Source organism: Ambystoma mexicanum, chromosome 1p (assembly GCF_040938575.1).
Source record: "Ambystoma mexicanum isolate Mex_15411 chromosome 1p, UKY_AmexF1_1, whole genome shotgun sequence".
Lineage (NCBI taxonomy): Eukaryota > Metazoa > Chordata > Amphibia > Caudata > Ambystomatidae > Ambystoma > Ambystoma mexicanum.
The window spans coordinates 758,706,338-758,778,426 of record NC_090921.1 but is presented as its reverse complement, the minus strand read 5'-3'; positions in this window follow the sequence as shown (position 1 = coordinate 758,778,426).

Here is a 72,089-nt window from a genome sequence, read left to right as displayed (position 1 = left end):
AGAATTTTAATGGACAATAGACTACCACTTGAACCGCTAGTCAATGCAGTAGCAAAGAAATGCTTTTTTACCTACACTTAATCGACAGGATACTTCACTTCTTCACCTTCCCATACACTACAGTTGCTCTCATTTCTCTCGTCATGTCAAGAATAGACTACGCCCACAGAATCGGAATGCCAGAATAGCTTATGAAAAAACTACAATACACACTAAAGCAGCAAGACTATTCCTCAGACTCACTAAGAGAGAAGACATCACACCAGCACTGAGAACACTGCATTGGCAACCAATGAAAAATACATTTTCTTCAAATCAATTTGCAGAACACACAGCAATGCACAGACAAGGAACAGAATTCATGCATGGAAAAATCTACATCTACAAACCAAAACAAACAATAAGGTCCAGCAACAACATTCGCCTCGAACCGAAGCAATACCCAAAGTGCGAGCCACAATGTGGTTGTATACTGTCCTGAGTGGAAAAACCTCCATAGCACAGGGTATTTGACCCCTCTTCTTTCTCAGTAGAGTGGCTCCCACACTCATTTTCTATTTTGTAAAACCTGGGGTTTCACCCTAAGTAACCAAGGGTAATCCAGATGTGGACCCCATGCTCACTGTGCCTTTGAGAGGCTCAGCTTCACCTCAATGAGGAGGACCAACAAGGCTGAGACACGTGTCTGAGGTGGCTGATGGTACTCTTGTTCAGAGGAGAATTGCCTAGCATTTCGGTGCTGGACTGTTCTTGTGGGTGTGACAAAGACTAATATGCAAATGGATATGTCTCCTCTATTCAGGGTGCAGTGAGCTAAAACATGGTTGTAGAACCTCCTGAGTGGAAGAAATCCCATAGCACAGAGTATTTAACCCATGTTTGTTTTCAGTAGAAGGGCTCCCACACTCCTTTTCTATTAAATAGGAAACTTCATTGAAGGAAACCCGCCAACACAGCACAATAGAAATAACGAAAACCTGATTGCCCGAATCAGGGCCATACAAAGAAATAAAACATCTTACCGGAAATCAACATAGAATAATATTAACTCAAAGGATCAACCTAACCTGCAGAAAAGGACTCAGATGACTATCCACTAACCCTATTAAAAAAACTCTCAAATACTCTGCATACTCATCCTCAAACACTGAACAAATCCGACACATAGCTCTGCCGCAGAAAAAACAAAAAAAACACTACAAACTACAGACACTCCACAACACCCAACAGGACACCAAAACAATTGCACACAAATCACCCATATATAGTCATGCACCAAACACAACATAACACCGACTAACTAAAATCAAACCAGCACATAGTGACCGTTTTTTGCGAACTGAAGCTACCAACAGCACATCAAATCTCTCATGCTTTTTCCGCTCAATTCCACTAACTAACCACTCTCAACCCCCCTTCCTTTTCAGATCAACCAACGCGTCTGGAGAACATCAAAAGGGCAGCAGGGTGCGGTACAAATCACATTAACATAACATAACAAATGAAAATATTGACTTTCCCTGAATCATTAAAATAGGCCATAAACAAGCAGTTTAGGGTGCACTACATCTGGCAGTTCTAGTTCAGAAGCCACTGCAGCCAGTTTGAAACAGCCACAATTTGGACACAGCATCCCACGAACGTGGGAGCTGAAATGACTGTATGTGTAGAATAAAAGGTACAAACCATCAATTCAGTACACACCAGGAACATACACTTCACACAGGGCCACGGGATAGGCTTCACACTATGGGCTTGAATGAAAACTTGGACTAGTTGTTTCGTACAACCAGTACCAGGGGTGTTGTTTGGTCTGGAAAAGATCTGGGGCTATGCTAATGTGGGGACTGTCTGGATCCGGGGCAAGCTAGCCTTTGGCTTTAGCCCCTCCAGCCCCCTTGCCCCACTGGCAGCCCCTCTGACCAGTACTGTTTCCAGGAAATACATTGCCCCGTCCACTCAAATTACTATTGTAGTTCCCTTGTATACACGTCAATCCACTACTAGAACTACCAATGACTGCCTGTCAAGCTTTTCTTTCTGCTGGTTGGAAAGACATATCGCTGAATCATTGAAAGGTATAATTGTATCTCCCTTAAACTCATTATTCGTATTTATGTTCCCCGCAGATGCCTCGATCTCTCCTCTACCAATGCATATTAATGGTACATAGAAAAGGACATTTGTGTCCACTATAATACATCTTTCCACAGAAAATGTTGTTTGCCCCGTGTAAAAAGATATATATTTCACAGTAGAAAATACTCTTTCTGTACCTTGTAAGCGAGTGTTTATGCCCTGAGAAGCATAGTTAGTGAACCTTTGATTCCTATTTCAGTGTTTCTATGTGAGATGGCTCAACACTTGGTATAGAAATCTCTGGAATTGAACAGATGGTCCCAACAGGGGAGGAATTGGGCCTGAACAAGGCAGAGCTGTGCTCCTGCAAAAATCATCTTGCCGGAGCGCCGTTCTGTGTAGACCGGAGGCCCAAACCGTCCCACCCTCAAGTTGAGGAAGCTCTCTGCACAGGAGTTCCTCAAATCTCTTTAACACTATGCGTTTGAAGCCTGCTGTGCGTTTGGAACCTTCTGCAAATCTTGATCCTCAATGCCAGAGCAATATGCAACATTCACAAACTGCCTCTGAAAGTCGTCCATTGCTCACTAGGACAGCCCAAACTCAAACAATGAAATGGTCCAAAGCTGTATACAGGTCTGAGGCTTTGCACACATTTTGCTGTCGGGGTGACTATTCTGACAGATGAAATGAGCACCATACCAAGTGTGCATTGCATACTCAGAATGAATGCACGTTTGAATTACTTGTACAGACATGTTTGATGAATTGGTGGCCATTCTTATGTTCTCAAAATACACTTTGTTTTTATATTCAAACACCCACTTTACTCCATACCTAGCTCTGCCCCGCAACGGACAATCTACCCACCCCTACTACCACCTCTCCTGCGTGCGAAGGGTGGAGGGGTGAGTTCTCCCAGTTAATTTTGTCCATTTCCAGCACTGACTCCCTCCCAGCAGGACTAACTAAGCTTTTCATCTTGTCAAGGTCAGAACTTTAAACCTGTTAGTACATTGCTTAGAAGTTCCTTTTTTTTAATGTAGTTTTTGTTCGATTTTTCAATGCACACGCATGGAACAAGAGCGGACTGCTCCCATTGCTTCCCCCCAACTTAACCCCCTCCAACCCTCCACCCCACAGCAGCTATCAATTACATATTTCACAAATAATACAGTACATCATTCTCTACAGTATATCCAAAACTCGGATTAATAGAACAAATAGAATTAATACTACCATTATCTATGTGGAGCAGCAAGTTACCCTAGAAGAACAACAACAACTAGAGGCACTGCTAAATCTGTCTGTCTACTCAATGGAAGATGGGATTTCTGTGTGGCCCTCCCCCTACGCAAACCCCTACGCAAATCCAACAAGGTCTACGACCCGACCCCCATTTGCACCAGCACATTGCGGACACCGCACTGAAGCCGGAGTCTGGCACTAAAGTGAACGAAAAGTGACGCAGCCGGAGGGTAGAGCCCCTGATTTCAGGGCTTGTGCCTCCTCCCAACGCTAGACCGGTCGAAACTAAAAATCTCAACCCATGGGCACAACTTACCATATGTGAATACATCACAGATCTTCTTCCATCTCAACTTGACCTCATACCAGCACATCAAAACCTGCTTTGGGGAATACTCAACTTCTATTGGAATCCCGTAGCAATTGAAATGGAAGAATGAATTGACACCATAATATCAAACATTGACCATAGTACAGAAGTTTATCCTACCATCCAATTGATAATCTGCCGGGACTTAAATATCCACCTTTATGATAACAGTGGGATCCTCATTTCAAAAGATAAACTCTCATTGTGAGCGAAAACATGGATCAAAGAAATGGAGATCAGACAACTGATGACCTTCAAATCACATAAAATTGAAGACCAGGCCTCTAAACCCACACAGTCATGTGGGAAGTCATCTGCCACGCTTGATTACATATTCCTGTCTCAAACATTAATAAACAAAATCACTGCGACTGGAAACATACAATCCCAGAACAGCGATCACCATATCATCAGTGTGGAATGGCGTGCACCTAGACCGAAAGTCTTGCTACTCGGGATAGAAGCTAATAGCTCTGTGACCAGACTTTGCATTAACAAAAATCAAATTAACCAACTAGTGGAATCATATCTAGGCTCATCCCATTCTGGTATGGATAAGATAAATTATGAATGGATGCTAAGACCATTCCTGCAAACTATAAAAAAAGAAACAAGCCCCAAAGAAAACAAATAGCCATGCATTCAACCCTGCCATGGCTGAAAGAAAAACTACGGAAAGATCTAGTACAAATAAAAAAATCTAACGAGACAAAGCGAATATGCCTGATCAAAAAAGCAAAGCAAAAATATAGAAACTGGGTAAAATCGGCCAAATCACAAATCCTCCAACATGATGCAGAGACCATTCTAAAAATCTGGAAGACTCACAATACAAGAGGACTATGGAACCTTCTAAACCCCCAAATTTATACCCAAGACAGATTGATACAGGTCATTCCCAAAGATGTATGGACAACCCATTTTGCATCAATTTACAAAGGGAAAGTCTCCGGCATCGAGACAACGACCCAACCACAATCGACAATAAGCTGGCCATCCACATGGGAACAAGAGACGATTCTGACGATAAAAAAGAAGCTCAATGCATCAAGAGCACCTGAGCCTGACGGGCTATGTAACGCCATTATTAAGAAGAAACCCGCAGAATGGGCTACCATTTGCCAACTTCTATTTACCAACATAGAAGAGTGCAAACAGATCCCCAATTGATGGAGAGTAGCCACATTAATCCCAATCTACAAAAGCGGAGACCGGAAAGGCTCCACGTACTACCGTCCTATTGCTCTAGTGGACCTTATTCAGAATATATTCGCCACACTATTACTAAACAATCTGACCACACTGATAAAAACAAACAACAGATCTTACACTAGACAAACCGGATTTACAAAAAACACGGGAACCAGATGATTTTGAACCTGTTAAATCATGAGTCCTTGGTCAATAACATTTTGATCTATGCCACCTTTATTGATCTTCATTTGGCATTTGACTTGGTTAATAGGCAGAAATTATGACAAGAATTAAGATCTTCGAACTGCCCTCCGGAAATTCTGGAGCCAATTAAGCAACTGTACAGTAATACAATTATCAAGATCAGACTATCTCAAGATGGAACATTATCTGCCCCAATTTCCACCATGAATGGGCTAAAACAGGGTTGCCTTCTGGCAGCCACCCTCTTCAATCTTTATACCTCAGATATTCCCCAAGAACATTGATTCGAAACAGCAAACCCACCAAAACTCAATGCTACACTGATTCCTAACCTGATATAGGCCGACGACATTGTGATCCATGATAAAACCCCATGTAACGCTCACCTGGTATCCACGAGGACGTCACTCAGCCTGTTCTGACCTCTTATGACCTCGAACCCTTCCCTGGCGGCTACTCGACTGGAGACTGGGCCTGAAACACAGGATTGGTAGAGTTTAACTCCCTATTGTCTCTGTGTGCTTGAACTCCTTCTTCCCCGGGGTCCAACCCTTCCCTTTGATCCACAGCTCACCTTGTTTTCTTGGATAGTGTTCTCTCCGTCCTGCCTTCAGAGCAGGGGCGCGTTGATTGATGCGGACTCGTTGCTGCCTAGTTACTTCACTGGCAAGAGTCCGACAGGTAAGTATAATGAGTCTTTTGAACAGTTCTATAACTTTGTACCTTTCCTTCCTTAGATGATGGCCGGCGTCCGGGGATGGCGGCGTGCTGCTGAGATGAGTAGCGCTGAAGGTAAGTGAGAGCGCGATGCGCGATGCACCCCTTTCGTATTTGCATTGAACTGAGTTCTTTTTCTGTGTCTTTTAGGTGCCGCGACGTTTTCAGCGTGGATACCGGTTATGAAGAACAAATGCGGTGGGAAAGCGCGGTATGCGGCACCTTTAGATATTTCCACGCTAACCTGGAGTGTCTTTTCCCTCTTGCAGATGGATGAGAAGTTCCGGAGACAGAGTTCCCCCAGAGTGGCTGGGATTCAGGTAAGCGTTTGAAGCTCGTACAGTATTTAAAAATAAGCGAAGATTTGCAGAATGCTTACTAATGCCTTGTTTCTGTTCTTTTCCCTTTTCCTTAGGAAGCGGCGTGCCGGGATGAGAATGACACCGCCGAAGATGCCCACAGAACAGAAGAAGCGATGACTGATGGCCAGAAATGCCGCAAGGTAAGACTGTTCCTAACAGTGTTCTTGTTCTTGCAGGAGCTGAGCGCAGAAGAAAGATGCAGTCCTACTGGAGACCGATCCGAACACGGTGAGTGTCATGCTGCAGGTGCACAAAACGCAAAGCATGTTTCTCAGCCTGGGTATGGCTTAAATAGTCTCTGGGTATCCCAGGTGCCTCTGGGCTGAACCACACCCAAAAGGCTAGACCGCACATGCAGTTCTGTAACTGAAATATGTGGGGGCATCCATCTTGTGCCCATCAATGCACTACAAGTCCAATCCCCAATGTTGTCCTATGGGAGTGAGTGAGTCTGGTGCCACAAGTGCCAAGTCTGACTCCAAGTGGGTCTTTGGAGGGATGGAGAGGCCCTTTAGGGCCATGTAGGTGATCGTGGCCTGGCTCTAGCCTGACATCTTGGAGGGCTGGGGACATAAGGGGCAGGAATCATGACAGCACTACCCCTCAAGGCCCCTCTCAAGGTGGCTCTTCTGTCTGGTCCTGGTTTGGTTGGATGGTTTTGATGAAATCGTCTAAGCAAGCGAGGTACATGGATGTACTCACAAGGCTCCCATGTCCTGTCTTGTGGACCATACCCCTTCGGGTCTACTAAGTAGTATAATTTGGATCTGACGTACTTTGAATCTAGGATGTCTTTGACTTCGAAATCTGGCTCCCGGGCGACTACTACTGGCTGCGGTGGCGTTGCTACCTGGGTCCCAGGTTGAACAGGTTTAAGGAGGGACAAGTAGAACACAGGATGAATCTGCATGTTTGACGGCAAAGCTAGTCTGACCGCCACAGGATTTATCACGGAGGTGACGGTGAATGGACCCAGGTATCTTGGACGAAAAGTTCAGGCTCCTTTAATGGACACGTGTTTAGACGCCAGCCAGACTTTGTCTCCCACTTGCTAGTTGGGGGCCTTTGCTCGGTGTTGATCAGCAAACTTCTTTTGGCGATTCTTAGCTTGAAGTAGGTGTTCAGCTGCCTTTTTAAAGGTTTGAGAAATGGTTGTGTGCAAGGTTTTGACTGCTTTCATTTCCAGGGTCGTAGGAATGTCCAACACAGAAGTACGTGGGTGCCTGCCATACATGGTATAAAAGGGTGTCTGCCCAGTGCTGGTGTGTAGGGAATTATTATAAGCATATTCAGCTATCCATAATAGGTCGAACCAGCTTCCTTCAGCTTGGTGTAACATACAACGCAGATACTGCTCAAGCGTCTGATTTGTCCTCTCAGTTTGACCATCCGTTTGGGGATGGTGACTGGTGGATAGCCGGATGTCGATCTGGGCCATAGAGCAGCATTTTCTCCAGAAGTTAGATACAAATTGAGTCCTCGGTCTGAGACCAAAACTGAAGGAAACCCATGGAGCCATACGATGCCTTCAAGAAATACCTTTGGGAGTGGAAGCATTTGGGAGTCCCTTAAGAGGAATGAAATGTGCCATTTTTGAAAATAGGTCCTCGACCACAAGAATAGTGTTAAACCCTTGACTGGGTGGTAAGTCAGTAATAAAATCGAGGGACAACGTGTGCCAGGTTGCTGGTGGGATTTCCAATGGTTGTAATGGCCCAGCCGGTTTCTGCTTGGATGACTTGTTTTGAGCACATACTCCACAAGATAGGATGAATTGGATAATGACTTTACGCCACGTGGGCCACCAGTAATTTCATTTTACCTTTGCTAGGGTTTTTGCGATTCCGGGGTGGCCCTCGATCAAGGAATCACGATAAACGGACATGATTTGTTCTCGTAGTTCTTGGTTTGGTAAGAATAAACGATTCCTGAAGTAGGGCAACTGATCTTTTATCATGTAATGTTCTCCTTGTGCACACCACGCTTGTAATTGCTCCGGACTCATCAGGTTTTGGATTTCTTCATGTAATTCTTTCTGCGTTATGGTTGCTGTGATTCCTAGGAGCTTGTCACTTGGGATGATTGCTATTGGGTCAGGGGTCTGATACCCTTGCTCTTCCACCCCCATACGGGAAAGGGCATTGGCCTTCCCGTTTATCACCCCTGGACGAAATGTAATCACGTAGTCAGATTCAGCAAAAACAAGAGGCCAACGTAGTTGTCATGAGGATTGGGCCTTTGCCATTTTTAGGTACTGGAGGTTCCGGTGGTCAGTTATTACGGTGATTGTGTGTCTGGCGCCCAAGAGGTAGTGCTGTCATGCCTTAAAGGCTGACTTAATGGCCAGGAGTTCTTTGTCTGTGATAGCGTAATTGAGTTCAGGGGGTGTGAATTTACGCGACCAGAAGGCAAAAGGGTGTAACTGGCCCGTTTCGGGGTCCTTTTGTGAGAGGACGGCTCCCATAGCCATGTTTGAGGCGTCCGTTTCCACCAGGTATGGGAGATCAGGGCGAGGGTGGCGTAATATTGGGGCATATGTGAATCTTGCTTTGAGTTCCTGGAAAGCCTCCTCGGCTTCTGTTGTCCACTGGAACTTTTTGTTGCTTTTCCTTAGTAATGACGTGATGGGATGCACGATTTGCGAAAATGATGGAATGAACCGGCGGTAGAAGTTTGCAAAACCCAGCATACTTTGAACCCCCTTGAATGAAGTTGGGGATGGCCAGTTCTGGATAGCATCTACCTTGTGTACATCTATTCGGATTCCATACAGGCTGAGAATAAAGCCCAGGAATTCCACCTCAGAGACGTGGAATGAGCACTTTTCGAGCTTGGCGTAGAGCCGGTGTTGACGGAGTTTCTCCAATACGGATCGGACGTGTTTAACGTGGTCCTGCTTTGATGCGGAATATACTAGGATATCGTCGATGTACACTAGAGCACAGACATCAATCAATTCCCGTAGGACATTGTTCATGAAGTATTGAAATGCAGCAGGCGCGTTGCAAAGGCCAAAAGGCATTACTTGATATTCGTACAAGCCGTATTTGGTGCGAAAAGCGGTTTTCCATTCGTCCCCCTGTTTTACACGAACAAGGTGATATGCCCCCCTCAGGTCTAGTTTTGTGTAGATTTGGGCATCTTTGACTTGATCAAGCAATTCAGGGATCAGTGGCAGGGGGTAGCGATTTTTTACGGTAATCTGGTTCAGTGCGCGATAGTCGATGCACGTTCTCAAGTCCCCCTCCTTTTTCAGTACGAAGAATAGAGGACTGGCTGCTGGAGACTTTGAGGGACGGATGAACCCGTTGGCCAGGTATTGGTCAAGATAGGCCTTCAGGTGTTGGTTTTCTTGTTCCGTGAGTGCATAAAATTTCGCCCACAAGGGATTTGTGCGCCGGGTATCAGGTCGATTTGGCAATCGTATGGTCTATGCGGTGGCAGGGTATTAGCCTGTTCTTTCTGAAAGACATCTTGAAAGTCCTGGTATTCACTTGGTAGGGTGCCGATTGCCACAGTCGCAAGCGTGGAGGTTCTGGTGTCTATTGGTTGTTTCTCTTGGTGATAACATGTGTGGACGCAAGTCTTGGGTAAGGCCAATTCTTTTGCATGCCAATCGATTCGAGGATTGTGAGCTACCAACCATGGCATTCCCAAAATCAACCGGAACTGTGGTGCCTTAATGAGGTCGAAAACGAAAGATTCTTGGTGTCTATCCTGGCACAGAAGGGTTAAAGCTGCAGTGCATAGGGATACTGGACCAGACGCTATTTCTATGCCGTCGGCAGTGGTAATAGTGTTGGTGGTTGATTTAGGGCGTAACGGAAGCCCCATATTTGCCGCAAGATCCTGGTCGATGTAATTCCCAACGGCTCCACTGTCTATGTACGCTCTTACTGCGTGCATCCGAGATGGTTGTTGGTGATTGATCAAGACCACAGGTAGTGCAAAATGGGAGGTCTGTAGTTCACTTTCCTTGCTCGACAAGTGGACCCCTACACTTGCCAGGCTGGGGAGTTTTCCGATTCCTTGATGGTATCTTCCTTGTCCGTGGCCCCTACCGTCCTCCTCGGTGGCTTCACAGGGCACTCTTTAAGGAACTGACCTGACCTTCTACAGTACAGACATAACTGCTGCTGTCTCCTTTTATCCATTTCTGCTTTAGTCAAGGGGGATCTGACCCCCCCGATTTGCATTGGTTCTCCTGAACCTTCCGTTGTTCGGGCAGTATTGTCCTTTGAACACACATACATAGGGTGAAGGTCCGGTCTGGTTCGATCTGCTCTTCGATCCTGCAACCTATGATCCAGTTGAACAACAAGGTCAATGAATTCTGAGCAGTCTTTCGGGGGGTTCACTACTTGTGCGAGAACATCAATGAGCTCCCCCCGCAACCCCCGATGAAATAACTTGGTTCTCTTCTCCACTGGCCATTCTGCTTCAACTACGAGTCTATTGAACGTGGCTATGTATGTTAATAGGTCTTGATTCCCTTGGCGTAGGGACAGAGGTTCGTTGTCTAATGCCTGCCCATGAGTACGAAGGGCGAACAGCTTTTCCATCTCCTGCTGAAAGCCCCTGAAGTCATGCAGCAAAGGATCGTCTTGGGCCACAAAGGGTACAGACCAGTCCGCGGCGCTACCACTCAGGTAGGATAGCACAAAAGCGACCCGTGATTGGTCATTCGGAAAGGCCCCTGGCCTACAAAAGAAGTGCAGGCGGCACTGGTTCATGAACGTTGCAAACCTCTTGGGATCCCCCGTAAACCGTTTGGGCGGGGCCAAGGGAACTGCCCCAGGAAGGGTTACCTGAACGAAATTGGCTGATGGCGCTGGCATCGATGGCACGCTTCCCGCCAATGGTGCATGCTCTGCTTGTGACTGGAGAAGTTGCCGGCTTCAATCATCAGTGCGTTCTTTGGCTACTATCAGCTCTTTCCTCAGGGTGTTGGTCTTCTGCCTGGCTGCATGTACTTCGGAATGTAGCTGCCCCAACATGTGGGCTAACTGGTTGGTTTCTGACGTTTCCATGACACCCAGGTGGATTTTGATGTGAGGTTTTGCATTCTGTAACGGTTACCTGGTATCCACGGGGACGTCACTCAGCCTGTTCTGACCTCTTACGACCTCGAACCCTTCCCTGGAGGCTATTTGACTGGAGACTGGGCCTGAAACACAGGATTGGTAGAGTTTAACTCCCTATTGTCTCTGTGTGCTTGAACCCCTTCTTCCCCAGGGTCCAACCCTTCCCTTTGATACACAGCTCACCTTGTTTTCTTGGATAGTGTGCTCTCTGTCCTGCCTTCAGAGCAGGGGCCCGTTGATTGATGCCGGCTCGTTGCTGCCTAGTTATTTCACTGGCAAGAGTCCGACAGGTAAGTATAATGAGTCTTTTGTACAGTTCTCTAACTTCGTACCTTTCCTTCCTTAGATGATGGCCGGCGTCCGGGGATGGCGGCGTGCTGCTGAGATGAGTAGCGCTGAAGGTGATTTAGAGCACGACGCGCGATGCACCCCTTTCATATTTGCATTGAACTGAGTTCTTTTTCTGTGTCTTTTAGGTGCCGCAACGTTTTCAGCGTGGATGCCGGTTATGAAGAACAAACGCGGTGGGAAAGCGCGGTATGCGGCGCCTCTAGATGTTTCCACGCTAACCTGGAGTGTCTTTTCCCTCTTGCAGATGGATGAGAAGTTCCGGAGACAGAGTTCCCCAGAGCGGCTGGGATTCAGGTAAGCGTTTGAAGCTTGTACAGTATTTAAAAATAAGCGAAGATTTGCAGAATGCTTACTAATGCCTTGTTTCTGTTCTTTTCCCTTTTCCTTAGGAAGGGGCATGCCGGGATGAGAATGACACTGCCGAAGATGCTCGCAGAACAGAAGGAGAGATGAGTGATGGGCAGAAATGCTGCAAGGTAAGGCTCCTCTTAACAGTGTTCTTGTTCTTGCAGGAGCTGAGTGCAGAAGAAAGATGCAGGCCTACTGGAGACCGATCCGAACACAGCGAGTGTCACGCTGCAGGTGCAGAAAACACAAAGCATGTTTCTCAGCCTGCGTGTGGCTTAAATAGTCTCTGGGTATCCCAGGTGCCTCTGGGCTGAACCACACCCAAAAGACTAGACCGCACATGAAGTTCTGGGAACCAAAATATGTGGGGGCATCCATCTTGTGCCCATCAATGCACTACAAGTCCAATCCCCAATGTTATCCTATTGGAGTGAGTGAGTCTGGTGCCACAAGCGCCAAGTCTGACTCCAAGTGGGTCTTTGGAGGGATGGAGAGGCCCTTGAGGGCCATGTAGGTGATTGTGGCCTGGCTCCAGCCTGACATCTTGGAGGGCTGGGGACATGAGGGGCAGGAATCATGACACCCCAGTGGGCCTACAAAGAAGTCTTAAATAATTGGAAAACTACATGAAAACAAATGAACTTGAAATCAATACGACCAAAACAAAAATCATGACCCTGACGAATATCTGTAAAACCAAAACAAAACCACCAAGGTTTTATATGGATGGCAAACTCCTGGAACAACAAAAAACAATTACATACTTGGGAATCCTTTTGAATCAATCAGAGGTAGAGAAAGACTGGGCGGCGCAGTTAAAAACCAAAACCTCCTCTCTAGCCCGTCAAGGTGCAGCGATCCATCACAAATTTGGGAAATATTCTATGAAACCTGTTATCACATTTTATCGACAGAAGGTAACTACAATCATCACCTACGGGAGTGAAACCATAATCATCTTAGACCAAACCATCTGGGACTCCCTAGAAGGCATCTTCTGGCAGAAAATTCTAGTGCTGCCCAAATCGTTTCCCGCCGTAAGAATACATCATGAGCTAGCCACCCAGTCACTGAAATCTATAGTGACTTGGAAGCAACTCGAGTTTTACAGAAAAATGGCAAACAAAGACGACATCCCGGCCTTTGACATCCTGCGTGACAGACATACTCGATTGCAGACACAGCGCTTAAAACTTGGAAACACACGATAGAGGAACAAATGCTAAGCAATGAGATAACCTTGGAAATGCTCATCAATCGTCCACGGTTAGAAAAGAAACTAATACAACAGAACGACTGGATCTACACCATAGCTGCAAAATCCAAATATCGTATGAATATACAATGTGATGTGGACATCAGACCGATCAACCAATTACCACCATATCAGATCCTTTTTCCTGACCGCCAGATCAGACGTCAATTTCTCAGATTCCGGATTAACCAACTACCCACGTGTGAACTCCTTGCAATAACCAGACAGATCCCCAATTCATTAGCCTTCTGTCGATTTTGCAAACATCAAGGTATAACTGAGACACTTCACCATGAGATAATGGAATGTCCCAATTTAAGCGAAGAAAGAAACCTATTCAGAGAAATGATTGCAAACCCTGGTCCTCCTCGGGATCCCAAAGAAAGATGGATGCAAATTTTGACAGAAAAAAAGAAAAACCTGACTATCACTATAATTCAATATAATTGAATCTCAGAAAATCAAGATTAATGATAGGAAATACCTCAATACCAGATGAAGAATAAGGCAAACATGAACCAATTAGCGAAGCAAGATCTGTGGACTTGGATCCCTCATGTACCTGTAGTTGTATAACATGTTATTGAATGCCTATTTTTCTTTTTTTGTGTTTTTACCTTGTTCATACCTTGAGAAACAAATTGTGTACCTTGGGAAACAAATTGTGTTTAACTCTAAATGAAACGTTTTGTAAATGAAACTAAATCATTTTAATTAAAAGAAGAAGAAAAAAATAAACTCGGATTCTCTGCGGACGCCAATTCACTCGGTAGTCTTTACGGGGGAAGTTCAAAACCAAGTCCCAATCCGCTGCAAACTTCCCCTGGGCCCCCTGTAGCGTGTATGTCACCAATTCCAGCGAGAAAAAGTGCCAAATCTTAGCAATCCATTCATGCGCCGAGGGAATCTCTTTCTTTTTACATTTTTGGGTCACCAGAGGAAGTGCTGCTACACTGAGCACCATATATGTTTTTCTTTGGGCTTTTGTTGGTAAAGTTTCCAGCACATCCCCCAATCCAAGCATTGTCTCTCCATAATCTCTGCGAATCCGGGGAACAAATATAGACTTAATTGATAAGGTTTTACTGACCCAGAAGGCCCGAAGGACTGGGCAAGGCCACCATATATGTCCCCAACTCACGTCCTCCCCACATCTCTGCCAACATTCCCTTGATAGTTTGGGATAAAACCTATGCAATTTCTCAGGAGTTAAGTGCCATTGCAGCATCACTTTAGTCCACATTTCCCTGATCAGAAGTGCCTTCATGAGCTTTGAAATAGTGTGCCACACCTCGCACCATTGTTCCATCGATCCCATTGGTCTATCTGCCTTAGGGCACCACAAAACTCCCTTGAAGGGCCTACCTACCTGCCCTATCCATTTGGTACCAAACCTTGTCCTGATTCCCCGAGAACCACTACTGAAGCACCCGCAACTGAGTCGCCTGATAGTAAATTTTGAAGTTAGGGGCCACCATCCCTCTCCTGCAAACAAGAGACGTCAACATTTGCCAGGCCACCCGCAGTCTCTTACCATTCCAAATAAAAGACCCCACCATCTTGTGAAGAGCCTTAAAGAATTTCTGAGGAACCCCCAACGGAAAGGCCTGAAAATAATATAACACCTTTGGGAGAATCATCATTTTGACTACATTTATTTTTCCTGTCCATGATATGGAAAGGGTTCCATGTTCTTCCTGCCGTTGTTTTATCACTTCTAGAAGTGGAGGGTAATTAGCCTGATACATGGTTTCCAGGGAGTTTGTTATTCGATACACCCAAATATCTTAGGACATTTTCTGCCCTTGCATATCGGCCTGCATCCATTGTCCCCGCTATTAGCGCAGACCCCCGGTTAAATTTTCAGCCTACAACCGAACCGAATTCCCCGAGTGCAGAGGTTAACACCGACAATGATCTAGTTGGGTTGGTCATTGTGCGGAGCATGTCATCAGCATAAGCCATCACTTTTTGCTCCTCTCCCCCAAACGGAATGCCACTAATATCTCCCCTGGCACAAATCCTAGCAAATAGTGGCTCCAAGTGTTTGGCGTATAGTACCGGGGAGAACAGGCATCCCTGCTTAGTACCCTGTGACACCTTAATACCCTGGGAAATGTGGCTGTTAATGGCCAAATGTAGCATAGGTGAATGATAGTTAGCTTTACCAATTTTAAAAATCTCAGCCCAAACCCCATGTTCTCCATTTTGTGAAATAAAAAGTACCATTCCACCCTATCAAATGCTTTTTCTGCATCAGGGCCAACACCACTGCCGGAATCCCTGATTTGTTCACTTTTTCTATCAAGTGGCATACTCGTCGTGAGATGAAACCTGATTGATCGGGTTGGATTAGTTTCGGAATTAACTTTTCTAGCATTGCCGCTAATATTTTTGTTAATATTTTTGCATCCAAATTAATAAGGGCAACTGGCTGATACGACCCACGTAGCGTTCTGTTCTTATAAAACCTGGGACATATCACTACTTTTGCCTCCTCCATGGTCTGGGAAATGTGTGCTGTGGCTTCAAAGGAATTAAAAAGTGAAACCAACACCGGGATCAACATATCACTAAATGTTTTATGAAATATTGCTGGGTAACCATCCAGACCCAGAGCTTTGTTCATTGGTAGATACTGGATAGCTGCCCACACCTCTTCTGGGGTAATTTCCCCTTCCAAGCTTTCCCTTTCCCCTTGATCAATTGTGATGAGCTGGCAGAGTTTACGTCCACAGAATATAGTGCAGAGTAAAACTTTGTAAAGGTCTACACAATATCCTCCGATATCCTCCGAAGAGGAGCTAACATTACCTGATCCAGTTTGTATCTGGAGGATTACACCCGCTGCTTCTTTCTTTCTTACCTGCCGTGCCAGCATGTGGTCAGCTTTATTCGTCTTTATATAGTACTGCTGCCTCATTTATAAAAACAATTTTTTAGCCTGCTTAGTTTGTAACAGATCTAATTGTCCCTTAATATGTCTATATTCCCTTCTAATGGTCACCCTTCTATTAGTCTGCATTCAAGTTATTAACCCCCCAATTGTGTTTCTAACTCGCCTTGGAATAACGCTAATTGCTTATCTCGTGGAGCTTATTTTGGGATAAACTTCCCTCTCAGAGTCACCTTAAAGGCATCTCATACCATCCTTTCCTGCATTCCCTGGGTTTTATTTATATCGAAGAACTCCTTAGTGTTATCCTGAATTTCATCTCGTATCACCAGATCTTTAAGTAGTTGAGCTGGGAACTTCCAACGCCATAGCCTAGCTCCACCTTTTTTATTTTGTATGCTGATCGCTAAAGGACCATGATCTGAGATATTTATCTCTCCATTCGCTGGACTTGCCCGAACAAGGTACTGGACACCTAAATATAGTAAATCCTGGAGGAAGATCTATGGACATGTGAAAATAAAACGTGAACCCCCTGGAGCCTTTTTGAGTTCCCCTTCGAGTCCACCAAGCCTAATCTGTTCATGCACACTTTCAGTTTCCCTGTCGGACCTCTCTGCACACAATCTATTTTGGCACTTCTATCTGTTTGCAGGTCCCAAGCAATGTCGAAATCCCCTGTTAATAATATTGGGCCCAGCACAAAGTTTTCTAACATAACCAAAGCTGCCCTTAGGAATCCATCCTGTCTACCTTCTCGATCAGCCACCATTGTACCCAGATGTAATCCTACTAATTCCCTCAGGGCTATAAGGACCTCTCCCATCTTTCAATGAGCATTGGCTTGGAAAATATGGGGCTACCCCCTAATTCTTAATTTGCATCCATCCACCTTTCGTATATGGGTCTGCTGGAAGGTCACTATAACCGGTGTCCCCATCCCAAGAAATCCTCTACCTTACATCTTTTAACTGAGGAAGATTAGATCCCCAATATTCAGTGTCAGTAGTTGGAACATGTGTTTACCCCCCCTAACTATTTTGGCATATCCTGTCCCGTGATTGTTGCTGTCCGTCCCGTTCCCGTATCCATCCCCTACCCCTCAACTCCCTCCATACCCCCTTTCCTCCCTCCCGGAAACTCTCGGGTCAGACTCAGCCCCCCCATGGGACCAACCATGGGAGCTGTGTCTCAGTTGCCACCCAGAGATAACCAGTGCGGGTCTACTAGGACCCATTCCCTCCCCTAATTCCAAGGACCAACCAGGGTGTCCCCCGCCTTTCCCCATGTTTGCGCCCCTTATGCCCCCCTGCCTCCGGTTGTAAAATCCACTTTGATAGGATCTCACCTTCCTCACCTTCTCCATCTGTATGAGGCCCACACCAGATCTGGCCATCCTACCTTAGGCATGAGGCGGCCAGTAGTAGTCTGCTCACTCTATCCCGTAGCTAATCCATGGCATGGCAGTGCATCCACTGAATGATGGAGGGCAACAGGGGACAAACCACCAGTCAATCTCTCCTGTTACCTTCTCCCCACACCCCTTTATTCAAGATATCCGGGATAAATGTTACTGAACTATAGGGGGGCTCTTCCGCCCGTGCTTTTGTCTCTGGGACCATGGCAGTGATTCCGCTTTTTTAATGATGTGAACTGTGCCCAGCCAAGCCTCTCCCAACTCCACCTCTTCTGTATTCCACACCGCCTTTAGTCCATCGCATCTCCACTGCCAAGGGCCTAAAAGTCCCAATCCAAGCCCTGCGCCGACCTGAATGCAGAATGACCAATTTAGGGGCTGTCCCAGAATACCAGTTCTCTTCTCTCCCTCCCTCCAAAACAATGGGGGGTCAGTCGATATCACTACCCTCTCCGCTCCAGCCACAGACTCAGTTGATTGTGTACGGACACTCGAACTTGGAAAGTGGGCAATGTCCCGTTCCGCTGCTTCAGTGCTCCGGGCCCGATCCAGTGAAGTTCACCATAGTGCTCCTGCCAACTACGAAATGTCATTTATACCAAAAATGTCCATGTAAACTGTCCAGCATAAGGGAGCATCTGCAACTCTGTTACACAAAAGGCTGGATGGGGGAATCTGCAAACCCTGCTTTGTGCAAGCCTGCAGAGGGTACCCTACAAAAACTGCCAAATAGAATCCCGGACGCAGCCCTACACCTGGCTGCATTGAATAATCTGCAAACACTGCAAAGTGCATCAGAAAGCAAAGCAAATATGTTAAAGGGACAGCAGAAGAGTCCAACTTTAGCAGCAAATACAGATTTTGGTGGTGTTAATATTTCACAAACAACTAAGATTATAGTCGCTTCCTGAACAGAGAAAAACTAAATGTTCACCAAATATCCAATGACAGGTCATTCCAAAGAGTAGGACCGAGGGGGGTAGAACGATTTCCCCTCATTACGGAAATGATGCCCATGCTTAGGTTTAGAATAAAGGACCCCACACTTACGGGGAAAGCTGCATTGTACTAAACACTGAGCCCACACAAGTATTGTAGCAAGGCTAGAGGGATGTCTCAGAGGGGAAATTGGGGTATGCCCTTACAGGAGACTCTTCAGATAGAAGAAAGATATAATAAAGAAACTGGAGACAACCCCTAGGTGCAATTTATTAAAGACTCAGCCTCTGATGATTTGGAAAAAGGTACATGTTTTGTTTAAATGTGTGCGTGCATGCATGAAAAGGTTTGTGTATGTATATGTATATTATATTTGTGTGAGTGCATGATATGATATGATATGATATTTTCTTTATAGCGCGCATATACACAGGTGTTTCAAGACGCAACGAGGTATGGGAAGGGAACAAGGGGAAACAAGACAACGATCTTTCTAGGCCCAGTGACATTGAGATCGTGCAAGTGCAGGGGAGAGGGAAGGGGAGAAGTGCCAGGGGAAGGGGAGGCGGGGCAAGTGCAGGACATATGATCAACAAAACACAAACAAAATAAGAAAAAGGGAAGTGCGGCCAGCAGGTGGCAGTGCAAGGGTTAGGTGCAGGCAGCAGGTGATTGGGAAGTGCAGGTAGGGGAACTGTAGGGTAACAGATACAGCCCAAAGTGCAGGTGTGCTACTGGGAGGCAGGGACCTCGGCCAGAGGTTCAGAGGGTAGCTAGGTAACCAGGGCAGTGACAGACAGGAGATCAGCAGGGAAGAGGAAGAGAGAAGGCAGAAGCAAAGAGGAAAGTCTTGAGCAGCTTCCGGAACCTGAGATGGTTCTGCTCAAATTTCAGAGAGGCAGGAAGGCTGTTCCAGGGGGAGGCACCAGCTGAAGAGAGAGATCTGCCTCCAGCTCTTTGCTTGGAAAAGCGATTGATCCTCAAGGAGTTGGAGGTGGAAGAGCTCGAGTAGGGAGTAGGGAGATACTTCAAAAGAAGAAGCTGCAGATATTTTGGTCACAGGCCCCAGAAGGCCTTGTGGACAATGCAAAGGGTCTTGAATTTGATCCTTGCAGCCACTGGGAGCCAATCGAGAGATTTCAGTGCTGGAGAGATACGATCCCTAGGCTTAAGGCCAAGGGCAAGTCTTGCAGCCCTGTTCTGGATGAGTTGGAGAGGACAGAGAGTAGAGGCAGGTAGATTTAAAAAGAGGCTGTTACAGTAGTCAAGCCTAGAGAGGACCAGACCTCTAGAGACAGAAGAATACCTCTGAGGAGGTGAAGTTGGTAGTTTTACTTCTTAGAGACGTCAGAGATATGAGGAGAGAAGGAGAGAGTGGAGTCAAAGGTGGGAGCAGGAAGATGGCCAAGGGAGGCTGGCCAGTGAGTGCAGGGAAAGAGAGGTGTAGGTGTGCCGATAAGGAGGATGTCAGTCTTGCTGGCATTCAGGCAGAGATCATTGGCGGCGCACCATTCTTGGACAGACAATCAGGGAGGAGAGAAGGAGAGGAAGCTGTAGAGGGTAGCCTGAAAACAAGCTTGGTGTCATCCACATAACACTGGAAGTTGGAGCAGAGTGCAGCAATGTGGTGGGCAAGAGGTGCCAAGTATTGGTTGAACAATCAGGGAGAAAGGTTAGACCCCTGGGGAACACTGCAGGTGGAGAGAGAGATAGAGGAGAGGAAGGACCCAAGTTGGACCTGGGAGGGTCGGTCAGAGAGGAAAGAGGTCAGCCAGGCCAGAACCTGACCTGTGATACCCAGGTTATCACGGAACCGGTTGAGCAGGATGGCATGGTTGACCGTGTCAAAGGCAGAGGAGATATCAAGTAGGATGAAAACAGAGGGGAGATTAGACTCAAGGTTAGAGAGCAGGTCTTCACAGATGTTCAGGAGAGCAGTTTCCATGCTTCTGGCTGCTCTGAAGCCAGACTGATGGTCATGGAGACAACCAACAGATTCAGTGTGAAGATTAAGCTGGAAGATGGCCAGCTTTTCCAGAAGTTTGCCCAGGAAAGGATTGATAGAAATCGGGCAATAATTATCTGGAAGGGAGGGGTCGGCTGAGGGTTTCTTGAAAAGAGGGTGCACAAGAGAGTGCTTCAGGAGGGAAGGGAAGGTTCCAGAGGCAAAAGAGTAGTTGCAGAAGTCGGCCAAGGCTGGAGCGAGTGTGTCAATGTGGTCCTTGATGGTTTTGGAAGAACAGGGAAGAACCTGTTTTGATGAGGTTTTCATAGATCTGACTTGTCTAGAAACCTCGTCAGGGGAGAAGAGAGGAAACACGGAGGAGGGAGGGCAGGTGGCAACAGTGGGGCCGGAGGAAGAGGAGAGACTGGAGGGAGAAGCAGGAGAAGCTGAGAGGGTGGACAGGATGTCCTGGGTTTAAGCGATGAAGTGAGAAGCCAGGGCCGTACAGAGGGCCTGGGACGGAACAGGAAAGGTAGAGACTTTGGCAGGATTGGCCGGCTCCTTGCAGAGTTGAAAGAGTTCGGCCGAGTTGTTAGATGCCGCGGAGATGCAGGCTTGTATTTGAGCTCTCTTCTTAGTGAGCACAGAGAGCTGGTATTGCCTTTGGAGCAGGCGGCGGGCCAGTTTCTCAGGGGATGTACAAGATGCCAACCATTTCCTCTCAGCCACCCTACACTTGCGTTTAAGGGTGACGAGATCTGAGCACTTGGCTTTAGGCTTCATGCGGATCCTCATGACACGGGCAAGTGTATCGAGAGTATCAGAGAAAGCAGAGTGCAGCATGGAAAGGGCTGTGTCAGGGTGTGAGTCAGCCAGAGGTGCAGGAGGGGAAGAGAAAGAAGCGGCGAAAGCCTCAACTGACACACACTTCATGGGTCGAATGACTGAGAAGGTGGGTGGCAGTGTGAGGGCAGGCTTGCCCTGAGGGGTGGAGAGATAGAGAGATGAGAGGAGAGGAGAAAGTGGTCACTCCAGGAGAGAGGAGTGGTGAGAGGGCTAGAGAGGGGGAGGTCTGAGGAGATCAGAACATCGAGAGTGTGCCCTGCGGAGTGAGTCGGGCCAGACGGAAGAATAGAGAGGGGAGAGAGTCGCAAAGGTCGCGAAAGAGGCCAGTGGTGGGACAGGAAGCATCCAGGTGGATGTTGAAGTCTCCAAGGAGGAGGAGTTGAGTGGTTGAGGCCAGGAGGGAAGAAGAAAGGTCCACCTAACTGGAGAGAAAGGCGGAGATCTGACCAGGTGGCCGGTAGATAGTGGCCACTGTGAGAGAATGGCCAGGAGAGAGAGAAAGCCTGCAGACCAAGCATTCAAAGGAGGAGCAGGACTGCATAGGAATGATAGAGGCAGGAATCCACTCCGGGAAGATCAGGGCTACACCCCCACCAGAACGGTTGGATATGGCCGCGGAGAAGATTTTGTAGCCATCAGGAAGGAGAGTGTCAAAGCTTGTGACAGAGCGGCCGTGAGCCATATCTGGATGAGACCAAGGACTTCTAGGTCGAGTTTTTCAATGAGACGGCAGATGTCAGAGGAGTGTTTGACAGATGAGCGAGAGTTAAGAGTGGTGAGGTGGAGAAGGTTGCCATCCTTGAAAGACTTCCAGGGAGGGGTACAAATCAGAGGTACTCCCTGCAGAGGTGTAGAGGGAGGCCGAGTGAGGGCAGAGGAGGAAGGTGGAGAGGGCAAGGTAGCTGAGGGGGAGGAAGAAGATGCCAGAGTAGTGGCAGAGGGTGGAGGCAAAGGAAGCCAAAGAAGGGAGAGAAGGGATAGCGGGAGAGGAAAGGCAATTGATAAGGCATGGGAAGCGCCTATCAAAGAGGAGGAGGTTGGCCTGAGGACCATGGATGAAGACGGTGCCATTGAGGTAAACATTGATGATGACCTTAGAGGAGTGGGAGAAAACCAGGAGGGCCTCCCAGCGGGTGCCACCATTAATGGGAGAGTAGTAATGTTTGTAATGTTTTCTCACATGTGAATAAGGTAACTAACACATCTATGGCCAAACTTTCAAAGAGCTTTGAAATAGCTGTCTCGGCAGCTGTAAAAGATGCATTGCCCCAAGATGAAAGAGGGCTCAAAAAGAATGGTAAATAGTTTGGCGAAATGGGGCAGCCCTCCAAGTTTAGAAATAAGTCACAAAAAAGGCACTATACGGAGCAAGGTCAGATCACTGGGCCTCTAATGAATGCACAGTTCTGTTGCCCAGGACTGAGGCACGGCTGAGCATACCAGAGGCAGGTGACTTCAGTTCGCTATGTCAGCCCCCAGGCAGAAGGGAAAACAATATCCATTCAAAAAGGTGATATTGGCGCAAAAGTAGTAGAGAGGGCCATCTTTGAAAGAATCAGGAGACCCTCTCCCCCTAATAAACATCGCAGACACCAGTCCACTAGATCCGGATATGGATCAGGAACCAGGTCCCAGCACCTCAGGATTGACAGATCACACACATTGGAGAGCCAATGTTTAATCCCCTTGACCAGACCCACACCAACTCATAAGAATGTTTCGCTTTACCTGATGCCAAGAATTTGCCCAACACTTTACATAGAAAACTAGATAACTCATGTAAAATGATAAACCAGCCATGGATCAGAAGTGACATGTTACCCCGATTGTGGGTCACAAACTAGCCCTATTTGGATAAGGAATGATTGGGGCCAAGCCAAGTGACAAGAACTTCTATTTAAAATGGCAGGGGGACAACTTTTGAAAATCCTAGAAATGGCAGAGGTGGAAAAGGCCAAATAGGAACCTCTGGATCCCACCATAGTTAGTGGTTCGGCACAAAGGGCCCTGGGCTTTGTATGTGACGCTAACCATCTATTCGGGGATGGAACTGTAAAAATGATAGGGAATTGCATCTCCACAGTAATCGCTCTAGAAAAAGCCCAGGTTTCCCTTAAAAAGCTATTTCAAAGCCAGGTGTCCACTAGGGCCAGTCTCTGTACATGGGTTGTGTGGTCTGTATGGTCCAAGAAATTGCTATTTATCCACTTATAGTAGGGGCAGACTCACATGTTTTGCCAAGAAGGTTTGGAGACAGAGATGAAGGGGCTGCAGAAGAGGAAACACATATATCTATGCTGGGAGTAAATACATAGAAGCCTTGCTTCCAGAGAGGACAAGTGGGAGGTTGAACTCAATACTTTGTGAGAAATTGGTAATACATTTCAAATGATCATTGGATATTGGACATGGTACAGAGTTATCACATAGAATTAGCAGCATCCCGATTCAAAAAAAGAAACCATATTCTATCCACTCTACAAATACTAAGAGCTCCCAATTAAAGGGAATGAGAGCTATAGAAGCAGGAGAGCGTTCTCCAGGGGCTACTTCTGCAATATATTCCTGGTGCGGAAGAAGGAAAAGGTTTCCGCCCAGTCTTCAACTTTAGGTGCTTGAATCCCCATGGAGGCAATTGCATTGTTACAGGAAGCATTGAGGCTGGGCAATTGGTTGATATGAATAGACCTCGAAAATGCATATCTTGTTATACTAATAGCCCTGAAACACATGCACTTTTTTTATTTAAATGGCATGACCATGTCTTTCAATTTTGTTCTTTGCCCTTCAGATTATCATCGGCTCCATGGTGTTTTAGAAAACTATTAGAGTTAACAGTGGATTATTTAAGTACCAAAGGGTTCAGGATGGTAATTTATCTCGATGGCATTTTAATAATGACACAGAATGCTTCCACAGCACGAAAAAACACATGAATATCACTGTTCAATTATTGCTAGCTGTGGGGTTTCTAATCAATTGAGAGGAATCGGAGACCTGACTGCAATTTCTAGGTTGTGTTTTGTGAGGAATCTGAGGGTGTCCTCACTTCATTCCCCAGAATATCCTCCCCCCAGGTGGCCAGGGAAAGGCTCTTGGATGCTGACCCTGGGGGTGGATATGCGAGGGAGGATCACCTGGGAGAAGGAGCCTATGGGAGTGGGGTTTAGCACCCTTGGGTGAGATACGGTATCCCCATTTCACTTTCATCAAGAATCAAATGTCCCCCAACCTTTTATTGGATATTTCCAATCCCTTCCCCATTCTGCTAGAAAACAATCTACCAATTTCTACCACTATGGTACTGAGACGAGGAAAAAACCACACAAACTTACATTCATTCTTTATTGACTCAGACATGCACACACACCACTTTGGTACTGGGACAAGGAAGAGGGATGCAGAGTACCAATACCATTGTGAACTCAATGTGAATTGCCTACACCTGGAGTGAAAGGGGCGGTATAAATGGCCCGCTCAGGTGAGGCTAATGGAGAAAGAGAGGGAAAGGAGAAAGAGGCCGGGTGCTTGCAGATTAAGAAATCGGAGGAGAAAGCAGGGAGATGCTTGTCCGAGATGCTAAGGTGCTGCCAAGACGCTGTAGGAGGAACTGAGTGTGGCTGGCATTGTGGGAAGGTCTCCGGAGGCAGGGTTCGGGGCACCAACCTCCAGGAGTCAAGAAGACTCCCACGCCAGAAACCCAAGTTGTCAGATGCCCAGGATGAAGGGCTTGCCGAGCCAGGAACAGCTGCAGCAGCCAAGTACTGACCGATGCAGAGAAGGGCACAGGAAGACAGCGTACACAGTGAATCAAATGAGGCTGAGTGACTCCAGGACACTGTGGTGTGGGCCGCGTGGTGAAAGAAGGTTGAAGCCCTCGCAAGTGAGGCAGCGACAGCTGAGGCAATGTGATTGCCGGTATTGGCATTGTAAAACACTAATGTTGAACGGCTACGAGAATGAGATGAAAGAAGCGGTTTGTGAATACCGAACTGTAACAAAGTTGAGAAGGCCAGAAAAAGCTGTAAGCTTGAAACTTGAAAGTGAATCAGAAGCCTGTGAGCAGGGTGCACATTCCCAGCAGGAGAGTGAACTGGGAATTTGCAATTACGTTGGTTTGAATATGAATGAGCTGCAATTTAGAATGCCGAACCAAAGGAAAGCAATAATGAGTGAATGCCACACAAGTGCAAAGTGGAGAAAAGCATTCCCTGATAGAAAGGAACTGTGAATCATGGAAAATAAAGAAAGCCAGCATTGGTAATGAATTTAAAGCAATGGGAACTGTACAAGTTGAGAGAAAGCAAGCATTGGCAAGGGCCATTAGGAAAAGAGGAACTGTACAAGTTGCACGTTAAAACAGAGGCAACAATATGAGAAAGCATGATGATCTAACAAGTGAATGGTGCCAAAACAAGTGTGGAACAAGAACTGTGAGAATCAAAGTCCAATACCACTGTTGAGCTGAAGCAGTGGTGGTGAAACTGTGGAAAAGAAGCCATCAGGTGTTGACCTATAATGGGTGGACTGTGTGGTTCGACAACTGCACCTAGAATGAGCACACTCTACTAAAGAGAAGCCACTTGATTCATCTATAGGGTTATGGTTGAATATCCAGAGTAGCTTGCATATGATGAACTGACAGAGTTGAACTTTTTTGAAATTGACGAAAGAGCCAAAAAGGCTAAAAGCTGTGAAGAATCCTGAAGAAGTCTGTTGTTGTGAAAACAGAGAGAGACTTGAAAGCTTGGGGCAGGGAACTCCTTTATAATTGAAAGTGAACTGTTTGGAATCCTGGGGAAGGGAGAGGCCCTTTCTGGCCAAGAGCTGGAAGAAGCTCAGAACTTCTGTTTGAACACTTTTCCAGTAGATGCTGACATCCCTACACCGTTTGAACAAATAGATGTGAGGGCAAGTATAGGTTTTGGACACAGACCTACATTTACTTTGGGCTTCCTGACACAGACTGTCATTAATTTTAGTTAGGTAGGGAAATCCCACCTTAGCATAGGCCAAGGTAGGCACTACCCCAACCTCTTTGTGATTTTCATAAAAGTCTGCAGCCAAACTGTACTCTTTTGTCCTTGTCTACTTTCTGATGCCTTTACAGTTGTCATTTGTATGAGGGCTATGCTTCAGGTTCAGATTATTCAGATTAAGTGAAAATGTACTCAAGAGCAAAGGTAGAGTAGAATGTTGGTTAAGGCACCTGGTCCCATAGAAATAGGACAGGAGAGCAATCTTCATCCCCCAACGCCAGTTGCATAGGATGCAGGGGCTTAGTACAGTGGGGATTATACTGGAAGAAAAAGGTCCGGAGCAGAATTCAATTAGCATATCAATTATTTTGATTTTTGTTCCAGATCCTTTGTGGTGAGAAGCTTTGCAAAAGACTTGGTCCAGTACACAATCAGTTTTAGAATAGACAACCTTTCTGCAGTTATATATTTCAACAGGCTAAAGTCCAAGGAAATGTCAGATCTAGCAAAAACGTTTTGGGTGTTTTGTCTACCTGGCAGCTAAAATTCCAAGCAGAATATTTGCCAAGCAGATTATTTGCCACGTTGCAGACACAATACATTGGCAGACAGGTTCTCCTTGTGTTAGGAGGACCGAGCTCATTAGCAGCTTCATACACAGGTACTTCAAACAACATCTGTGGCCCAATCCGGCTTGCTCGCTCTGTAAAACCAGATATTGTATGAAAAAGCCTGGTTGTTTATCATTAGCAATCCATTACTCATTTAGTGACTCATTTTAGTGAATCATTAGTAATTTGTGACTCATTTAGTGATTAGTTATCCATCATTCATGCTGATAAGTAGTGACATTAGACTATCCACATATTATGCAGCCATTTGAATTGCTATAGAATGAGGCCTGTTATATTTGAAGTGCCTTGTAGAGATGTTATGTATTATGTATGTATTGTAGAGGCACACATGAGTGTGCATTTAGAGTATGCATTGAGCTATGGTATAGTGCCTCGGTTGCGAGAGAAAGAGTAAACGCTAGAATGCACGAGGCCTCTGTCCCTGAAGCCATTGACACAGAACAGAAGCGCCACGGGCACTGCGAAAGAATGTTTTGAGTTACAGTGGTACGAGGAATGCGTAAACAGTTTGCTTGGCAGACACAGATAAGAGGTTGCCTTTGCCTTAGTAGAAACGGGGAAGGGCATGGTATCAGCAGGCCTGCCTGTCTGGTTCACAGACAAGAAAAGGTGGGGGCATGCAGCAGGGAGTGAGTTGCTTCAGGCAGAGACACGAAGAGAGGGATTTCAATGGAGTGAATAGAGGAATATGGAGAGAGATGGGAGGATGGTGTTTCGTAACACAGATAGCATGTACAAGATATGATGTACAAATGTCACAGTGACAGAACACGCAGTGACTGAGAACAGAACAAGACCTGCGTACACAGACTTTCAAGCGCTTGGATTTAGAAATGCTGGTTTGACAGAAACGAGTGAATGCTTAATGTAACCATAGAGATGTATGTATGTCATTGTCATTCAAAGATGGCTGTAATTTCGCCCGTACGCGACGTCAGCAATTTGCGATCATATGATCGACTAAATTGCAAGCGCAGGGGAGGAGCCTAACACTAATGCCGGTCCGGGTCCTGTTTTTATAAAAGTAAGGTGTTTTCACGTATTTGGGAAGAAGAAAGCCTGAGGAAGCTTGGTACACAAGCGGAACGTGTGGCGGTTTCCACCCTGGGTGGGTGAGTGTCTTAAAAACCTGTCTGTCAGCAAGGGAGGCGTGGGAAATATGCCTACCCTTTTTAAGCCATTAGGTAGTGTTGGATGCACGAGAATATTTGTACTGAATTAAAATACTTTTTGAGCAAGCGGTCTGGTCGTGTGTGCAGTGTTTATTTTCTACATGTTGTGGTTGGGGGTTTCTTGTAGTGTTACAACCTTCCTCTAAACATGTGTATTTTTGTATATTAAGAAATCCGGCCAAGATTTCTGTCCCTAGCACCAGCTACGTGTAGGCTGAGCACTACTTGGCATATCTGTTGTTTCCTATATAGCCATTAGCTGCCGCCTCCCACAACTTTGGATATTATACCTGCAATCTAGCTGCACAGCAGTGCATTACTATTAGTTGTGGTGTAGCCCCCGCTTTGTCAATAGAAGTTCCAGAGATATTGGGAGATTTTCTCAGCATTTTATACTGGAATCGGGGAGACCAACTGGGCGCACCTTAGCCGCTGTTTGAAGCAGAGTGAGTGTGTGTTTGGGAGGACTATATTCACTTTTCCTACCCAGACCAGTGATACAGCCGCTTGCCTCTGCAACCAACCCCTATGACTGGACCAGTCTTACGAACTGTAGACTTGGTACAATGGCAGAACAGGTGGAAGCCAAGAGAAGAGCAGCGGCGCAAATCCTTTTTAAACATGACCAAGTAGCCACACCGGCCACTGAAGAAAACAGCCTGCCGGCGAGCCTCACGGTACAGCAAAAGTTGGATAAACTTGAAAAAATAAAGAAAAAAGAAATCTCCAAATGGTGGGAGGCAATGACGCTCCAAACTTATCTGGAAGTTTAGCGTATTCCAAGAGGACTGAGAATCCTCACGATTCCTACCTTCGAGGGCATATATCCCAGGCTTATAGAGGAATGGACACAACACACTAATCAATGTTCCTTTAAAATGATCGAAAGCCTTGTAAAGTATGTCAAATTGGATAGGATCAAGCTCCTTAAAGACATAGAAGAGATGGAAGAACAACTTTTCTCATTGGAAGATGGAGACGAATGAAAAAAACGAATGTCCAGAGTTGAAGAAAATTTGGAAAGGCATGAGGGGGAAATCAGGATGCGTAAACAGCATAAATTTAAACGAGATCGTTTAGATTATGAACAGGGCAGAATATACACGTTTGCCAAATGCTTCGATGCCCCCATCAAATGCAGACTGGAACAAATTGCCACCAACAGTCAACCAATAGCTGCTTCATTAGAAGAACCGAGCAGCTCTGATGTGGAGATTTCGGACACAGATGGGCCATCATCAAAAAGGCTCAACTTTTTAGAAGAATTCAAACTACTGCACCTAGACAGCAGAATGGAGAAGAGAGGGAGAGGCCACCCGTCCGGACAAGGAAGAAGCACAGCTGGAAAAGCAGGAAAAACAAGACAAAGGAGGGGGTGCCAACACAAACAACCCACCCAGCATGATGACATGCTCTGGAAACGAACCGAGGGGAAGACCGAAAGGGAAGAAAACCTACAATTAAAGATTTTCAATATCTCTAATAGAACTCTGACCAACGAAGAAACAGCAGTATTATTTCTAGGCTTATCCTTCAGTCCCACGCACAGTTATGACTACACCTCTACTAAAGTGGACCTTTTCAAATTCCTGAGAAAACTTAAATTGATGAAATTCCATGCAACTAAAGTCAATGAAGGATCAAAAACTCGGGAGAAACAGAGAGGAGAAATATCGCCCCTCTCAGATAAGGACATGTCGAGTTTGATCTGTTTAGTCAATATGGAAGAGCGAACGATACGGGAAGATGAAATGATACAGACATATGATAATTCTACATTAAAAGAGCAATTTGGGATATTCACGGATATAGCATGTCCTAGTCACCTCAAACCCAGATCTATCTTCTGTCCGAATATTGCTTGTGGACCGATAGACACTTTTGAGAGTCTCGTTATGCAAGATCTGAAGAAGCTACCCACGACTATACCATCGACCTCTAGGAATTTGAGCTTTGTGCAATACAAAGCACTGGAAAATTTGAAAAATGACCACTCTATAGTTATACGCCCCTCCGATAAGGGGGGCGGAATAGTTGTCATGAACAGTGAAAACTACAAAAAAGAAGCCAAAAGGCAGCTGAGTGAAATTAGCAATTATGTGCTGGTCAATAACAAAGTATTAACTGAGACGAAAACTTTGTATTTCTCTCTGCTACGAAAATGGTGTGACTATGAGTTCATCAGTGATGAAGAATACTGGTACCTAAAAAATCCTTTCCCTGATAACCCGTTGATCTACTTTAATCCTAAAATCCATAAGAGTCTAGTAGACCCTCCAGGTCATCCCATAGTGTCTTCTATGGGTAGTCTCCTTGAAAATACATCCAAGTTTCTAGATAATTTCCTGCAGCCATTTGTGCCTAGTCTTAGTTCATATATACGAGATACCTCTGATCTTCTCATAAAATTGCATGATATCAATTGGGAACCCTGGTACATGTTGGTATCCCTAGATGTCGTCTCGCTGTACACTTCCATTAAGCATGTGGCTGGCATCAAGGCCTGTAAATTCTATTTAGACACTAGATCCATCAGTTACAGACAACACAATGATATGCTTTTGGAAATGTTGCAGTTCTGTTTGGAACATAACTATTTTTTGCATGAAACCTCCATATACAAGCAAACCCAAGGTACGGCCATGGGGTCATGTACGGCCCCTACTTACGCCAACCTCTATATGGGATGGTGGGAGTCATAGATAGCGTGGGCTGAGGAAAGAGAAAGATTCACCGAACATATAGTGGTTTGGTATCATTTTATAGACAATCTCTTTTTAATATGGGATGGGACTGAAGATCTATTACAGACCTATGTCAATATGCTTAACGAGAACGACCTGAATCTTGAACTTACATCTGTTCAGGACAGAAAGGAATTGGTTTTTCTGGATGTAAGATTTACTGTTGTTAATAATTCCTTGACCACCAAACTCTTTCATAAAGAAACCAGCTCTAACTCTACGCTTCATGCTCTCAGTCATCATCCCATAGCTCTCAAGAATTCGATCCCTTATGGAGAGTTCTTGAGAGCCAAGAGAGCTTGTAGCACAGAATCGAATTATCAAAAGGAAGCCCAATACATAGGCCAAAGATTTATTAATCGTGGCTATAAAAGGAAGATTGTGGCTGACTGTTTCGATAAAGCGAAATAAATAAAAAGAACAGAATTGTTTGAAAAGCAGACTAGAACCAAAAAGGATGACACTAGATTAATCACTAACTTCAATAATCAGGCTAGAAACATCAAGAAAATAATGAACAAACATTGGAATGTGCTCCTGGCAGATCCTGATCTCACAAAAGTATTGAATACTGCCCCAAGTATTGCATATCGTAAAGCTCCCACTCTTAAAACTATTCTGTCCCCTAGTATGGTGATCACAGAAACCATTATGTCTGGAAGTTATTTTTTGAACCAAGAAATTGGGGGCTTTCGTAAGTGTGCTAATTGCAAAATGTGCAATTTTGTTTCCAAGAAACCATTCATTAGTTGTAATGATCTTAAATGGAGACACAAACACAAAATCACTTGTACCACTAAGTTTGCAGTATATGCTATCACATGTAAATGTGGGTTACACTATATTGGATCAACTATAGGAGCCCTTAAATTGCGTATATTGCAACATTACAGAGCAATTAAAAATGGAGACCTTGCTAACCCCCTTACGGGACACTTCATTGAAAAACATAAAGGTGATGTTAAAGCGATGTCTTTTGTGGGGCTTGCCCATATCCCAGTGCATAAGAGACTGGGCAATCGAGAACTTAAATTGTGACAGTTAGAAGCCTCACTTATTTGTAAGTTTGACACACTGAGACCCTTGGGACTAAACATTGACCCGGAAATGTATGTTTTTCTACAATAATTGCACGAGAAGGTACCTGCGACTATATAATGCTGCCTTGTGTTTTCTTTAATCAATTGTTGTATATATACATCTGAGACATTTCTGATGCTGTGAAGAAGCACTGATATTTTACAAGTATGACTATATTTTCTATTGTACTGATTTTTGCGATAGATGTAATATGCACTCTTCCTGTCTACTACGTACTTGAGTACTATTGCATCCGTTTGAGACATTTTGCAAAAAATGCACTGTCACTTTAATAGAATGATCAATTTTATAATTATGGGGAAATTGTTATAAATGCACCATGCACTTTTTCTGTATATATTGCCCATGTGGGCATTCCACTCGGAAATGCTTCTGAATTTGTTTGTGAACGGTGGGCCAGGATTTGCATAAACAAATACAGCTGGCTCTGTTCACTTGAAAATAGAACGAGGCCTCTTTAAATAACATCATTGTTAGAGGAAGGTCATGTGATGAGATTTTAAAGAAAGGAAATGCGCTGCACTCTACTCTGGCTTTTGCTTAAGGCACTCCAAGCCAAGGGGTGCAATGGTTTGTTGTTTACATCATGTAGGATGAAACTAAACCATTAAATTGACATTTTTGCGCACTGGCGCGAATAACACACATTAATTCTAAATTTTAATAGGTCAGAGAACAGGGTCAGGTATGTGTTGTGCAGCCTCTGCCCTCCGCGTATATAAATCCCCAACACAGCATTTGCTGATATGGGGCGAGTATTAACTCACATTTAGGTACTTTGAATCCATTCAAAGATGGCCGTAATTTCGCCCGTACGCGACATCAGCCATTTGCGATCATATCGACTAAATTGCAAGTGCAGGGGAGGAGCCTAACACTAATGCCGGTCCGGTTCCTGTTTTTATAAAAGTAAGGTGTTTTCACGTATTTGGGAAGAAGAAAGCCTGAGGAAGTGTGGTACACAAGCGGAACGCGTGGCGGTTTCCACCCTGGGGGGGTGAGTGTCTTAAAAACCTGCCTGTCAGCAAGGGAGGCGTGGGAAATATGCCTACCCTTTTTAAGCCATTAGGTAGTGTTGGTTGCACGAGAATTTTTGTACTGAATTAAAATACTTTTTTGAGCAAGCGGTCTGGTCGTGTGTGCAGGGTTTATTTTCTAGATGTTGTGGTTGTTTTTTTTTTGTAGTGTTACAACCTTCCTCTACACATGTGTATTTTTGTATATTAAGAAATCCGGCCAAGATTTCTGTCCCTAGCACCAGCTACGTGTAGGCTGAGCACTACTTGGCATATCTGTTGTTTCCATATATATATATATATATATATATAGGAAAGAAGGAGGAAGAGATGAAAACGCACTCGCCGTAGGCACAGCGAAGCAAGTGCCAGGTTCTGTGGGGGGTCGAAAAAAAACACCAGAAACACAGCATTGAAAGTTACTGGTGTCTTTTAATATTAATCCCAAAAAATATTTGTTAAAAGGCCAAGTGCATAATGCAAGGCACAAAACGTACAAAGCAGCACATAAATACAGCACAAAACAGCAGGACACCTAGGTAGGGCACCTATATATATATATATATATAGGTTTGGTAATATATATATATATATATATATACATATATATATATATATATATATATATGTATATATATATATATATATATATATGTGTATATATATATATATATATATATATATATATATATATATATATATATATATAGGGGTTTTGGGGGGTTTGGCGTTGGGTGGGGGTTGTGGGGGGTTTCACCCCACATATATGTTACAATTGACCTTCACAATTCGGTCAATTGTGAAAAGGTCATTTGTAATTCGAACAGTTGTAAAACGAACAATTCGTATACAACCCATGCACATGGGTGGTTGATGCCCAACGATGATCAATAAGGACCTGCGATGGACCATTTCTATATAAAGGACTAAGGATGGTCACAGCTTCATAATGAAGACTTGCTCTGGGCAAAACAGGACTATACATGGAACCACCTAAGAGGATTTGATATAAGGGAGAGGATCCCCAACAGGGGATTGTGACGACACATTTTCAAAAAGTCTTCCTACTGTGGAAAATAAATAAAAGAGTAAAGTATGTGATACTCGCCTCCATGCCTTTAATAGAAACTCATCTTCCATCGTAACTTTCTGGGACTAATAATTTTTAATTGCATCAATATAAATGGGAGCTGAGTCCCTGTTGTCAAAGTATTAGAATGCTTCCTTTGCTGTGAAAAGATCAAACATTGGTTTAGTACAATCTTTGTGTTCTGTTTTAGTCATAGGACAATCCGCTAGAACCTGTTGCCCCATATTCAGAGCCAACCCAATATGGGAACACCTTCTTTGTTGTTTTAAACCCACTACCAGATCTGTCATGAACCATCGGACGCGTCCCTTTTGGACTTCTTGGTCCCTGACACATAGGGGCTTGTACTCAGCAGTACTCCCAACATGGCCGTCAAACACGGAACATTGTTTACCAGCTTCGGCGTCAGACGCAGCACGTTCTATAAAGAAGACACGCCCCCGCGGCCCCGCGCATCTCAACGCTACCGCTTGCAGTGGCTAGACGTGTGATGCCGTAGTTCGCTCTCGCTACCTTCTTTGATTCCTGGTTCCTGGCCCCTAATTTTCCCTCCTCATTCATTCCCTTCCTCTTTATTACCTCTTGCATCCCGGATCTCTGTGTACCCGTCTCCGAATACACTCTTTAATCGTTTTCCAGGACTTCCCGGACATTCTGAACGTTTCAGGAGTCGGAACGCTGAACGCACGCTGGAACCCGAGGACGTTCGCACAGGGTTATACAAGACCCGAACTGTCCGCAAGAAGACTCATTCAAAGAACTCCAATAAAGAACACAGACAGGTGAGAAGGGGGGAAACCTGTGACAAGATCCCCCAAAAATCAGTTATTGAATGCCAGAGTGGTATTCCACTAAATAATGATTGGTGGAAACATAAAAATCTCCTGCTAGACATGCCACATCGGGTGTCATGTTTTTTGCATATTTCAATCCACTATCCAAATGCAGTGGTGACATCATGACTAGGGGCCTCATTACACGGATGGCGGAGAACCATGGCGCTTTTAGCGCCATGGTTCATGCCGGTAAAATACCGGCACCACCTTGGCGGAAAGGGGAATTACCACCCCATTCCAAGGTTGGCGGGGCGGTAATTCCCCCTTCCACCATTGCCTTTCCCCATTCCCATTTTTGCCCCATAGGGCATAATGGGAATGGGGAAGGCGCTAATTACGGTACTGTAATTAGCTCTCTGGGTCCCTTTGCGGGTTGGTTTTTAACGCCTGCAAAAAGCAGGCTTTAAATCCCCAACCCGCAAAGGGACCTCGTAGTAAGGCGGTAAGGATTTAGCGGTACCGGTATTTTACCAGTACCGGTAAATCCTTACCGCCATCCGTGTAATGAGGCCCTATGTGTATGAGGTCTGCAGTGGAATGGTATAGTTGCATGGATTCCAGAAAGGGTCATTGTGGACCACGGTTGAATTAGGAACTATGAGATCTCTGACCTTTGAATAAAGATGTCTTAACCCCTAGAGTCAGTCTCTGCCATCTTTCTTCAAATTGCAAAGAGAGTGCATAGTGGAGGGGCATTGTGCAGGTCCCATCAGTGAGCTGAATGAACCTGGATGAATCATTTTGCAGCCTTATATAATGATAAATAGGGTTCCTCTTTAAATAAACTCTCTTCAACCTCTGTTCCTTGGGACCTGAATAAAGATATTGAGGATGCAGAGCTACTGATCAAGAAGGCTAAACCATCTAGAGCCACTGGTTCTGATGGCCTCTCAAATGTGGTCCTTAAGGTTAACTGTGCATAATGGGCAGACATCCTATGTAAATATACGTTTTGTAAATATTGTGAAATCTAAGACTAGACCCTCTTTTTGAAAGAACTCCATCTTGATTCTGATTTCCAAGAAGGGGGATAGGTTGTCTCCCATACATTTTTGTCTGATTGCAACAAAAAAAAAGAAAAGCATTTTGGCTATCTTGCTGAAATCATTCAATGATTGGTCTACTAAGATGGCCAGGGTGGACGTTAATCGAGCAGTCTTTTGTCAGGGCTCAGGTACCCAACTCAACACATTTCTGTTATCACTTATGCTGAGGACTTATTGGGCAGATAAGAGACTGCTTTATTTAGCATTCATTGATCTCACATCAGCCTTTGGCAAAGTGAACAGACAAATGAAGAGTTGGAAGGTTCCAGGCCACTTACTGGAAATCTTGGTTTCCATACATTCGGACACAAATGTTAGAGTGTGGTTGGATTGGGAGATGCATATGTTGGGCCCTGCTCACAAGGGGCACGTTCTTGCCCCGGCACTCTTTAATTTGTATCTGGCAGATCTAGATGCACACCTTTAAAAGGCAAGAGCTTACCACCACGCTTTTTTGTATATGCAGAATTTGGAATTGTTTATTTATCCACAAGTCCAAAATAATGTTGTACGCCAGCAAACAACACAAGTCTAGTTTCTGCTGGAAAATCAATGGGCAAGCCATGGAAATTGTGAATCAGTATGTCTATTTGGGCTACACTGTTTATAATCAATCACATCTAAGGGCCCATTGTGAGAAATTAACGAAAATAAGTGTGTAGCCCAAATGAAAAAAAACTGAATGGGAGGTTTGGTAGATATTTCCTTCTCCTCGCTGGTTAAAGGCATAGTCTAGTAAAAAATGTTATTGTCCCTACGGGTCGGCCATGTTTTTTTAAGCCTAAGTGGCTCGATTTTAGAAAACTTTCCTATGGACCTTACCAGAGTTTTCGTCCATTAAACGCATGCGAAAACAAGCACCAGGGAGCTGCCATTTTCTGATAATCCTATCTTTTCCCCCATCGCCCTGGCTGACCTGCTTTTGCGGCACTAAATCAATTCCCCCGCCCCTGAGCCTGTCATCAGCAGACTCGTACCGCCCATTTCCCAACGCCAAAGCACGTCTCGTGTCAACATTCGCTGCGCTTCAGCTAATGACGTGTCGCCATGGAAATGGCAGGACGCCTCTTTCCTCAATAAGTATAAACAGACCGTTTCACAACACACAGCAGCAGATTTTTGATTCCATTCCTCTCTCTGTGTTACTTTGAGTATTCTGTGACTCGTTTCAGTGCTCTGGTCAGCTACCTTCGCCGCTTGTAGCCCGTGTGAACACCTGTACCATCTCGGTAAATTATTTTACTCTGTTTACCACACAATGGCTACAATAATGCCCTACATGTACGAGCCTGAGTATACAGAGGAGGAACTACTGGAAAGGGAAGCACGCGAAAACGATGGGGATTCGGACGGCAGTTGGCAGGACGAATCAACAGATGAAGAGCCTGGGCCTAGTCGAATGGACGGCGTCTCCACCTGGTGCACATGCAATCGGTGCGAGCTAATGCCAACTGAGGACGAGAACTGCTGCTGCCGAGAAAACTCAGGATGCCTGGCCTACATTTCGGAAGGCGAGCCACGGCCGCAATGCATCACCGAGCTGCCAGACTTCAGGGCAGCCTGCCTCACACGGGCCGTGTTGAGAATAAGGATGGTGCTTATGCACGAACTTCGCGCAACTGTTCGTCCTCGTAATCCGAGGAACGAGTAAGTATACTCTGCTTGTCATGCCACTCCTATTTCTTGTTCTTCTACTATATCCAAAATTACATCTACATATCATTGTAACGCATGTAAGTCGTTCAATAGTGCGCATTGTCTAGATAGCATTTGTCCATGCAGAATGCCATTAGTTACAAGAATTGTCATTGACAACAAACGTTTATTAAACTTATCTTGGTCATTTAAAAACAGTTTGTTTCATTCCTTTTCACAGGTGGTACAGGCTGGTGGCCTATCGATCCTTTACATGGTGGCTCCACGGGAGGCTTGGACACCGCGTTCGAAGAGTGATACCCGCCTGTGCCGTTCGTGCCATTAGAGAAACGTTCCCGAGTGACAGCGGTCAGTACAGGGGATTTTCTCTCGCTGTGCTGCAACCTGACCTGTATAATCTTTAAAGTCTTGTATTTTTGTGTCATGAAAATAAGATACAAAATAAAACACCACATATATTTTAACGTTTGTTTCGATTTTTTAGGATGGACGTCAGACATCTGTGCTCCGAATGGGTGAAGGTCTGGTCGCTGTGAAGCAGGGTGGTCACATAACATATTCTCGATAATGCATGCACTAAATAACACTTGTTCAAAGTCTTTCAGTAGGTTATGTCTCTATAAAAGTCACACATATATCTATACTAACAATTACCATTGGACTATACAGGCCTTAGGGTCTTGACCACTATAATACACCGGTTGAAGTGTGGGTCTGTGCTCACAAGAATCTCCGGTATGTGGCATTTGTTATTGAAAAGCAACGCTATACTATCATTGATATAAAGGCGATATACTATATATTGATATGAAGGCGGTTCGCGCCAGTGGATGAGCGCTGGCATGGGGGGCTGACAGGGGCGGGAAAGGCCAAGGTGCCAAACAACATGTACACTTCGAAAGGTGTCCCACGCCAAGGGGCCATCGGTCACATGGCCTCCTCAGACCCCGTGTCTCCAGCCGGGCCTCCCCTTGAAGCAGGCCGCCCCCCTGCAATCCACATAAGTGTGTCTCCATTCAGCAGTCTTCCTGTGCCTTATCTGCACGCCCCAGGGCCATCCATCCCACCCCCCTGTATCAAAGGCGGTTCGCGCCGGTGGATGCGCGCTGGCATGGCGGGCTGTAACGGGCACAAACGGCCAAGGTGCCAAACTACATGTACACTTCAAAAGGTGTCCCACGCCAAGGGGCCATCGGTCACATGGCCTCCTCAGACCCCGTGTCTCCAGCCAGGCCTCCCCTTGAAGCAGGCCGCCCCCCTGCAATCCACATAAGTGTGTCTCCATGCAGCAGTCTTCCTCTGCCTTATCTGCACGCCCCAGGGCCATCCATCCCACCCCCCTGTATCAAAGGCGGTTCACGCCGGTGGATGCGCGCTGGCATGGGAGGCTGTGACGGGCGCAAACGGCCAAGGTGCTAAACTACATGTACACTTAAAAAGGTGTTCCACGCCAAGGGGCCATCGGTCACATGGCCTCCTCAGAACCCGTGTCTCCAGCCAGGCCTCCCCTTGAAGCAGGCCGCCACCCTGCAATCCACATAAGTGTGTCTCCATTCAGCAGTCTTCCTGTGCCTTATCTGCACGCCCCAGGCCCAACCATCCCACCCCCCTGTATCAAAGGCGGTTCGCGCCGGTGGATTCGCACTGGCATGGGGGGCTGTCAGGGGCACGAAAGGCCAAGGTGCCAAACTACATGTACACTTAAAAAGGTGTCCCACGCCAAGGGGCCATCGGTCACATGGCCTCCTCAGACCCCGTGTCTCCAGCCAGGCCTCCCCTTGAAGCAGGCCGCCCCCCTGCAATCCACATAAGTGTGTCTCCATTCAGCAGTCTTCCTGTGCCTTATCTGCACGCCCCAGGCCCATCCATCCCACCCCCCTGTATCAAAGGCGGTTTGCGCCGGTGGATGCGCGGTGGCATGGGGGGTTGTCAGGGGCGCGAAAGGCCAAGGTGCCAAACTACATGTACACTTCAAAAGGTGTCCCACGCCAAGGGGCCATCGGTCACATGGCCTCCTCAGACCCTGTGTCTCCATGCAGGCCTCCCCTTCAAGCAGGCCGCCCCCCTAATACCACGACATACATACGTCATTCATTCACAAACACACCCCAGTTTCTAATACTTTAAAAACCACTCGATATGTCTCATGAGAACATCTTTGTGCTTTGCAAGTCAACTCCTGAACGTGCTACCTGGGAACCACTGAGATCTATGCTAATCTGCTCGTCGTCGTGCTATCCGTGAACTTCTATGACCGCTTCGAGCATACCCATCAGTGCGCTACCTGTGGCCATCCACCTATTCTCCCGCAACATACTGCTCTGCTTGCTGAATCCAACTGTTTGTTGGTCAAGGTAAGGCCATGTATCCTGGTCATATTTCGCAGATTTTTAAATTTCTATCTATTTGCGAGTAGAGTACCCAATAGTGCTATGTTCATTGGTCTCATTGCTATTGACTTGAATTTCCATTGCTATGCTATCAATAGATCTATTTATTTTCATCTGTGTCAATTGTCATCGAATTGCATCCTTCGGGGGTCCAGTCTATGATGTAAGCATGTTTCCTTCTCGTGCAATACAGAACATCCAAGAGATGAGTCACATGTTCAGTTTTTAGTCACATCATTTATACATTTCTGCAACTTATGCAAATACTAAGCCACACATAATGAACTGGTATAGTTCCTGCGACCAAAACAAACCTTGCATTGATCATTGTATGATTCATTTACTTTTGTATCAAATCTTTATTCTTGAAGATTGTATAATAATGTCGATATTTACTTTTCAGATTTATCAACAATGCCTGCCTGTTCAATTAGCGGTTGCCCTTCGAAGACCCATGCGAAATCTGAAGGCACTACAATGCATGGATTCCCGAAAACTGTTGATCGAATAAGAGAATGGGTCAGACATTGCGGATATCCACTGGATGAGCTGGAAAGTAGAGTCCAACAAGTCTTACAGGACAAGAGGGGTGATCGATACCGCATCTGCAGCCGGCACTTTTACTTGGACATGTACACAACATCTTGGGTAACAAAGAAGAATAAACGGCGAACGACACGGAAATTGCTCGAAAACGCTATTCCCACTCTACTCGTCCACATTCTGCCACCGATGAGTCAAGTGTCCGGATTTAGCTTTAGGCCTTGCGGTAGTGTGTAGGTATCCGAACGGATTAATTGATATTGTAGGTGTTCTTTCCCTTGTAATAATTTCGATATTGATATGATTGTATGGTTTTTTGAATAATGACATTTACCAATATATTCTTTTTCGATTTCATAACCCACAAACGCAATGTATATATATGGGAACAGGGAACTGTGCTGTATTGAGCATTTTACAAGTATTCTGTCGCCTTACATGGCTATTTTTAATATTGGCATTTCATTATCAATCATTAATTTACCTTTACAACTTCTTGACTATCCCTTGAATCTGAAGCAAGAACATTCTACATCCTTGACGTGGTCGCAGTTATGAACCACTTCTAGCGCGTATCAGGTAATCTTATTAGGCTAATCCGCTACAGACCTGTTTTATGCATGTCAAGTAATATTTTTATTTTATCGTGTAATCATTTTACCGAATGTTTGGTTAGTGCTTTCCAATTGATATACACCTTAGTTATCGTCCACTGGTGTTTGTTTTCGGTTATAATTAGTGTTATCCATACTAATGCAAGTACTGTCTTTCAGGGATGCTGAAGCGTCCGCCACATCTACAACATTTCTAGATGTTCTTCAACAGCAGGAGGTATGGATACTGACAGCTCCATCGAGCGTCATCATCAGAGCTGGAATTCTTGTTGTTTGATTGTTCTACACAATGTTTCATTCGTGGTTAGCCGTTGATATGTACCTGTGCTGTCGACCCCAGGTGTGTGTTATGTTTTCACTATTGTAATCCTCACTAATGAAAGTACTATGTTTCAGGCAGTTGATGGAGCGTCAACCCCTGCACTTGATGCAGAGCCTGACATTCAAGTAATTCCAGGGGAAGTGGAAGCGGGACCATGCGTATACGAATCGGCGCAACTGCTTTCGGAAGTGTGCACTACATTTGCAACATCCATAGATATTCTTCAGCAACACGAGGTATGGATAATGACAGCTCCATCATGCGTGATCATATAACGTGATTCCATTTGCTATACTTTCTTCCCTATTAACGCAAGTGCTGTGTTTCAGGGAGACGACGGAGCTTCCACCACAATCACAACATCTCATTTAGATAATGCAGATGTAAAGGAATCGTTGAAATAAGTCGATGAAATGTGATCATATTTGGATTTTCCTTGATTCTTTTGGACAATGCATCATTTGTTGTTATCTCTTTATATGTACCTGTGCCATCGACCCCAAGTGTGTGTTGTGTTTCCAATATTGAAAAGCATACTAATGCAAGTACTGTGTTTCAGGGAGATGCGGATGCCACCTCTCCAATACAACCATTCATGGCAGTCCATGCAGAGCCAGAGGTATGGATACTGACAGTTCCATCGAAATAGATCATCACTGGTCGAATACTTGTCCTTTGATTGTTGCACACAATGTTTAAATCGTGTTTGGCTATTGAGATGTACCTTTGTGTTCGTCCTCACGTGTGTTTTATGCTAACAATATTTTGATACATAGTAATGAAAGTACTATGTTTCAGGGAGACGATGGAGCCTCAATCCGTGCTGTCTATGCGGATACAGAAAATATAGTCGTTGCAGCGCAAGAGGAAGGGAGGACATGCGGAAACGAATCAGAGCTACAGCGTGCAGATGTTGAAGGTCGAGTCAAAAAAGTTGCAAAGAAAAAAAAACAAAAAAAGGTTAGTTACAAACAGTTCACAACTTTAAAAAGATGTTTGTGCTAGGGACTATTTTATGTTTTTTTCCAGTCAATTCTACTACACTCCATCTTGTGTTTAAACTGAACATCCCTTTTCCAATCTCTCCTCCAGTTACCCGTGGGTGTCAGAACTATACACACACAGACAGTGAAGCGAATGAGAGATGTGGCTTGCCAGACCGTGTACACTATGGAGGAACTATTAATTGAGGTGAGGCGTGTTCAGGCTCGAGATGCTCATGTCCAATGGCAGGAACATTAATTAACTGTGTTTGGAGACTACAGCAAAGTTGCATTGGACCATAGCTACATTGAGACCGCACCACCACAAGAAGATGTTATTGAATGTATTGAAGATAGCTCTGAAGTAGTTGCAGATCAATTTACACAATCTACACCCGCCAAAAATTTGCCACCAAAAAACCTGTCGACATTGTTGTGTTCTCCATCAATGTTGAAGTAATAGATGTCGAAATGATAGAGAATGAACCAGCCGCAGCATCCATAGACGCATCAGAACTTGATATCAGCAATATTACTTTCCAATGTGTTGAAATCTCCACAACGTCACAGGCCGAAACAACGTTGACGCAGGATGACAGTCTAATGAAAGAGAGCAAATACATTGTATTCGACAGTTGTTTGATGGAAATTATAAGTATGCTGAAATGTGTGCATTCCATTAGAGGGAAAGTATGTGGGAAGCCATTGATTAATGTGACTCGTCAAATAAAAGGCAGTAACGTCAAAATTAATGCCGCCTGTAGATTAAATCATAGGTTCTCATGGTCTGCACAACCGATGCTGGGGAAACTGCCAGCAGGCAATCTACTGTGTGCAGCTGCATCACTTTTTAGTGGCTCCAGTTTTAGAAAGTTAGAGGCTTTCTTTCAGTTTGTGGGACTCCATTTCATTTCTAAAGCGCTGTACTACATATACCAACGTGATTATCTGTTTCCGGCCATTAGTGATGCTTGGAAAATTGAACAATTGTCTCTAGCAAGTACATTCGAAGGCAAACGATTCAGGCTAGCCGGCGATGGACAGTGCGACAGCCCTGGATTTTCTGCCAAGTACTGCACCTACCACTTTCAGGACATGGATAGTAAGAAAATTGTGAGTTTGGTGGTCGTGCAGGTAACACAATGTACATCGTCAGTGGCCATGGAGAAACTAGGATTTATAAAATCAGTGGAATATCTACAATCAAGGGGAATGCACATTGACCTCATAGCCACGGATAGACACGTTTCAATTGCCAAGACAATGAGAGAGCAGTTCCCACATATTAAACATCAATTTGACGTATGGCATCTTGCTAAATCAATCAATAAGAAAATCTCGGCTGCAGGGAAAAAAAAAGGTTTTGAAAGTATTTTGCAGTGGTCACATTCTATCACCAACCATCTTTGGTGGAGCTCAAAAACTTGTGAGGGGTCAGTGGAAATACTACTTGAAAAATGGCGGTCACTGATGCACCACTGTACCAACGTTCACCGCTGGACAGCAAATGAACATTTCCACCAATGTGAACATGGCCCTTTGTCCCCAGAGGAGGCACGGAAGAAGAAGTGGTTGATTCCATCTTCACCGACACACAAAGCCATTGAGAAGATTGTTTTCGACAAAACTCTATCAAGAGATTTGAGAGGACTGACAGAATTCTGTCACACAGGAGATTTGGAGGTGTTCAACAATATGTGCCTAAAGTACAGGCCAAAGCGCTTGCATTTTAGCTTTCGGGGCATGAAACATCGCACTCTACTAGCAGTCTTGGCCCATAACAGCAATGTCGGACGTGAACAATCTAGGACTAGGGGTAAAGTAAGGATGCCTCGCTACACTAAGGTGTTTTCAAAACGAAGTAAGCAATGGGTGATCAAACCAGTCAATGATGAAATGCAGTTCGACTTTGTGAAAGGCCTTATTGTTGCTGTGTTAGAGAAGCACAGATATGGAATTTTGGACGTTTCTGTGCAGAGCAGTGATCCATTTCCACCGAACATTGCGACTGTGCCATGCCCACCCGAAGCACAGCTGATTGTGAAGTACAAATCCCGGTTTAAATAATTGCAATACGATTGTCTTTTTGTAAATAAATGTTATTGTACAGTGTACCTGTAAAACTAACCCCTACCTTCACCATCATGGGTGGCGAACAAACTGGGTGTCATCTTTGAATTCTCTCTATTCACCTCACATATGTGTATGTATATATTTTTCTCATGTCTCATCTCATGTAAATGTAAATGCTGCGCACTGTTAACGGAGGGGAGGCTTGCGTATTGCAAATAATAAAACAAACAAACAAACAATAAATCTCACTTTTAACTCAACTCCTGTGGTACTTTATACTTTCCCTGACCTTCTGCAAAAAATTAAATGTCTCAATTTGGGCTGCAAAGCTCGCAGACAACGGGGACAAAATTGGGGCACTTAGAACGCGCCAGCCAAGCGGGACGTGGCATTTGGGAGAGAAGTCAGTTCGCATTTGCACATTGAGGCGCACTACAAAGACGGATTCTGAACTTCAAGTTCTCACAGATGCCTATACTACGTGATGTTGCAAATAAAGAATGTGAAGGACAGCGCCCAGATGAGGCCCACAAGTCGCACTGGAAGTATAAGGGTCTATTGTTTTTTTACCTTGAGACAGGGACCATGCCGAAAGAACTACATTTGAAGGGAGTGCACAATAACGTAAGAGACGATAAGGCAGAAAATTCAGAAACTAGACTGAGTTTCATTTTAGTTCAGTATACGAAAAATCGTTGTCAAGAGCACGGTCCGTTTTACAGACTGCATTACGAAGAGACACAATGGAAATTTCAAATATAATGTAAGTAAATCTTTACACACTTTTATACCGGAATGAAGATTTAATGAATGGATGCATGAATAAATGAATGAATGAAGAGCTAGGAAAAGCAAGTAAAACGTGTTCGTAGTGGGCACATGGGCATGCAGGTCCACTGGTCTCACCGATCTCGGTCCTTGGCCCAGCCACTTTTCCCTGCACTGCCTACCTGCACTACGGGACTGTCTTTGTATCCTTCAGCCCCTTCTCCCGGCATTTACCTTGCACTTGCCACCAGCTGGCCCTATTATTTAATTTGTATTCAACTAACCATGTACAGCCCTTCCCCATGCGCGATCAGAAAGACACCTGGCCTAGTAGGATCGTTGTCTGTCTGCCCTTGTTCCCCACCTGCCTCGTCACGCCTAGAAACACTTGAGTATAGGCGCGTTACAAATGCCATATCATATATCATATCATTGCTCACGCATGTAGACTAACTGTCGTTTATCATTGTGTGTTTGCCTCGATTTATCTCGTTACTTTTCGCATTGATTTTAGAGACGAACATACTCCATTGAACTATCCTTACAAGCAAATAGTTTCTGATCGGCCGTAATAAATAAAATGAGTAATATTAATGAAGTTCGGCTAGCGAGACTAATTATAATTTTTTTGTTTTCATAACAGGTATTTGATCCCATTCTGCCACTGCCATCTGTTTGAGACACCGGCGGATGGATTCTTCAGCAGACACCTGCAGCTTTGTGTCAACAACTGGAGCACGATCACCATATTATGGGACGATCGCCAAGGGCCCACATGCCCTTACGCTGTACTAGTGGCTAGAAGCAACATATCAACCTTTAGGCTGGACTAGTGCCTAGCTGATGGAACAGCCTTGCGGTTCACCGTGCTTCCAAAGTGATTCTTTTTACGAAAATGAACACCCTGTGTACCATAAAGGAACAGCGCGTGACTCAAGAAGAAACGGAACAGTTATTGCGGATACAGATAAAAGAAAATAAATGGCTTTCGGAGTTCATATGGCAATTGCTGAATATTCTCTAAACATTGAATGTCAAATAAATGTACTTTACCAAATGTACCGTGTTGCTGTTTCATTTTAAAGTACAGTTTCATATTCCGAATTGTGGCGCACTGTGTTGTGAGTTGATCTGTGTTGGTTTCCGGGTTCTGTGTGGAGTCGCGCAGAAGACAACTGGGCGCGTTTGCTTACGCAGCACAGTAACGTCACGGAGAGAGGCGGGGAATATGAATGTTTTGATAATGTCAGGCTCAGGGGCGGGGGAATTGATTTAGTGCCGCAAAAGCAGGTCAGCCAGGGCGATGGGGGAAAAGATAGGATTATCAGAAAATGGCGGCTCCCTGGTGCTTGTTTTCGCGTGCGTTTAATGGACGAAAACTCGGGTAAGGTCCATAGGAAAGTTTTCTAAAATCGAGCCACTTAGGCTTAAAAAAACATGGCCGACCCGTAGGGACAATACAAATTTTTACTAAACCATGCCTTTAAGTTTTATAGGGCTAAGGCCATACCTGCCTTACTTTATGATATGGAAATTCCTTTTAACTATAAGGATTCTCAATGGCAAAATCTTGAAGGGTTCATTTGGAGAAAGTGTCTGGACTTGCTAAACTGTGTGCCCGTCTGTACAATAAGGTACAAGCTTTGCCTTTTATCTATGGCTATTATGATCAAGTGGAGAACTTTAGCTGTTTATAGAAAGATTCTGGACTCCCCAATAATGTCAATGTTCACGAAACTCAGGGACCTGGTGAACAATAACACCAATTGTGTGGAAGAATGTGAAAATCTGCTGAGTAGCATGAACAGATCCAGAGAAACCTTGTTAGTTTTGCTACATAAAGTGAAGAAACCCCTTTGGGAAAAGGATTGGCACCTCACTAGAGCATCCATTACTATACTACACGTTCACTCTATCGTGATTTATTGAGAAACGAGAAGGCCTATCAACAAGGGGAGCCTCTTATCGAAAAGAAATTCCATGTCCTAAATGGAGGTGGAAATATATGAAAGTGAGACTCAACCTTTAGCCCTATGGTTGAGGAGAGGGATTCCAAGAGAAAGAAAGACTGTGCAGGCTTTGTTATGAGGTTGGGGCAATTGAGACGCTAGAACATCTGGTAACAGGGTGCCACAAACACCTTCCATATAAGTGGGTTTCTTAATGAAAGGAGGTTATATACGCCATCACACTTTTGGAGTGAGATATTAGGAGGGCATATTTGCCTCTCATTAGCAACTATTAGATGTCTGAATAAGATTTTTATTCTTGATAAGAATAATTAATTATGTGTAATAGAGACTTTAATTCTGTTTTTGGTGGTGTGTGAACTTGGAATTTAAAGATTAATTATATGGCTTAATGGAATTAGTATAAAATTTTATGAATGTTGTCCGAATATTTAAATTGAAAGGAAAGGGAAGGGAAGGAGTGGATGGTTGGCTGAGTAGACGCAGGTGTGAGTTTTTAGTTGTGCTAGAATGGGCTATATTTAACTAAAGGCCAGTTAACAGGCCCAAAACAGCAATGGTACTTGGCCCTGTGAGGTAACAGAAGCTCTGCAGTGAACGGATAGTGAATGGGTGGAAGGATCCTATGTGTGGAAGCAGTGATCAGTTTAAGGATGAGCTCGGTGAAGTCCTGGCTTGAGTCCTGGCTTGAGCAGGGGTTCCGGCCCTAGGCCCTTTCCTGCCCCAAAAGGTCCGGACGGGGAGCGGCCCTTTGCTCCTTTTGGCACTTCACTGCAGATGCCTGGGCCAGATGCCCATGGGAGACTGAGTAAGGGAGGCAATGTGTTACTTGTCCCTCTTGGTGCCAATCACAGTGCTCAATCTAGCTTTCACACTTATAGACAGAGTCCTGGATGCTCCACACTTGCAGTACCCGAACATGGTGCACAGTGTTGCCGTTCACCAATGGTTCAACTTGTTTAGCCCCTGCCGTTGGAGAGGCAGAGTTTATAACAGAGAGTTGGGGAACGAAGGGAGTTCTGGGTAAGGCGCGAGAAGCGCCAGTTACTGTTTGTGAAAGTGAAATAAAGACGTGTTGAGAAACCCCTCCGTGTGCGCGTCCTCCTTTCAGGTCTAGTAAGAGGCAACACTGGCGACGAAGGCTGTCGGTGCGCACATCGGAGTCCTCCTTTGGCAATCCGCTATATCCTCTCTCGGATGTTCGCCGAGTCTCCTCCTCCTCCAGTAGGAGTAACGGCAATCAGCCGCCTGCGCGTGGGCGTTTGCTTACACGCTGAACTCCTCTCCTCCTCCATCGTCACGCCTGGGACGGCGTGCTAGACAGCTGCGCGAGCACTGGGAAGTGCGCATTTGGTCCTGGCAGTCTGCCAGGTCCGCTCCAGCGACGCGTGCCGGTGATCCCACCCACGTCCTCCGGGTGCACCTCCAGCCCTCTTCACCGGACTCTCAAGTGAGTGCAAGTCCACGCTCACCTGCGTGTTAGGCCTACACCAGCGGACGCCATCGTCTGCGGCGCGGTCGCCACTCCGGATCAGAGAATTGAGGCAGCATTTGGACTGACTGTACGCCCGCGGGCTCCCACCGCCCAGCAACATGAGCAACCCTGTGTCCAATCCTGGATCCCTTTCAACTGGCCCGCGAGATGAAACCAATACAGCTGCGGTTACCCCCGCCATTCACCATCGCGCACCAAGCCACCAAGGGGCCGAGATGGACTGACTGGATGGAAGACTTTCAGCACTACGTGCGGGGATCTGGTGATGGCGACTCCCCCAATATCAGGGACATCTTCCTCAATCTGGTGGGGGGGAGATAAAGACAGTTGTAAAAAGATCCCCGCAGCTCAACAAACCACATTCACAAACCTGATTGGGGCTCTAGACAAACTCCTCATCATCGAAGTCAACTGCGACTACGAGCAGTATCTATTTAACAAATGCACTCAATTGCCACAAGAGACAGTCCATGAATTCATAACCCGCTTGAGAGTGAAGGGGGCAAACTGCCAGTTCGACGCATTTTCCCTAGAAGAAGCGATAAGGCTGAGAGTCATAGAAGGGTGCCTGTCCCCCGCACTCAAGAAACAGCTACTGAAAAAAACCCTCACCATCCCAGAAGTCAGCGAGCTTGCTCGCATACATGAGAGGGTTGATGCCCAAGCCTCATCCATGAGCAACACAGGCAACCCCAAACAAGACACCAATGAACTCGTCGCAGCCTTACAGTCCCCTCGTCAAGGCGACAGAGGGTTGCAACCATACAGAGCACAAGCTACGCAAGTTCCACGCCAGCAGAGACAATGCTACCGCTGTGGGATGTCCTTCCCACACTCCGGGTCATGCCCAGCTCTATCCCAACGATGCACAAACTGCGGAAGAGAGGGACATTTTCACTCTGTATGCAGAGAAGGCATACCATTTCCTCCAATGCGCCCCCAAGCGCCCACCAGGACGCCTCTCCGCTCGTCGTCCCCACAATACAATCAACCCAGATACTACCAGCAAGGGCAAGGACAGAGGCGATCCGTCAGAGCCATTGACGAGTACCAAGCACAGGGGTACCCACCACAGTTAGACCAGGCAGACCAAACCAGATATTTCACGGATGAGTATGATTACCCACCAGCAGAATATAGGTCTGAAACATTTTACCACGACGAGCCGGAAGCAGCATACAACACGCCATATGATCAATTTGACCAGGACGAATACGTCAATCTGATACTTGACAACGAAGAGGCCAGGGAAGCCCCCAAAATCCCGATCAAAATGGGGAACTGCCAATTCCAATTCATGGTCGACTCAGGCGCTACTGTTAATATCATGGGCGAACAGGACTATGCTAAAATACCAAACCCGCCGACGCGCGAACCATCTCACTCGAGAATTTTTCAATGGGGAGCTGCCACCCCCCTGCAGACAGTGGGGCGTTTCACACAACGGCTCCTCTTGAATGGTCGGCAAGTGGACACAACCATTCACATCATCCGCTCACTTGCCAGAAGCCAATGCCTACTCAGCTATCACACGGCATCCCGCCTCGGACTGATTGAGATACACGTGAAGGCGGGAGACACCATTACCGCAACCTCGAACAGACTGAATCCGAGAGACTCTGTCGGCACTATAGCATGCTACCAATCCCAGAACCTCATCACACAAGGCGACATCACAAGAACATTCCCCAACCTATGCACAGGGCTGGGTAAACTCAAGGCCCCTCCCAACAGACTCCACATCAACCCCTCGGTGAGACCGGTGCCACAACACCCCAGAAGAGTTGGGTTCCACATGCAAGCGGCAGTGTCAGAAGCCCTCCAACAACTGCTTTCCGATGGCATCATCGAACCGGCAACGGGGCCAACGCCATGGGTATCCCCTCTGGTGGTTGTGCCCAAGGAAGGTGGCAAGATCCGGTTGTGTGTGGACATAAGGGTAGCAAACACTGCCATTCAATGGGAGAGGCATCCGGGCCCGTGCATTGAGGACATGATTGTGCAACTAAACAATGCCCGGATGTTCTCCAAGCTCGACCTAATCCAAGGCTACCACCAGCTGGAGCTGCATCCTGACTCCAGGCCCATCACAACGTTCGCGACGCATGACGGACTCTTCAGATACCGGAGACCAAACTTTGGCATCTCGTCCGCCGCAGAGATTTTCCAGGAAGCCATACGTCAGGTCATCAGGCCCATAAGAGGCACGCTGAACCACAGTGACGACATCCTCGTTTTTGGGTCTTGAAAAGAGTCCCACGACAAAGCACTACACGCCACTTGTGCAGCGCTTCAGGAGGCGGGCCTCACACTCAACATCACCAAATGCCAATTCAGCAAGACAAAACTAAAATTCTTTGGACACATCTTCTCCAGTGAAGGGATGATGCCGGATCCCGACAAGGTCGACACAATCACCAACCTCGGCGAACCACAGCAGGTTGCGGATGTTCGCTCCTTCCTCGGCATGGCGGGATATTGTGCGAGGTACATACCCCATTACGCCTCTCACTGACCCGCTGAGGAAGCTACTGCAAAAAGACTCAACCTTTGAGTGGACCACCGCATGCCGCCAGGCTTTTACCAGCATCAAACACGCACTAACAGAAGCCCACCGCCTTGCCTACTTCAATCCCTCATGGCACACAGAAGTGGTGGTTGACGCGAGCCCGGTTGGCCTTGGCGCCATTTTAGCCCAAACCAGCGGCGAAGACATCAACCCCAGACACGTGGTTGCGTATGCAAGCAGGGCATTGTCAACCCCAGAACTGGCCTATTCCCAGACAGAGAAGGAGAGTTTGGCAGCGGTCTGGGCATGTGAGCATTTTCACAACTTCCTCATTGGGAAACAGTTCACGTTGATCACTGACCACCAGGCGTTGTCGTCGTTGTTCAGGAACCCACACACCAAGATGCCCCCGAGGATTGAGCGGTGGGGAATCTGTCTACAGGAATACGACTATGACATTATACATCGTCCCGGGGGTGACATCAACCCCGCTGACTACCTGTCGCGACATCCAGTCGGATCTCCATTGACCCGGAAAGGCGATGTCGCCTATGTGCAGTACGTAGCATCCAACTCGCTACCTCCGGCCCTATCCCTTGAGATGGTCGCCACCGCATCAGCTGCTGACCCTACGACAGCCCTCGCTATCAGCCTCACGTTGACCAACAAGTGGAAAGACAATCACAGAGCAATGCTGGCACACCCGGGAGTGAGCAGGCAGGAGATCGAAAGACTGGCTAGGGTGCACAAGGAACTGGCTGTCAAGGACAACAACATTCTTCTCAGAGGATGCAGGATTGTCATCCCTGCCACACTAAGGAGCGAGGTTGTCCGAATGGCCCATGAGGGGCACCGAGGGGCCGAAAACACCAAAAAACCGCTGAGGTGCCATGTCTGGTTCCCTTTCTTAGATGCAGCAGTAGAGGAATGGGTGAAGAACTGCCATGCCTGCCAGTGCACAGCCCTGGCTAAAAACCCACCACCACTACAGCACACGCAGATACCCGATCGCCCGTGGGAGCGAGTAGCCATGAACTTTTATGGGCCCACGGAAGCGGGTGACTATCTCCTGCTGCTGATAGACGAACATTCCAGATTCCCGATTTTCAAACTGGTTACCACCACAGCGTTTCCCCAAGTAGCAGCGGCACTGGAGGAAGTATTCAGCGAGTGGGGAATCCCCAAAACAGTCAAGTCTGACAATGGACCACCGTTCTGTGGCCACGACTTCGGGGCACTGGCGAAGCATCTGGGCTTCACACACATGAAGATAACCCCCCGCTACCCGCAAGCGAACGGAATGGCAGAACGCTTCATGCCGTCAATTAAAATGACGATACAGAGGGCCAGAGTCGAAGCAGTCAATCCCCACCAGGCACTGTGCCGACTCCTGCAAGACTATAGAAACACACCCCATGAAGCCACGAACAAGACACCTGCCGAGCTAATGCTCCGCTACGAAGTGCGAACCCGCATACCACGCAACCCGTCAAGCGATGAACTGCCGGACATGGACATACTCCAAAGGGATGCAGAAGCCAAAGACAGAGCAAGACAAAACACTGCCACTCGCCGCCACGCAGTGACAAAAGATTTCCACATAGGAGATGAAGTTCTCGTCCAACAGCCAACGCCCAGAAAGACAGATCCGCGGTTTGCCCCAAGTCCCATGAGGGTAACCGCAGTGAAAGGGACAATGGTGACGGGCGAAGATCAAAACAGAGCTGTCACCAGGAACTGTCAGCAATTCAGACACTATGTCAGACGAGAGGGAACGGAGCTACCTCAGAGACCGTGTTCCCCAGAACCGCGAGAGCTGCGAGGCGACCTGTGGACCCCTCCGGTAGGAGATCCTGGAGGGACAAGCCATGAAGCAGGAACTCAGGGAACGTCAGGGCCAGTTGCCCAAGACGAGAGACCACGGCGAACCATCAAGAGGCCTATGAGGCTTGTTGAAGAATGTTGAGTTGATGTTTGGACATATTGTTTGGGGGTGGTGTTGCCGGTCACCAATGGGTTAACTTGTTTAGCCCCCGCCATTGGAGAGGCAGAGTTTATAACGGGGATTTGGGGAACGAAGGGAGTTCTGGGTAAGGCGCGAGAAGTGCCAGTTACTGTTTGTGAAAGTAAAATAAAGACTTGTTGAGAAACCCCTCTGTGTGCGCGTCCTCCTTTCAGGCCTAGTAAGACGCAACACACAGGGTCCTCAGAGCAGGTCGTGGTTAAGAAACAAAACTATTCAAAACGAACCTCCAGACATTCACATGTCCTTCTTGGTGCTACTAACAGTTCTCTATGTGGCTTCTGCCCTTGTAGGCAGAGTCCTGGATATTCCACAAGCCGATAGAGCTTCGTTTTGGAGGCACGACCATCAGATGGTGCACAGGGTCCTCTGAAAAAGCAGGATGTGGCCAAGTGGCCAAGAAAAAAATTGTTATTGAGACAGTTGCATGTCAGCCAATCACAGTGCTCCAGATGGCCTCCCCTCTTATACCACTTAAAGTAAATAGCATGACTCAATGCTTTAAAAGATACTACACATCCTTCACTCATATAGTAATATGACCCAACTAAAATCCTATGTCGTAAGGCACCAACACCACCTGTCCTTTCATTTTCATACATGTGTGATGATATAATTACGGTAGAGGCACTGTTTAGCATGTTTATCAATGGCACAGCAGCTCTTCCTGCTCCCACCTGCAAGGCTAAAAACCTTGGGGTCATCTTCGACTCCACACTCTCCTTCTCCCCTCACATCTCTGACGTCTCTAAGAAGTCACACTACCAGCTGCACCTCCTCAGAGGTATTCTTCCTTTCCTCTCCTTCCCCAAGAAGCTTACTGTCTCTAGAGCTCTGGTTCTCTCTAGGCTTGACTACTGAAACAGCCTCTTTCTAAATCTGCCTGCTTCTACTCTCCGCCCTCTGCAACTTATCCAAAACAGGACTGTGAGACTTGTCCTTGGCCTCAAACCCTGGGATCATATCTCTCCAGGACTTAAATCTCTGCACTGGCTCCCAGTGGCTGCGAGGATTAAGTTCAAAACCCTCTGCATCGTCCACAAGGCATTCTGGGGGCTGGGTTGCAATACCTTCAACTCTCCCTCACTAAATATCTTCCTTCTCGAGCTCTCCACTCATCCGCCTGTTGGCTTCCGACGTCGGTCGGAAGCGAAAGTAAATCAAATCAGGCCCCGACAATAAGTCGTACAATGATACGCGGGAGCCAGGACTGTAGATGCTTTCTCTTTATTAACTACGCCAGTACTGGCGTTAGAGGCGGTAACCCCGCCTCTTCCCTTTAGGCTGTGGCCACGCCACAGCCTGTCATAAACAATGAAAGAGGACTGAACTTTAAACAAAACGTGTCCATGGAAATAGGACACAACATCTCCCCCCCACTTAAATGAGGCGCTCATATCTTTACATTTCTTCTATCCACCGAGGGGGTCGGCGAATAGTCCTTTTGGAGGGGCTTTTCCGTGGGGTCTTCTCCCACCGCACTGGTGTGTCACTGTCGCTGTCGTCCGCGTCTTCCGCTTCGATCTGATATTCCGATTCCACTTCAGAGGATTCCTGGTCGGTCATCGAGTGGTCAGTGATCGGTTCCGAGTGTCCCTTAAAGTTCTTGAAGAATGACGAATTTCTCGTAATAGTCCCTGTGGGGCTGGCTGCTGTTATCATGGAGCCATTTGCGTGCGTCACTTCTAGTGGTTCGGGCCTGAATGCCGGAGTGTCCTTGGTGCTCTGTTCTTGCCTCACCAGCACTACGTCGCCCACTTGGATCTGGCACGGCTTGGCCTGTCTCTTTCGATCAGTGTATGTCTTGGTCAGCTGTTTGCTCCTCGTGTCTTTTGTGATGGCGTCGTCCATGGCCGTTGGTGACGGACGGGCGTGAGGATTGTGGGGCAGTTGGGTTCGTAGAATGCGCCCGAATATTAGTGTGGACGGACACACCCCAGTGGTGCTGTGTGGGGTGTTCCGGTATTCACGTAGGAGGGTGCAAATGGCCTGCATGAATGACCGATTCGTGATGGAACATACCTGGAGGGTTCTCTTGAGAGAGCTCATGAATTTTTCCGCCATTCCGTTCGCTTGCGGCCACAGCGGTGTGATTGTTCTGTGTTGAAAACCAAGATGTTCCGCAAACATTGCGAAGTCATGCCCGCTGAATGGGGGGCCATTGTCCGATTTGACTACCGATGGAATGCCGTAGTCAGCGAACGTCTTGTCTAGGGCGGGTATGACTGCTTGAGCACTTGTTGAGTGAATGAGGTGCACCTCCGGGAATCGTGACATTTCGTCCACAATTACCAGCACGTATTTCCCGTTTGCCAGTGGTCCAAACATATCTACAGCCACTCGGTCCCACACTTGTGGAGGCATCTCAGACGGCTGTAGGGGTGCCGGGAAGGTTCGGTGACCCACCGCTTGGCAGGTAAGGCACTTGCCTAGGATCTGTTCCACCTGTTCGTCCAGTTTGGGGAACCAGACCTTTGTCCTCAGTTGTCTCTTGGTGGACACTATTCCGCGGTGACCGGCGTGTGCTATGTCCAGTATTTGTTTCTGCAGGCTGGAGGGTATTACAATTCGGTTCTCTTTGAGCAGCAGGCCTTCTAGGGACACGGATAATGTGTGTCGTATCAGTTTGAAAACGCGGAGTTGAGCCTGTTCTGCTTCGGTCAGGTCTTTGACATGCCACCGGTCTGTTCGCAGACATTCTTTTATGAGGGGCAGCATCTTGTCAGTAGAGGTGGCTTCCACAAGTTGAGCCACGGAGACGTGTTTGGGGAGTGCATTGTTGACTAGGAAGTTAAGATATTGATTTGCTTTCAAGGATTGCCGTTCTACTTGAGCCGGTAGTGGGTATCGGGAGAGAAAGTCAGCGGGGTTGTTCTCTTTGCCCGGGCGATGTATGATCTGGAAGGAATATTCCTGTAGGCGTAGACCCCATCTGGCGATTCGGGGTGGCATTTTGGCCGTGGGTTTGCCATATATCGTTGTCAGTGCTTGGTGATCAGTCACGACCGTGAATGGGCGGCCATATAGGAAGAGGTGGTAGTGCTCGCACGCCCATACCACAGCCAGACTCTCCTTTTCGGGTTGCGAGTATGCGCACTCTGCCTTTGATAGACTCCGACTGGCGTAGGCTACTATGCGCTTGGGTGCATTGGGCGGCGCTCCCGGTCTGGATTGGGCTAGAATGGCCCCTAAGCCTACCGGGCTGGCGTCCACAGTGAGTTCCGTGTCATAACTAGGGTCATAGTAGGCCATGCATGACGCAGAGGATATGCGCCTTTTAATTTCCTGAAATGCTGCCTCACATTCTGTTGTCCACTCAAATACCTGGTCCTTCCCGGTGAGGGCTCTTAGTGGGGTGCTTACAGACGCAAAGTCTTGAATGTATCTCGTGCAATAGCTAGCCATGCCCAGGAACGATCGTATGCCCGACGCCGAAATGGGAGTGGGGGCATCCACCAGGGCTTGCACTTTCTCAGGGTCGGGGCGCATGCCTTTGTTTGAAAAGATGTGGCCAAAGAATTTCAGGGTGGTCTTGTTGATCTCACACTTTTCCGGGTTGAGCGTGAGATTGGCATTTTCTAGCGCCATGCAGACCCTTCGTAGCGTGTCATCGTGGCTCTCTTGGGAGGTGCCGAAAATGAGAATGTCATCGCTGTAATTCAAGCAGTGCGGTATGTGCTTTATTATCTGGTGTATCTCATTCTGAAAGATCTCTGCTGCAGATGATACGCCAAAACTTAACCTCTTGTATCTGAAAAGTCCTAAATGAGTTGAGAAAGTGGTTATGTATCGAGAGGACGGGTGAAGTTCAAGCTGGTGGTAGCCCTTGTTTAGATCAAGCTTCGAAAAGACGGTGGCCCCGTGTAGTAGGTGTATCATGTCCGTCATGCGTGGAGCCAGGTGTCGTTCTCTTTGAATGGCTACATTTGGGGCCCGCATGTCTACGCAGATGCGTATTTTGGAGGTGCCGTCTTTCTTGGGTACTGGTACTATGGGTGACACCCATGGGGTCGGCCCCGACGCTGGTTCAATTATGCCTTGTTGGAGCAGTGAGTGAATCTCATCTTCCACTTGTCGTTGTATGTTAAGGGGAATGCCCCTGTAGTGTTGGGCGATGGGTTTTACTTGCTGATTAATGTGCAGCTTGATTTGTTTGTCCTTTAAGCACCCTAGTCCTTTGAAGAGTGACGGGAATATCTTTTGTATCATGTCTTTGGCGCCAGAGGTGTGTGCGGACATGATCTGATACATGATGCTGATGAGGCCCATTTGTATCGCTGTGCGGAAACTCAGGATGCTTCCTCCCGGGACTTCACCTTTGATCACGTATATCTTTACTTTCTGGCTCTGCTCCTTGTAGCTGCAGCGTGCAGTGAACATTCCGATACAATCTAGCGGCCTGTTGGATCCATAGGGGTATATTAGTGTGTCGGCTGTCTTCAGGTCTTTCTTGACTTCCAGCGATTTGTATATTATGTCATTGATGACGTTCACAGTGGCGCCGGTGTCTATCAGGAATTCTAGGTTTTGGCCATTTAGTTGGAGTAGTAGGGTCGGACTGTATTCGGCCGCTGTGGCATTTCCAATGGCATGTACATATGCTCTTTTTCTTTCTCCACTGGATGAGGACGACCTTAAAGGCTGTCTGTCCTGCGGCGAGTCATCGACGTACCTTATCCTGTGCCTTGGTCTGCGGTGTGGAGAGTGGCGTCTGCTCTCTCGGTGGGTGGACGTCTCTCTCTCTCTCCTCTCTTCTCGCCTCCTTGACGAAGGCGCTTGTTCTCTGGATGAGCTGTGAGAGCGCCTCCTTCCGTGTGTGGAGCCTCGATGTGAGTTTCTGCGCGGGCTTTCCTTTCTTGGGCGTCCGCCTTCTCTGCTGCTTCCCGCGGTTTGAAGGAATTTGATGTTCCTGCAGACGGACTGGAAGTGGTTGTCCCCTCCGCATTTATCACATTGATGTCCAATTGCAGGGCACGGACCTGTGTGTGGAAAGCGGAAACCACATCGATAGCATTTTTTTTGGTCCGACGGGCTGACAGGCGTGCGGAGGGGGCAAAGAGAGGCTGATTTAGCATTATGTGTGATGGAAATGTTGCCTAGAGATTCCGTTTGAAGGGTTAATGCAGCATCGGCTCTTGCAATTTGAAGAATCTCCTCTAGTGTTCTGCTCTTTTGTAGTAATTTTTTGCGAAACTCAGGAGAGCCGCATCCTGCTATGGCTTGGGATTTCAGGGCTTCTTCAGTAGAATATTTGTCAAAATCACAGTACTTAGCTCTTTTCCTCAATCTCATGATGAAGTTGTCCATGGTTTCATCTTTGTCTTGCGTCGTGGTGTGGAACACATGTCTCTCGTAGTCGACGTTCCGCAGGGGTGCGAAGTATGCATTCAATGCGTCAATTATGCCTTGAAAAGAGTTGGTGTTGTCCTCGGGCATTTCAAACACGATGTCTCTTACCACAGGGCCCAGCGAGTGAAGTAGGATGCCCCTCAAGCGGCGTTCTTCTCGCACACCCGAGGCGTCGATATAAATGTGAAGTTCCTTCAGCCACCTAGCCCATCTGGGCGCCAGGCTGTTGGTGTCCGTCATGTCAAAGTGAGGGACTGCTTGTAGCTGCAGAGATTCAGAGGATGTGTCCTCTCCATTATTGACTGCTCTCGGAGTGGAGCTGGCTTGGGGGCTCTGTAGGCCACTGTCAATATTGTCAGTTAACATGCCGGTGGATGATGTAGCCTGGCTGCTCTGTTGTGACGGTGTACTCACTGGAATGGCTTGTGTTGAGGGACCTGCGCCACTTCTTGTAGCGGCCCGGCCGCGCCCGCTGAACGTAGGGGCTAGTGGTGACTTTGGCAGCATGAAGGCGTCATGAGCAGTAGTAGGCCCTTAGATGCTGGGCTGCAGAGTTACTTCTTGGGAGAATAAGCAGGTTGACAACGGGGGGCTGCCGTGTCCAGGCAGCAGCTGTGGTCGATGGGCCACACGTAATGTGCAGTCTGCCAGCTGATGCGTGCAGCCGACGGTTGCTGCGCTACTTCACTGCCCCTCCGCGACGTTGCAGCCTTCCGCGAGCGAGCGTGGGCGGGCCGATGGCGAGCAGCAGACGCCGGAGGCAGAGGATGCGGCGCGGCCCTCACGCGACGCTAAAGTCGCCTGCAGACGGGCTGATGCCGGAGGCGGAGGCGGTGCAGTGCAGCCCCCACGCGACGCTGGGGTTGCCTGTAGATGGGCGTGGGTAGAAGCTCCTCGTCGCCAGTGTTGGCTTCCGACGTCGGTCGGAAGCGAAAGTAAATCAAATCAGGCCCCGACAATAAGTCGTACAATGATACGCGGGAGCCAGGACTGTAGATGCTTTCTCTTTATTAACTACGCCAGTACTGGCGTTAGAGGCGGTAACCCCGCCTCTTCCCTTAACTCCCTCAGGGTCAGTCGCTTTTCCAAGCAACGAGTTGGTGGTAGATCTCTTTCTTTTGGCTGGTGCCTCCCTCTGGAACAGCCTCTCTTCCTCCCTTAAACTTGAGGAGAACCATCTACGGTTCCGAAAGCAGCTCAAAACCTTTCTCTTTGCTTCTGCTTTTTCTCCTCCTCTCCTCTGCTGACCTCCTGGCTGTAACCGGAACTGCAATGGCTACCGGGACACCCTCTGATCTAGGGCCCAGGTCCCTCCCCCGCCAGCGTCACACACCTGCACTGCCCACCTGGCAACCCCTGCACTTGTGGACTGTTTCTGTATCCCTACAGTCCCCTTACCAGCCCGTGACACCTGATGTCTGCACTTACCCATGCACCTGCCACATGCTGGCCATTACTTTACTTATTGTTTTATTTATTCCCATGTACTGCACTGTCCCTGCCCCCTTCCCACGCACTTGCACGATCTGAATGATACCTGGCCTAGTAGGATCGTTGTCTGTCCCACCTTTGTTCCCCTCCCTTGCCTCGTCGCGCCTTGAAACACCTGTGTATGCGTGCGTTATAAATGCCATATCATATCATATCATATCACATATACAGACACTCCATCACATGCCTCGCATGCAACATTGTACTTTGCACAGGGGCTACTTACATGCACTAAACGCCCCCCTTAGCACAGGCACCACCTGACATGCCTTGTACTAAGTATCACACACAGACATTTCCAACATTGCTCTGTGTTTAACCCTTTCAACGACAGAAGCTCCTAGTCGATGAAAAGATTGTACATATGTAATGTCACATGGTCTGCACCATACGTGAGTGCAAGGGAAATTAATAAGGTTGGATAATGAGAATATCTATTACAGATCGATGTCCCAGGTGTTGGATACTTGCACATTATCCAGTACATGTAAGAGCCTGAGATTTTTTTTATTTTCTTTTAATTCCTAGTGGTCATTTGTCAGGGTAGTCCTTGATCTAGTGGCTGAAGCCAAAACTTGTCCCGAGAGTCCTATAGTGCGACATAAGCCACAAGGATCAGCATTTTTGGGACTCTTGGGGCACTGGCTGACGGCTACACATCCGCCATTTTTGGATTTAACTGATTTGAACTGGACCCCACAAAGGGGCATTCTCTCTTAGCGGAACTGTGTCATGGGGTGGTGGGCCAACGCCCCTTGACTGAGAAGCAGGAGGGCGGATGTCATCAGGTGGAATCGATTGACCTGGAAGGAGACCAATACGTGACTACCCTCTACCCATTAGTCACTGGAAGCAGAGGACGGACTAAGGATCATTGTAAATGTGCCAATTGTTCTAAGGGGGCAGAATGTTTCAACCAGATGTGTCGTAATGAATGTGGGGCTGGGCCAGGTGAGTTGGAGGGCAGGGTTGGTTTGGCTTGGGTGGCAGGTTAGGATGGGATGTTAACGGTTTTTGACTTGCAAGCTAATAGACAGGACCCAACTTCTCAATTTCTATATGAATTATTGGTTCTCCCAATTGATAGATGGTGTACATGACTTGTTGCACAGCGCTTTGTGCCACCGGACTCTGAGGGCCTCCTCCTAGACACCCCCAACAGCATTAAAGACAGAAGGTAGGAGACCTTATTGAAAATATCCAAGGGGGTTCCAGAGGAGGATACAGTGGCTGCTGAGAGTGCACGAGGGATGCACAGAGAACCACGTGTCCCTTTAAGGACAGCAGAATGGACAACTCTGGAGTAGATGTGTCCAGGGGATATGCTAAAATGGGATGGAGGTTCTGGACTGGGTATGTGGTAATGGTTGTGGGATTTGCCTGTTTTATAGCAGTGGTTCTCTTGATGTTTTCTACACTTTAATAAATCTGGCAAAGTGTTGGGATTATGGACTAGATAGTCTGGTTACCCTGTACTGTTCGGAATAAATGCTCTGAGCTTGATAGGAGGATCCCATTAAAGGGACCTCCTAGCACCCATAGTCAGTGCTCCAGATATGATTTCGAGGTTGAAGTATGTTACACCCTATTTTTAAATAGGGTGTAATGCAATTTCAAGGGGGTAAACATGAGTTATCTCCTTCATAAGAGAGTCAAAGGTATGTATCATCCTGACCACATGTGCAAAGAGTTAACTGTATGGAAACATTGTCATGTGATCCACCCTGTGACTGAAAAGCAGATTTCGCTCAAAATAGATAGAGCACAAAGTGCAGTAGCACAAGGACCCTCCAACCAGTGGAAAAGATAAGCAACGCTCTGAGCTTCCCTTGCACATAACGAGCCTCATGGTCAAATTCTAGCTGGGCAGTTAGCCTTACACACTTCAAAGGTCAGTAAATGATTGACTGAGGCAATAATAATCACAGTGCTTAGAAGTTGAAGGAAGACTGAATGAACCACAACATAGTTGAATACCTGTCTAGGTTACCTTTACTGGGACATTTCTTGCTTAGTTTTATTCCCATTATAAATGTAACCATCACTTTTATTTGTTTGTCACATCACTTGCATAGGTCGGAGAGTCATTTTTTTAATGTTTGCACTGTAGTCTTGACGTTCTGAAAGAGGCTGTGAATCCTGTGATTGGTTTAATGGAAATCACTCAAACTTTAGCAAGGGCCCTGCTGCCACTGACCATTTACCAAATTGGCTCCAAGTTAAGGTTGGTGGATGTTTAAACTAGATATTCCATATTCACCCATGCCTCAGATAAGGTTTTCAAGTGGGAGTATTTTACACACTTTTTATAATGATAGTGTAAATTAAACTGTAAGAGTAAAATTGATTTGCTTGCAAAAGAGTGCGAAATGTATGCACCAGGCAACCAAAACATGAATAAACTTGAAAATGAATAGAACACATTAGAAAGAAAATAGTTGCGTAGCAAAGATGTCTGGCTTCAAACAATGCATTATATTTGTGGAAAGCCTTTTCCAACACACTAGTGTGTATGAAGACACCATATAGATGCAGCCTGATGATGAATGCACACAACGCTGTACCTCCGAAAAATACTTTAGTGCAATGCAAGCATGGAGAATTAACACACAAAAAAGTAATTTCTTTGTTACAAAGGATACTTCCCAATGGTTAATAAGTTTTCAGTCTTATTACAAGAGAGAGGGTAGGCGGAAACATAGTGCAACAAGTGACACACAGGGCATTGCAATAGTCTAAGTGACTAGTAACTAAGGATTCTATTTCAACTTTACAATTGCACAGGGACATGAATGGACAAATCCTCTATAAAGAATGGTGAAAATGCTTGTAAAAAGTAGAGGAATGGTAAACAGAAAAAAATGAAAGTAGTGGAACTGTGCTCTCTACCATTCCCGCTCACTTCGATCACAGCCTAACATGCAAGCAAAATAAATATGCATGCATATTTCTCTCCCTGAGCACTTAGATACAAAACACAGCAGACCTTAAACAAAAGGACCCATTTGTTATCTCACTGTATGCTGTGTCTTTCAGAAAAGCTTGTTGCACACAGTTGAGAGCAAATGTCTTGTTTTCAGACTGCTTCCCTATGGGCCTGTGACTTCATCCAGCCAAATAACAATCAAGAAGCCCTGGTTTCTGTCAAGTCACCTGCCCTCTGCTCTCCAATAGTGCATACATAAATACACACAGAAAGATAGAATCGGTTGTATGTGCAAGATTTTAATGTGTAAAAAGGCCTGGTACAACGCGTATCTGGAGGCCTGCCTATAGTGCTCGGATACTGGTTAGCCTAGGGAAAATAAATATAGCATATTGGACGGAACTGGAAAAAATTCAAAGCCCAATTAAATAGAGAAAGATGAATGAGTGCAGTTTGAGAGCCCCTATCCTTGTCAGGGCCACTCCAGTGTCTCTGTCTGCTATAAGTTAATCAAAGAGTGAATAAAACAGGGGTGCTTCGGGAATGGGCCAACAGATACTGCAGGACAAAGGGACGGAAAAAGAAAGCCGAATGACAAACCAGATGACTGTGATAGTGAGACAGTATAATCCTTTACTAGGATGAGACTGACCAGATGCATGAGACAGGGACAACCACAACAAGATCAGCCCCAGGAAGAAGCACCAATCGTAGACCTTGAGCCTCTCCATCCTTCAGCACCAGAGGTACTAGGGCCGCAGGTGCCGCCAAGTGAACCTCCGTCATATACACTGTCTATAATGAGAGAAGGCACAGTATATGGGAGGGATCCTCGAATCTTTAAGGCTTCCCTCAGGCAAGTGGCGGACGGTCTTAAAGAAGGAGTTCAAGACAAGTCGGGCAGACATGAACCAACTTATGAGAATATTTATGCCACATGAAGTGAGGCAGAGGCTTACTGACTGAGCGGCTTAGCCAGCCCTCGACCCAGGCACGGGGAAACCCTTGTGCAGGCAAGAGAATGAATAGTGACAGGCATCACAGAGATGTGCCCAAGGAAGACAGATTGGGCTTGGACATCCAAATGTAAGCAAAATAAAGGCAAATCTCCTGTCAACTACCTAGGCAGGTTAAAAGTGGTGTTTGCTCAACCCTCTGGTATTACTTAACCAGATGAGATAGTTCAAGGAGCTATAAACAATTCGTTTTTCTCCGGTCTTCTACCTAAAGTGCATGGGCTGGCAGACTAAACCACTGGCGGAGCTAGTGTCGGTTGTGAACCATTGCATCGAAGGCCAAGAACAAAAGGGGTCTTTTAAGAACAAGTTTATGATGCTACAAATGCAGAAACTGCGGGGACAGGTGCCGGGACAGATACATAGACCAGTGCAGAATGCTCCAAATAATGTACAAAGGGGGTCAGACCGAGGAACAGTGGATGGGAAGGGGGTCAGAAAACCACTCCTTAATCAAGGGCCTGAGCTCTCAAATACTCACATCCCTGTTCTCCAGCCTTGATAAATATAGTTCCACATAACATGACAATAAACAGATAATTGCATGACAATGTACAAGCACAAGAAAAGCACATTTACTGGTCTCATTGAGACGCTAAAGCAAGCAACACAAGGACATGTGTCATGGTGCAACATTTAGGCGAAGCCATGAGTTTAGCAGTAACACCAATACTTTCCTTGAGGTTTTCTCCATGAATCACACCATCAACCTGTGTGAAGAGGTTGCCATGCATATGTCCGCGCCCTACTCCAAATTCCATTATTTACTTCTTCCATGACCACCCTTGCCTGAATGTGCTCTCCTCCCACAGCGTTCTCCTAACTTGTGTACGCTGCGAGCGTGGTACTTATCTGTGGCCTGGGAACCCATTTGCGGTTTTCCCAGGCGGTCGATTAAAACGCATTGTCCAAAACTGGAGTTTGTTACTGCGAGGCAGGAGCCTGTCGGGCACCAGTCTCCACATAGGCACAAGAGGGACCGACATGAAGCGAAAATGCTCAAAAAGCACACTGCTACCTCACCAGCTCCTCTGCTGCTCCACACGGCATCCACACCTGCTCCTGCCCTCGGCCCGTGCCTGCATAATTGCGAATGACCAGCAAGCAGGGTTTGCAGAGATAGTGAAGCCACTTGAGGGCTACATACGCCTTAATACCGTGAAGCCCTTAGAGTGGACGCCAATGGCGGAGGAGGCCTTTGTAAAGATGAAAACTCCTTTGCTTGAAGCACCAGCACTAGGTCTTCCAGACTACAAAAAGGGATGTACTTTATACTGTCATGAAAGAAATGGGTTTGCACTGCCAGTGCTTACCCCAAAATCATGGAATCCACTATAGACAAGTTGCCTACTACAGTATTGTGTTAAGATCACCCCCCCCCCGGAAGTGGTGGTTGTATATGCAGTAGGAGCCCTACTACGTAAGACTAAAACACAACATATGTTTGTTTCTGTTTCGAAAGCCAGCAAGTATGAGGTGCTCCTGTTAAACTCATTGAATATTACGCTAAATAGGTGCTCTTTTCTGAACCCAGATTCTCTGCTCCCCACCCCACAAGGAAAACCGCAAGACACCAACCCTCATGATTGTGTGTCCACCCCGACAGTTTAGTCATGCCTAGAACCGACTTTGTTGATATGCCTCTAGTCAGACTTAGGATATTTCAGGGATGGTTTGTTTTGGAACAGAAATGGGAAAGTGGTGGTATGATATGCAGTTTGTGCCCCTCAGGAGGTGGTACAGAGCAGAAGGTGGCCCCAGGTGACCCCCGCTCTGGTAGCTGCACTGTTGACCCTTGAGTCTGCTGACTTGCTGCTATACCTTTCATGTGGTCTGCGACCATGTCCAGCTCTGGAAACAGAGGCTTCATTACCTCAACTGGAACACCCGTAAAGGATTGTCATTAGGTAAAGACTCTATTGGACATCATAATGCTGCTCAAACAAACAGCAATCGTTAAATGCGTTGCTCACCAGTTATTGGATGACCCAATTAGTTGTGGCAGGAAATTGATTTGCCAAAAAAGCAGCAAACCTGGTTGGCAAAACATTGGAGGAAGCAGACAGTGTAGACAATCGTGTCTTGAAAATGTTATGTACAAAGTGGGTGCCTTGATCATACAGGTATTCCAAACCTAGGGACAAACTCCTTTATCAAAACATGTGTTACCATCACCACACCCGCCTTTGTACAAGGGTAAGCATCTACCCAGCCAAAAAATATGTCTACAATACCCAGCTGTACAAAATCAGTCTTGCCCATTAAAACTGATCCCGAACCAGCACCATAGAAAACTCTGGCGGACCTGGGCTTCATACAAGAGAATGCCCCGCCACCGAGTGAGAAGGACATTGGATTAAGAAGGGCTGCTAGTTGCAGGAGAACTCTGTGGAGAGATGAGTAGTCTGTTAGTGGCTCCCAAAATATTTGTGTTCCACCTTGTTAGAATGTACTATGGCCAGACACACATAGGCCAACAATCCTGATGAATCGCTCATGGCTTGTGTCCGATTTCATGACCATGGCCCAAGAATATTTTCATTTGTAGCATTTGCTTACAGAATGTTGGGAAGGCTTTTCCAGTTTGGCGGGGGGGGGGGGGGGGGAGAGGGGAGGGCACATTTGTGGGGCTACAGATTGATTGATAACTGTTCTCGCTGTGCCTGATTCAACAGTACAAACAACACTAGATGCATAACCTGACTGCCATCCTAACCTCTGTGGACATGAGAACATGGCCGTGGTATAAGAAGTGTTTTATTGTGCACTCGCAGAGTGGTATGTGCCATCTTATTGGAGCTTGGGAGTGAGGGTGGACTTATGGTTAGGGTTTATTTCATGGCCTGCCGAATGCCTGATTGGAGTAGTTCCTTATACGTCTGAAGCTCTTCCAAGTTGGATGAGCGATGAAGACTGCCTCTGAGCTCTGATGAAGAAGCTGAAGTTTCCACTGTAACATTCCAATCCCAACCCAGAGATAGAACTCTGTCTACAACTAATGTACTGACAACTACGGCTGAAATGGTTGTTAGATACCCAGAGCCTTCCTGTGTATCAGATCTGATTAATTATTGCTATTCTGTTCTCTTCACCAGAAGCAGAAACATAATGATCTCCATGCTTATCTACTGGTGCTTACATTGACCATGTACTATAGTGGTGATGGCACAACCAGAAGTTGGTGGGAATGTCAGCTTGGTATCAGACACCAGGTAATGGTGCTTGGCTATTGTGAGATAGAATACCTTAGTACTGTATTAGGGAGGAATAGGGAATGGCACACACACTTAGAATCTTACTTATTGACCATATTAAGTCACAGGAAGGATACACAAATGAAGGTTTGCTCGTATTCTACAGATGCGCAATGGCAATTCTCAGGTGACTTAAATTACAGAACCTTTACTATGATACAGCACTTAGATCTATAAAGGGACACATTTAGATGCCCAGGTAGATTGGTTAAAGCAGGCCACCAGACTTATTTCTGGGGCAGAGCTTGCTAGCAACAAGGCACACGTCTGCGAACTGCTTGAAATTGCTGTCAACTAAAGGGGCAGGTGAAGTTTATTGGAACTTGCAACTGCTTTCCATTTAGGAGGATGTCCTACATAACTGGCCAAGACTATTGGAGAATGATTCGATTCGGGCATACCAGAATACTTATGGCCCTGGAGGAACTTTTGGAAATACAGCAGCTGGCATTGCGAGAAAAAGGAATGCTCCTTTGGGGCTGTGGTTGCTGGCAAGCCGAATATTGCCTGGTTAACGGGCGGGGTGACACTGGGAGTGCGTGGCTCATCATGAAGTCCGGGGGGGGGGTGAAGCCGCCCGATAGTGCTGCCCAGCACCTTACCTCTGCCCCTGGGATAGCTCCTGATTTGTGGTTTGGAATTGGCAGCTATTGGGGATTATGGCCTTTACAGCGTCCCCAGGTGCAATGCTTGAACAAGCTAGATATGGAGCAAATAATGTTGGTAGGAAATTGGGTATGTTGGGAAGGTGGAGGAGTGGGCCTGGTCGGCAGATTATTTCAAGGAAAGGACAGGTGAGTAGAACTTGTGTTACATACTGAGACCGATACACATTTCAGGGTGCATACTGAGAGTAGGCAGTTCACTGTCTTCTGGCCAGCTAGAGAAAGGAGAGGGGTAAAGGTGTATGCAGAATTTTTTCAAGGATTGTCCCAAGTTAGTGCCTCACATGTTTGAATAGAGAAGGTAGGAGATCAGGAAGATAACAGATGTTACTAGGAGTTTGCGCATATTGGAGACAACACATAACGGAAAAAAAGTGCTTTTGAAGTTTCCCATCGTAGAACAGGGACGTCAATTGGGGGGTTGCCAGGGATAACAATTGTGACTCCTGGTAACCCCTGGGTCTGCAGAGGCAGTGAGAAACCAAAAGTACAGAGGGCTCTCAGTCGAGCCCTTTTTACGTTCAGTCTGACCTCCAAAAAGACATTTTTTCCATTTCGGTTTAAATTCCTTTTTGAAAAAGAACCCTCTCTCCCCACTCCCCACGGGACATCCCAGGCTGTGTCTCTCCTGTGCATGACACGAACCAGAGCTGGTTCTTTGCATATGTGAAGCTTGGGGGACAGGCCTGCCTGCAGAGGAATTCCTTGGAGCAGCAATTGATTTGGAAAAAGGTACATGTTTTGTTTAAATGTGTGCGTGCATGCATGAAAAGGTGGGTGTATGTATATATGTATATTATTTTGTTTCAGTGCATGATGAATGGGTGGCTGGGTGCAGTGTAAATGAGCACGTGAATGGTGTGCACCTTGCCTCATATGTAAGTACTGGGAAAAGGAAGAGGGGCGTGGAGTCAATCCTGGGACAAAGGGTTGAGTTGGAGGAGGAGAGTTGAAGGGATAAAGGACATGTAAGAAGGGTGGGGCAGGTGGGGGTGCGCTATCACATAATGGGAATCCATGATAAAGCAGGTATGATATATGATATTAGGGTCTACACTCGATGGTACAGCAAGTCTAGTCATTTCTTGCTGCGTCATGGCATAATTTTCTGGACATCTATGATGAAGTAAGCATCATTAGTGTTATTGCATGTCTAAACTAGCATTTTGCTTCAACTAGATTATCCATTTCTTACTGTGGCTTCAAATTGTGTCGCCGATGAAGCAATCGTGAGAAGTGTAATGTTAGACTGGCATTTGGATGCAGCCAGTCTTTACTGTGGCATTATATATTTTCCTGGGCAGCTTTGATAAGTGTCATTACATGGTCAGATTGGCATTTTGGTGCTGCCAGTCTAGGTATGTCTTACTGTAGCACGGCCTTTTTTACTGTGCATCATCAAGGCTACAGCCAACATAAGTGTTATTACGTGTCTAGCCTACACTGTGCAGCCAGTTTTGACATGATTTATTATAGTGCCATTGCATTTTTAATAGCCAAGCAGAAAGATAGCTCAGCGGGTTGAGCGTGCACTGCTGTGATCTGTTTGTGATCTGCAGGTCGCAGGTTCAAATCCTGGCAAGGCCAACCCAGCCTTTCATTCTTTCGAGGTTCATGGCCCCATCCATTGCATATGAAGGCAGCACCATTGTTAAAATATGGTTGGTATCTAAAATATTATAATCTGCTTCAGTAAGTATTTGGTATTTTAAAATGTTGATTTAATTTTTTACTCCTGCAAGCCATTTTCGGTAATGTCTCCTGGGTTAAAGAGGACCTGATCCCATCTGGATCAAAGGTCAAGTGACATCCCTTCCTTTGATGTCATCAGGTATGCGGTGTCACTTTCTGCGTCCACTGACATTTTGGTGAATCGACATCCCTGCGTACATTCACCATATGTGTTCCAGGGGATATTTTATATGCAGTTCAGCAAGAAGTGCCTGAACAACCTTACATTCAATGAATTGACTGGAGCCGAGCATTATGCGCTAACTCTTTAATGTCACTCTTTACAGCAGCCTTTTTTCAAACTTTCATTTGTTTTAGTTTTTTTCGTTTTTTTCAGTAAAAACAACCAAACTAACAAAAACTTCACTACACAGGACTACAAATCCCCAGAAGTCCCTGCTATCCTGTAGTTTTGTGCTCCTTCATATTAGCCAATCCTGCTCCAGCCTCCCTCCCTATGTCACTTCCTGTCCAACTCTCTTCCTCTTTGCTGCTCTTCAAGCAGATAAGTAGCATGTTTATGTTACTACGTGTTTGGGCATGTATAACACAATAGACCGTTAGATGGAGAATGGCAACGCACTACTCAATTACTATTTTCTCATGATACTTTTATTTCATCATATATTTTGTGGTACAAAAGACAAACTAGGTTTTTCTCAAACAATATGTTCAGTTAAATGCTCCATTTAAATTCCTCCATCACTCACACAAACTCATCCATTCATACATAGAACCTATTTCTCCATATTAATGCATGGTTTCATAAAATGTATAACTATCTGACACAAAAATATTTACAAAGTGTATCTAACACCCTTTTTCTGTATAGGTGTGCCTATCTGTGCAAATCACAGATGATTTTTCAGTCGACACGTGTTTCGGTCGGTTATGCTGGGCTATTAAATCTGTAGCCCTGTATTGGCACAACCTACATCAGGACGGAATCTATGTGCAAACTATGCATGACTTCAGGGTAGATGGAGTGAGAGACATCATCTAAAAAATAAAAGAATTAAAACCTATTACCATCACACTAATTCAGTGCCATCCTCAGTTATTTAACAAACACAGTGAATGTGTACATGTAACTTTCTTAATTATTACACAGCGTTGTACTCACCCCCAATGGAAAACCTCCTAGTTGAGGGATAAGAAACAAGAGAAAGTGAACTCACTACTGCACATAGTCGCAGCTGGCTCAGACACAGGCTTCCTATTTAATTACCCAGCAGATTAATGCTGTTTCATCCTGTTCATCAGGTAAGTATTGGATACTTGGCTTCCTATTGTTCCTCGTCCTAATATCAAGGAGACATAAATACAGCCACCTCAATGTCACCAGTGACCTGTATAGTCAATGCCACCTGCCTAATAGTCAGATCTTCTTCCACTTCTTGGACCAGTTTGGAAGCCATCCCAACATGTATGTTTAGTCAACAGGCTATACTCACATCTTAGCAATGTATTGCGCCTCTTATCGCAAGAATATCTGGTGGAAGTCTGAAGACGTTCTAATGTTGTCTATCACATGTGATCCCAGTATCTAGCTGTGGCGCAGGGCAATCAGTTCCCTTACATTCCAGGTGCTGCAATATGGAAAAAGGGGAGAATAAAACACCAGGTGTAACTGTTGCCCTTTCTATATGTTCAAGTACCCCCTTGCATTAATAGACCACACCCGGAAAACCTGGGTTGGTTTCTTTGCTCTCACATTCATAGCCCAGGACACCATACTTTTATGTCTCTCAAATGTCATCAATGTACGCCCAATTCTGCGTTCTCATGTTATCTACCAGAATGGCGTTTCCCTCGTAATTAATTGCTTCAGGAGCGGGGTGTTGTGGGGACACCCCTGCAGCCCCCGTTTTTTTCATTTTTTTTTGCGGGTGTGCTGTGGGGGTGTCCCCCATAACACCCCTCTCATTATGCCACACAGTATTACCTGCAATGTTACCACCAAAGGTTCGAACTTTTGGTGTTCGAACCTTTGGTGGTAGAATTTTTCAGTCGTTTTGTACGGTCTGACCTTTTTGTTCGGTCCGATCGTACAAAACCCTTCTTGCAGGCTCTTTCGCAGCTAGAGCCTTCACCAAAGAAAGGGCAAACTGCTGTATCCTGCTGAAGATGTACAACATCTCAGCGGTACGATATATAAACAAGTTAGGGGGAACACGGTCTAAGATGCTAATGGAGATAACGAAAGACTTCTGGCATCATTGCCTGGAGAGCCGGTTAGCGATAACAGCGGAATCTCCGTTCGAGATGCGATGGCTTCTAAGGCTTTCGCAGCTGAAGCTTCGCTACAAGATATTCTGAAATCCACAGGCTGGTCCACCGAAAGTACGTTTAAGACATTTTATTTTAAACCAGTATCAGCGATAGTTCTAGGAAGCTTTGAACAAGCATAATGCTCGCCTTCGGTCTCGACATAGAA